At 33.8% G+C, this 72089-nt stretch overlaps 5 protein-coding genes across 8 annotated transcripts; 2 read left to right on the forward strand and 3 right to left on the reverse strand.

Moving 5' to 3' along the window:
• Window positions 1-11192: 11192 nt before the first annotated feature.
• On the forward strand, window positions 11193-13174 carry LOC117918276 (galactinol synthase 1). Its single transcript, XM_034834793.1, has 4 exons — window positions 11193-11672; window positions 11817-12137; window positions 12478-12612; window positions 12725-13174. The coding sequence occupies exons 1-4, from the start codon at window positions 11337-11339 to the stop codon at window positions 12941-12943; spliced, it is 1011 nt and encodes a 336-aa protein (XP_034690684.1). The 5' UTR covers window positions 11193-11336; the 3' UTR covers window positions 12944-13174.
• On the reverse strand, window positions 13047-30318 carry LOC117918250 (type 2 DNA topoisomerase 6 subunit B-like). 4 transcript variants are annotated; one of them, XM_034834766.1, is made up of 13 exons: window positions 30145-30318; window positions 29887-30017; window positions 29649-29757; window positions 29202-29285; window positions 28105-28131; window positions 27609-27717; window positions 27455-27530; window positions 21807-21827; window positions 20517-20713; window positions 19458-19521; window positions 16643-16836; window positions 16326-16455; window positions 13047-15015 (listed from the first exon to the last, which is right to left on the reverse strand). In XM_034834766.1, the coding sequence occupies exons 2-13, from the start codon at window positions 29923-29925 to the stop codon at window positions 14713-14715; spliced, it is 1353 nt and encodes a 450-aa protein (XP_034690657.1). In that variant the 5' UTR covers window positions 29926-30017; window positions 30145-30318; the 3' UTR covers window positions 13047-14712. The 4 variants fall into 4 exon arrangements, with proteins under 4 accessions (XP_034690657.1, XP_034690650.1, XP_034690672.1 ...); XM_034834759.1 differs by having other exon boundaries at window positions 19377-19521; XM_034834781.1 differs by lacking the exons at window positions 29649-29757; window positions 30145-30318 and having other exon boundaries at window positions 19377-19521; window positions 29887-30004.
• Window positions 30319-33487: 3169 nt separating this feature from the next.
• LOC117914260 (pantothenate kinase 1) lies at window positions 33488-44323 on the forward strand. The gene is made up of 10 exons (XM_034829515.1): window positions 33488-33973; window positions 34567-34782; window positions 35893-35939; window positions 36442-36558; window positions 38279-38398; window positions 38489-38583; window positions 38675-38768; window positions 41224-41355; window positions 43170-43282; window positions 43840-44323. The coding sequence occupies exons 1-10, from the start codon at window positions 33874-33876 to the stop codon at window positions 44063-44065; spliced, it is 1260 nt and encodes a 419-aa protein (XP_034685406.1). The 5' UTR covers window positions 33488-33873; the 3' UTR covers window positions 44066-44323.
• Window positions 44324-44510: 187 nt separating this feature from the next.
• Window positions 44511-49206, reverse strand: LOC117914269. Its single transcript, XM_034829526.1, has 6 exons — window positions 48999-49206; window positions 47062-47193; window positions 46817-46972; window positions 46193-46315; window positions 45749-45892; window positions 44511-45120 (listed from the first exon to the last, which is right to left on the reverse strand). Exons 2-6 carry the CDS (start codon window positions 47170-47172, stop codon window positions 44686-44688), a joined length of 969 nt encoding a protein of 322 aa, XP_034685417.1. The 5' UTR covers window positions 47173-47193; window positions 48999-49206; the 3' UTR covers window positions 44511-44685.
• A 17219-nt stretch (window positions 49207-66425) lies between these two features.
• Window positions 66426-69295, reverse strand: LOC117916797 (probable nucleoredoxin 1). The gene is made up of 4 exons (XM_034832974.1): window positions 68839-69295; window positions 68105-68584; window positions 67504-67983; window positions 66426-67344 (listed from the first exon to the last, which is right to left on the reverse strand). The coding sequence occupies exons 1-4, from the start codon at window positions 68932-68934 to the stop codon at window positions 66688-66690; spliced, it is 1713 nt and encodes a 570-aa protein (XP_034688865.1). The 5' UTR covers window positions 68935-69295; the 3' UTR covers window positions 66426-66687.
• Between the last annotated feature and the right edge of the window lie 2794 nt (window positions 69296-72089).

Raw genomic sequence — 72089 nt, forward strand, 5'->3', positions numbered from 1 at the left:
GGACGCGCTTACGTTCCCACCACCTCCTGTGTGATGGGACCTGGAGAGCGAGACCTAGCAATGCCAATCGTATTTGGTCCACTTGAAGATAAGAGTTGGGGATATACCAAAATATCCGCACAGTACCGACAAAGGTATCTTTATCTCTCTCTTTTTATTGTTATCATAGTTATTATTATTATGATCATTATCATTATTATTATTATTACTGTTATATATATATATATATATATATATATATATATCTTTTGTAATTCATGGTTGACTTTGTATGTGGTAATTCTACAAATTCCACAGGGTTTGGAATATACTGAGATGTTTGGAAGAATTTGTTTTACATGGGCTTTTGTATGTGTATCGAGTGTCGATGTTTCCTATCCTCGTCCACACCCTCATCCTATGTATTCATGCAGTTAAAGCCTTTTCCACCTCTGCACTACCGGCTTTGGCTGCTTTCCTTAATGTGTTGCCAGTTGCCATCACCCTACAGGGACCACTACCACTTGTCATACTGCCAGCCTACCTCTTGTTCTGCCATAGATCAAGATGGCAAGTCAAAATTATCTAGAGCAAATACAGATTCCCTTGATGAGGGACTTACCACCTGTCTTTCTATAAGCCTCATCTCATCTCATGAGCTGGAGAATTTTTTCATGGCCAACTTACTCCTTCTACTTTTTATTTGTTTGGAAGGTTGTTGATCCTTTGAGAGTTGATCCTTTGTGGGGTGGTATCACAAAATATTGATAATGGAAATAAGGATATAACACTGATTTGGTATCTTCATTGGTGAGAGAGGAAGGTGCGCTAATAACATTGTATGTGACATCTCACATTTGATAGGGGGGAAAGTTTTTGACGTTATATAAGTATGAACTCCTCTTAATCAAGTAAATGCATTTTAAAGCCGTGAGGACCCCTTTAGGTCCAAAGCGGACAATATCAATATGGTTGGGTGTGGACCATTACAAATGGTATCAGAGCCGATTTTCGACCTTAGTGGGGATTTGTTTGGTCTCGTAGGAGTGTTTGTTTGGCCCCACAATAAGGACGTTGTGTCTACATCACATGTTTGTAGAAACGTTTTAAAGTTGTGAGGACTCCTTTGGGTCCAAAGCGGACAATATCTACATAGTTGAGTGTGGGTCGTTACATTGTAAGACTTACAAATGAGGTATAATTTTGATTATTTTTAAGTTTGATTCCTAGGCATTTTAGTTGTTATGAACTTTTTTTTGTATACTCTCATATTTTACATTTGAGGTCTTCTTTTGGGATGTTTTTAAGGGTAAAAACAAGTTGAACTTCTCAAGGTTAAGCGGCTAAGGTTGACCTGAAATCAATCTTGAAGACAAATTACATTCCGGGTTATTAGGAAAGAAAATGGACCCAAAGAGGAAAGTGTAGCATGAGAATAATACGCACTACAATAATTTCAAGAAGAATGCATCAAAGAGGACAAACAATTAATCAAAAGTAGTAGTAGTAGTAGTTGTTGTTGTTGTTCGTTTCTCTCCTGACTTGTACATGTGCCAAAGTTGAATAGCGACATATTTTGATACCTTTCATCGGGAGAGGTGGAATTGATGAGGAAATGAACAACGAATGAAAATCAAGCACGAGCGCAAGAGGCCAAACTTCCAAGTGGGAAATATGTGGTCTTGGGACTGGCTCTTTGCATCCTCACAATTATTAATCCTCCCTCTACCCTCCTCACCAGTGATTTCCTTACATATAGGATTAAGGCGTTTAAACTATATATATATACATATATATATATATTTTTTTTTGCAATTTATATTTGATCTTTAAATACGTTTTTAATTAAGTTCCACACAAGCGAGTGTTTCCTTCACCATGTCGTGTGTGGGAGTATGTAAGGAGGGATAGAAGGGGTAGAAGGGTAACTGAAGAGGCAATGACAAGTGTTATAGAGCGCTTACACGTGACGGCAGAGGAGCCTTTGAATCCGACTCCACTCAATACTGCCAAATGCATTTTTTGGGGCTTAGGAACTCCCAAGATGGAGGTCACCCTCTTGCCTCGATTTCATTTCTTGGCAGTTTGCATACACTCTGCAATAGAAAAATATTAGCCTTTTCAACATGATGAAAATATCTCTACTTTCTATGATTTCACAGAGTAAAAATAATTTTCTTTTTTCTGGTAAGATATGACAAACAACAAAGGTGTCCAGCCTAGCTTCTGGAATACTCTTATTATTTGCTACAACCATATGTTATGGACGCATATCACGCACCCTTGTTTTGCTCTGTTTAGATCCGTAATATTATATTCTGCAATCTGATATAAATATACACCATTATGGGCTTATGAATTGAATAGTTTTTCAATCCATTTTTTGTGATCTCCAGAACTTTCATGGTATCAGAGTACTAGGATTTTCTGGAGTATTTTCTCTGCAAGATGACTTCTCATTCCTCTTCATCCCCTGCATTTGAAGTATCATCAACTGTAGCTGCTTCAATATGACTCAGACACCTATTCATAGTCCTTTCAGCCTTCCCAAGAACCGAATCATGCTTTGTTTATAAGATTAAACAAGACAAATTATAATCTTTGAAATTCACAAATGGAAAATGTGATTCATGGCAATGGCTTTGAAGAATTTGTTGAAGGGGTAGAAGCCATGCCCTTCTAAAATAGATGAATTCGATGAGCATAATCCATAATTCATAATCTGGAGGAGATTTGATCATATGATTCTTAGTTGACCTATTCACCACTCACCCTTGGGATTACCATGCAGATTGTGCGAGACACAATCTCTCACTCTACTAGGAGTGCATTGAAGAAAATTTTTTCTACCTCCTTAAGAGCTTGTATTATGCAACTATGGTTGCAATTTCAAACATTGAAAAAAGCATCCTTTGTTTCTGATGGAGTACACTTTCAAAATGAAGAGTATTGCTAATAGTCTTGCAGCTATTTTCGAACTTGAGTACATGACCATGTGTTGTAGCTGCTTAGAGGATTAGGTCTTTAATATAATTCTTCTGTGGCTTTCATCACTATCTTAGATAATGAAGGTTGTCTTGATTCTTTTCATGAGATGCTTTTAGCACATGAACAATGTCTAGAGTAACAAAATTCAATAGAAGAAAATGTTGCTATCTCAGCCAGTGTTGTAGCTACTTAAGGTAAAAACTTAAACTAGAAGAGATGATGTATCTTTAATAATCCTTGAGGTCCAGGTCACATCTAGAATTCGAATTTTCTAGTGGAATTCATCATGATAGAACTAATTTCAATACTAGTCGCAGTTAAGGAGAATGAGGCAACAAGTTTAGCATGCCACAGTGCTAATTCTATGGTAAGTTTGATCACATTCGATATTTGTTACCATCATTTTGGTATTAATCACTAAGGGCAAAACACTAATCCAATGCCAATAATGGTACTATTAAAAATGAAAAATCTAAGGTATCGTTTGTTGACTCTGGAACAACACATCACAAGTCTTAGAATATTGGGAACCTCTGTAATGTATTCCTTCTATGGATCTAATAAAGTGTCTATGGGTAGTGGTTAGAAAATTTTTTATTACTAATCTATTGCTTATGTTGGAACTGAATTCTTTAATTCTCCCTCGCATTTTTTTTTTACAATTAAACATGTGTTTCATGTGCCAAATCTCTCACTCCCAATCTCATTAGTATAGCCAAATTCTATACTAATAATCATGCTTTTATTAAGTTCTATTCTAAGACTTTTGTTGTCAAGGATCAAATTTCAAGGCAAGCTTGAAAATGTTTTGTGCAAGATTCAAGTCTTTGAATCTACCAAATTTAGTTTAGCTTGTCATTCTAATAAGCCTTTTAATCATTTTGTTGTAATCGTTAATAATGCTATTATTTGTTTGATTTCTACCTCTAAGACTTTTGATATTTGACATTCCCATTTAGACCACCCTTTTGTTGAAATTGTAAAGAAGGTGACCACACTCTATAATAGTCATGTTTGTTCTAATAATAGCATTGTTTGTTTTTCTTGCCAATATGCATAAAATCATAAGTTACCATTTCCTCTTTCTCAATCCTGTGCTCTTACCCCTTTGGCTTTGATTCACACTTTATTGAGGAGTTGCACTTGTTGCCACTATTGGTGCATTATACTTCATTTTAATTGTGGGTGATTTTTCTCAATTTTCTTGGTTGTATCCTCTACATACAAAGGATCAATCTTTGTTTGTTTCCTCATCCTTAGCCAATCATGCATTAAACATTGATTGTCATACCCTAAAACTCCACAACAAAATGGTGTGGTAGAATATAAGAATCGTCATGTTGTAGAAGCCAAGTTAGCCTTGTTAGCTCAAGCATCTATATATTTCAAGTATTGGTTATATGCATTTCTTGCTATTATTTTTCTCAAAAACAAAATGTCTTCTTCTATGTTGAACTTTGAATCTTCTTATTAGGTTCTTTTTGGATCAATATCTGATTATTCTTCCTTTAAATCCTTTGGTTGTCTTTGTTATCCCCTTATTCGTCCTTTTAATAAACACAAACCGTAATATCACTCTACCCAATATCTTTTTTATCTGTTATAAAACTTTTCACAAAAGATATCTTTGCCTTGATTGGTCCTCTAGTAGAGTTTACATAATTCATCATTTTGTCATTGATGAATCTTGTTTCCTATGGCTATAGGTAGTCTTACTAATGTTTCTCTTGACTCGTCTCTTTTCCTTTTTCTACTTGTTTTTCTTCCTATGCCATTGCATTCTCCTTCTCATGCTCTCTCTAATCCTTTAAATCTACTCCTCATTCTTCTTGAATTTTACCTACTCCAACATATAGTTTTAGACTCTAGGATATATGCATTCTTTACCTCCAGTAGTTAATACTCAACTTATGATAACTCGTGGCAAAGTTGGTATTTTTAAATGCAAGACTTATTTAACTAATGCTTCCATTGAGCCCTCTACTTTTTAGCAGGTTATCAAAGATCTTAATTGGTAAAAAGTTATAGAAAATGAATATACAATGCCCTGATGAAGAATTACTTAAATACTTGTTCTTCTACCTTTAAGAATCAATATCATTGGTCAAGTGGGTTTATAAGCTCAAGTATAATCTTGATGGCAATATTGAATGTTATAAACCACACCTAGTTGTAGAAGTGTTTCATCTGACTCATGGAATTGACTACTTTGAAACATTTAGTCCTATTGTTAGGGCAACTACTATTTGAATTGTTCTCATGGTTGCTCTGTCATTTGGATGGACAATTCACCAATGTGATGCACATAATGCCTTCCTAAATGGTTATTTAGATAAGCAAGTGTTTAAATCCCAACCATAAGGGTTTGATAATCCCCAATATTCTAATTATGTTTGCAAGCTTGACAAAGCTCTTTGTGGTCTTAAGTTGCTTAGGGCTGGTTTACCAAATTAAACTTAGCCTTATGTAGCTAGGGTTTTAAATACTTAAGGGATAATAATTTAATGTTTATTTATTGTTTCACCACAAAACACATCATCATTTTGGTCCATGTTGATGATCTTAATAACTGGTAGTAGCACTAATCAAGCCTTTCAATTGATGGCTTCCCTTAAATGTTTCCTTTACTATGCATGATCTTGGTGTTATCAATTATTTCACAGGTGTTGATGTCACTCATACATATGGGGCTTTTCATCTTATTTAGCACAAATATATTACTTACTTAAATAGAGATTCTCACTATCAAACTAGTTGTTTCTCCCGTCTTAGTCCAACTTTATCTCAATTTGATGGGGAATCATTTCCTAATGTTTATTTATATCATGCTATTGTTGGTGTTTTGTAGTTTGTCATCCTTACTTTGTTAAACCTATCATTTTTTGTTAATAAAGTAAATTAGTTCATGTATTAGCCTACTATTTCCTATTGCTTAGTTGTGAAACATATTTTATGCTATTTGAGAGGATCTATGCATCATGGTCTTCTTTGCAAGTTTTTGATTCTCTTCATCTTCAAACTTGTTTAGATGCAGGTTAGGCCTCATGTCCTGATGATAGAAAAAGCACAAGTTGTTATTTTGTCTTTCTTGGTTTGAATTTAGTTTCTTAATCCTCTATGAAGCATTAAATTGTTTCATATTGTCGTGTTGAATCAAACTATTGTGGTTCGACTACTCTTGTTATTCAAATCACTTGGATCTAATCTATGCTCCAAGAAATACGTATATGTAACACCCCAAGCCCCTAAGGCTAGAGGCAACCTTGTCAATTTTGTATCTAATAGAAAAGTAAAATATGCAAAAAAACAAAGGCGACATTTTTTAAATATTCAAAGCTTTTTCCCAATTAATGGTAAGAGCCCAAGTGATGAAACTTCCAACTCATGTCATCAAATTTTAAATGATTGGATCAATTAAATATTGCAATCAAAGAGTGGGATCAAGCAAGAAAAGAGCGGATTAAGCAAGGAGGATTGCAATGAAGTTTGCTAATATCATGAATGAATTTAATTTTGAATTTTTAAGATTGTAAATAAACTATGACCATATGGTCAAATTAAACAAAGGTAAGTGATATTCCTTTTACAATGAATTCATAAAGCTAATTGCCATGGGCTTGATTAATATATATTCTTTAAAAAAATCTAAAGAAACAAGAAAGAAGAAATTTTGTAGGTTCATTTCTTTTTTCTTTTTTAAATAACATATCATTATCCATTATTATTATTGTTATTTTGAAACAAAGCTAATTAATTAATAAAAAAACATCTAAGATTAATGAGGGTGAATTGGATGGTTAAAAACTTTTCAAAAATAAAATATTAAAACAATAAAACAAGCAATCAATAGAGCAAATAATTAAAAAGTAGATAAAAGAGAAATGCAAACATTTTTATAGTGGTTCAACAATCCTACCTATGTTCACTCTCCTCAATCTCCTTTTCGAGTGAGGGTTTCATTAAGTAAGGCTTCAACCTAATCATTCAATATTTTATAATGGATTCATAACTCCAATAGACACTACACTCCTTTCAGGTTCTTAACCAACTTGAAGTCTCAAAACACTCAACTAACAATATAAGGATCTTATGCTCTCAATCCTAGTATAATTATGATTCAACACAAAGAATACCTAGAATGATTTCAAATGGTGAATTAGATGATTTGCAAGTGAAGGATTCAATGCATTTAAATGAAGAGCTTTGAATGAGAAAATGTAGTTGAAAAAAATTCAATGCAAGTGTTCTCTTGTCAATTACTATAAGGGAGTTCTTTAATTAATTTATAGAAAAACAACTTGAGCACCCAAAATAACACAAAAGGCCTTGACTAATCAAGCTCCAGTTTTACCGGTTGGATAGTCATTGGTGCAATTAATACTCAATCAAACTTCGATTGACTAGATACCAACTATTGGAATAGAGAGAAAATTTTGTGCAAGATTGGCACATCCTCAACCGGCAAAGCCTAACTAGTTCAACATACCCTTGACTAGTTGCACAAAAACCAGTTTTACAAGCTTTCATTTTAAGTTTTATTCTTTCATTAACTTGAGCATTTTATTTAAAAACCTTTATAAGGTATTTTTCAAAGAATTAAGCCCAAGGTTTGAAGTAAAATGCATATTCATTCATTTTAAGAACAAGAGGTCAATTTTCAACTTAGGTAAGGGTGAATGAAAAGCATTGAAAGTGCACAAAAGCTACTTCATCCTAGGTGCACCCATAAGATTTATCTTACATAGGTTCCTAGACATATTGAGTCTTCAAGTGATTTATTTCTTCATGATATTTGAATTTCTTATAAACATATTTGAGCTTTATTTTGAATTTAATGATAAAACCTAAAAAATTCACTTGATTGAAATACATTAGTATACTTAATCTTATTTTGTTATCATTAAAATATAATTAAGAGAACCCTCGGTCTAATGGTTATTGTTATTTTTATTATTAATTATTATGAACACTAATACCCTTAGCTCATGTTGGGACCATTACAATATACCAAAAATCACTCCTCTTTTCTTCTTCTTTTTTCGTGTGATAATCACAGTGTAGCTTATATTGTTGCAAACCCAATTTATCATGTATGCTCAAATGCTAAGGGTATTACAACCATATGTCACTCCTCTTATGTGGTGTGATAATCAGAATGCTAAGTTTCTTTAACTAACATGTCGTTGAAAGTATAATATTAACAAAAGTGACAATTTACAATAATAATTGATGCTAGTCTACTTAAAAAAATAAAAAATAAAGCTTCTTTTTCTTACTCTTTTATTTAAAATTATAATTCTCTTTTTCTCGAACCCTTAATTCTCTCATATTGTCACTCTCAATTTCTTAAAACCTTATTTTCATAGTTACATGAACAGAGTAAGAAATGAAGAGGAATAATAACCATGGTTGTGTGATTAACCATAACTACTTCCACAAATATGGTTTTGTTCAAGAAATGATTACAAAAGAATAAAATAATAAATAAAGACAAGTAACCTATGTTGTAGTCTAAGATCTAAAATGTAAATCTAACTAATAAATTAGAGATGTGACAATTTGGGCGTTTAGGGTTCTTGGTGGATGGTTTGATAAAAAAAATAAATAATAAAAAAAAAGTAACCTATGTTGTAGTCTAAGATCTAAAATGTAAATCTAACTAATAAATTAGATATGTGACAATTTGGGAGTTAAGGGTTCTTGGTGGATGGTTTGATAAAAAATAAAAAAAAATAAAAAAAAGATGATGATTTTGAAGAAAATGATTTGCATAATCTAATTTAATTTATGGCATCACAAACTTTATTTGAGGTGGAATTTAGGCTTAATTTGAGTGATTTTTATTTTAAGGGTTTGAGTTTTGATTACATAAAAGTTCACCATTTTCACAAAATTATGAGTAATACATGTCGTATATGTTGAACTACCACATGCATATCATCATGCTCCTTAACACCCTTCCTCCTCCTTAAAGTGTGTCTCATGCTCACTTTTGGAAAGACAAATAGAATTTGGATTTATATCCAACGCGGAAAGGTGGCTCGAATATAAAACCTCCTCCTAAACTAAGTTTTGATACCATGTTAAACTATCAATTTTCTTAAAAAAATCTTAACCTTGAAGGATTTGGACTCAATATAAATATCATGTTCCTTATAAATAACATCTTGATACCATTTATTATTTAAAGATTACCACAAACTTGGTGGTAGGTGTGATCTGATAGTGAGAAAGTTGTTTTCACCGGATACGTATTGGATAAACTTATTAATTAGTACTAATTAATTAATATATCTAACATGCAAAAGAATGATTTTTTAATTATTTTGAGTGATAAGAGTAGAACCCCGTCTTTCTTTTTGTTTTTAATCTGAAATGTTATAGTGGGAATTGGCCCACATAGACATTATCTTACAATAATTTAGATTGTGATGTGAACATGTGATACACTTGTTACTTTTTCTTGGCACCTATTCATTATATATTGGAAGATTTGCAGTGCCAATAATCCCAACATATCTTCCCACTTCTTTACATAATCTCAGTTCCCACTTATTTTATACATTTGATCGTACAAACAAAGAGACATACAGATAGTACTGTTACCTCCCTAAAATAATAGTAAGTGAAATACTTTTGATTTTTATTTTCGTTAAATAATTAAGTTTATTACTAAAGCTACCATCAATCAAAGTATGTTGTTGCTTTTGAACCATAAACTGTGATTGTAAAATGAAACTGTTTTGAAGATGGAACCGAGAAAGGAGTGCCGTGGAGTCCGGGGAGGAAAAAAAAAAGTGAGAAAAGAGAAGGTGGTAACTGATAAAGCAAGAATAGGAAAAGAAAGGAGGTGAAGGTGATAAAGATGAGAAAACAGTATCGGTAGCCCAGGGAGATGGAGAAGCTTGTTTCTTTTCAATTATTTATACTTTTATGGTTCAGATTGTGGGTGTGGTTGCTTCTTTGTCCTACTATTTTCCACTTTGCTGTGTACTTGAGTGAGAAGATATCTCCAAGCTCCGACCAAAAAAGGGATGTTAGATAATTAATGTCCCTATAACAACATGTTGGTGCAGTAGTGACAGCATCAACACACAGGAAAGATCTGATGGGGGAGGGGTAGATTTTTAGAATATTGTAATGATCACGGCTCAAGGGTTATGCAAGTTGTGAAGGAGTCATCGTCCGTCACTTCACCTAGCGATGCATGTGTTTTTGTTTTTATGGTTTTTGTCTTTTTTTTTTGTGCCTTCTCTTTTCCACATATTTGCCCTCCTTTTGTTATGGGTGGCGAAGGATGATGCCTTGGTCCGTATCAACTGTCACGTATTAATTTCTGATTCAACATTTGACAACAGAAGCAGAAGCGTGACATGCATACATTATTTAATTAATTCAATGACATTAATCATATCTCTCATGCACTGTTATAGTCTTATCGATTGAAATCGCTGGTCCCCATATTGGAATTCTAAGCAAATTTATATGGGAAGGGAGAAGAGTGATCGGATTATCCACAGATATGAATTTCAGATAGGTATATGATTTCATCATGAGGAGAATCAGTGCGGGGACTCATAATCTTTTTGAGAGAAACTATCGAAGAGCTCATACGAATGTAGCCTTGGATTTGAGAAATTTTGATTAAGAACTGAAATGGTGTACAATCCTTTCGTTACATTCCTCACGTGTAATCATGCATTAAGGGTAATGATCAGCTATTTTTAGCCTTTTGATTTGGTGGTGATTTGGATGTGATTTTTTTAGATTTCAAAGAAGAAAAAGATGAATGGTTAAGATTTTGTGTATGGGAAGTCCAAATTTGGTGGAACCCACCTCAATAGTTGGCAGATGATTCCGGTAATTTGATTTCAAAATGCTCACGTCAAAAAATGGTACCTTCCTTGCTTATATTTTCCTTAAAGAAAATGACTCTCAACTTGTTGTCTTCCATTTTTAATTTAAAAAAGAAATAAAAAAAGATTCAGTCCCACCCTCAACCCTCCATTTTGATGATAAGGCGCTACATGTGTGGTAACTTTGGACTAGAGGGGATCTTCATTCTTTCCATCCACTTACAATGCAAAAATAAATAAATGGTTAAACAAATAAAAAAAAGACCTAGAAAATGACAATCACTTGTTTGCACGTTTGGGTTTCATTTGGAGTTCATCTAGCTTGCATGTAAGTTTCATTTGAGGTCTATTTAAGGAGGCTTAAGGCTGGTGTTTCTAACTCAGGAACAAAGGCAAAGTAGGGTGGCATCCACAGTGTTGCTGGTTTACTTTCCCAACCCTCCTCACCACCAACTCTCTCCTTAACATTTTTCTTGCACCAACTTGAAATCTCACCCCAAATAAACCACAACAATGGCCCCAGGAGTGCCCGCAGATGTGTTTACAGCCGGCGGAAAGGTTTCCACCCTCAACGCAGGCTACTCAAAGGGGGCCTACGTCACATTTTTAGCTGGAAACGGGGACTATGTGAAAGGTGTTGTTGGGTTGGCTAAGGGTTTGCGCAAGGTGAAGAGCGCGTACCCTCTTGTGGTTGCAATGTTGCCGGATGTGCCTGAGGAGCACCGTGAGATCTTAAAGTCTCAGGGCTGCATAATTCGTGAGATTGAGCCCATCTACCCTCCTGAGAACCAAATCCAGTTTGCAATGGCATACTACGTCATCAACTATTCCAAACTCCGTATTTGGAATGTAAGTAAAGTCATACTTTAATTTTATGTTGCATACTTATTATATGCTTTCCTATAATTAAATCAGATGTATTAGTACGTACTACTTGTTTGACAAAGTTTGTTGTACTAAACATATATGCTGTAAATTAAACAATGCATGCAGTTCGAGGAATACAGCAAGATGGTGTATTTGGATGCTGATATCCAAGTTTACGACAACATAGACCACCTTATGGACGCCCCGGACGGCTACTTTTACGCGGTAATGGACTGCTTCTGTGAGAAGACATGGAGTCACACTCCCCAGTACTCCGTCGGCTACTGCCAGCAGTGCCCGGACAAGGTGACTTGGCCCGCTGAGATGGGTTCACCTCCACCTTTGTACTTCAACGCTGGGATGTTCGTCTTTGAGCCTAGCCGTTTGACTTATGAAAGCCTTCTCCATACTCTACGGATCACTCCTCCGACCGCCTTTGCCGAGCAAGTGAGTCTCATAATTTTTACTTAACCATAATTTTCATGATTAAAGCAAACATACATGCAAATATAGCGATCTATATGTATATATATGCCACCATCACCAGGGATAATTTTAATAAGCTGATGATGATGATGATGATGATGATGAGCAGTTAAGTGGTTTTGATTAAATTTAGAATTTAATAGGGATTACTGTAAAATCATTAGCATGAGCATCATTCTACAAGGAGAAGAATAAAGAGAAAAAGTGGAAAGCAAACATAGTAAACTGCTTTTATATGAAGTAAGCCACAAATCTTATGTGCTTCTGACATTCAAAGTACTTGCGTATTCGTGGAATATAGGATTTCTTGAACATGTTCTTCCAACACATGTACAAGCCCATCCCTCTCGTATACAACTTGGTTCTAGCAATGCTGTGGCGCCACCCGGAGAACGTTGAGCTCGACCAGGTCAAGGTGGTGCACTACTGTGCTGCTGTAAGTCTACTCCTCATCCATTTAAGCTAAATTAAATTAAAACATGGGGTTATCTTTTCAATTTCTTAGTTCTCTAAATTATAATCTTCTATTTTCTTTGCATAAAAAATAGGGATCAAAGCCATGGAGATACACTGGGAAAGAAGCAAACATGGAGAGAGAGGACATCAAGATGTTGGTAGCCAAATGGTGGGACATTTACAATGATAAGTCTCTGGATTTCAAGGCTGAGGACAGTGTTCCAGAGGGAGAAGGATTCTCTAGGCCATCGATCATGGCTTCCATGCCTGAGCCTGCAATCTCCTATATTCCCGCACCCTCTGCTGCTTGAAGATCACAAATCTTTAGGAGAGAGTGTATTGAAGCTCAGGGTGTGATCTATCTCTTTTTCTATTTAATACCTTTTCCAAAGGCTACTTGGTCTTTTTTTTTTCTTTTTTTCTTTTTTTCTTTTTTCTCGGACTTAACAAATATACTGAGAAACTATATATATATATGTATCTGAAGTCATGCTTATGCTTATGCCAAAGCAAAAGAACGTACAACCTTTGTCTTGGAAGTATATATAGCTAATAGTTTGTGACTTGGCCTATGGCTTTGTTTCTCCCCTTCAAATTCCATGGCACCTCTGTCTTACAATATCTCCAAAAATAAAAATTACAAAATAAAAAAACTCAGTCCATGGAATACTTTCAAGTGAAAAGATATTTGTAAACATCCAATAATAGAATTATAAGAATATTTTTGTACTAATCAAATTGAATGGTCAAGACTACTCTTGAAATTAATTGGCAATTTCCATTTCATGTGCTTTAATGTCTTCGCTTTCTTTCCAGACTATTAAACAAGGCAAATAAAAAATATAATTAAAATGTACTAGATGGTAGGAGTCCAATTACGCACCATCCACATTGCCAGGGGCATGGATCCAAAGATCATTGTGAAATTGGGGAGGTGGAAGAGGCCTCCATCAAGATGTGTGGTGTGGATGCGACAATCGTCATACCATACACCTGGCAACCTTCTGATAGGTCAGGATTACTCTGCCATAGCCATCAAAATAAAATAGATAATCCACCACCTCTATTGGATCCTTGCTGATGAGTGATAAGATTCCCGGATGAATAGTGAACGGTGGGAACGAGAGGAAAGCTATCGCTAACCACCCCCTACTGTGTGGATGGTGGTGGAAACATCTATGACTATATTTACAATTCCACACAATTCCGCAACAAAGGGAGAAAAAGCAGGTAAAGTAGTTGGAAATTTTACCTCCATTTATCTCCACAGCCAAACATAGCAACAGTGAATGTATTCTGCTGCAATCTTCCAACAATTCATTGAATAAAAAAATAAAGAGTAGTCTTTATGATGTAAGCCAAATAGAAAAGGCAGTGGATGTTGAAAATGGTGGATGACCAACACCACTTAAATTTCGCATCCAACTGGTAAAATCAAACCTAAATATATGCATGGAAAATTGGGCCACATCAATTTATTTTTGGCCTTTTGAATTTGATAGCAGAAGGCAAGATGGGAAGTCACATTACACACCCTCCATTCAAGTGCACAGATAAAGGGAACCACACCTGTAAACCTGTAATACCCCCGGATTATGCCAATTGAAAGGTACCAAGGAAGATACCAGGAATCGTAGTCTACAATGGAAATCTATTGTTTGTTGGGGTTTGGGCCCTTTTCATTATATTCTTTCCTTTGATTTTCTTAATGTGCCTTACTGCATGTCATAAAGTTTATGACATTCACAGTTGATTTACAATCAAGTCCTCCTTCATTACCAATTCTGTAATTCAAACAGTCCTAAACCGCAAAATCATATAATTAAGGCCCAGTTGACATAATTCAGGAAAATGATGTAACAGAGAGGAGCTTTGAGAGGCTCAAATCCATCTTCTGTCACGAGCTCTAGTTTGCAAGCCCAGCAGTAAGAAACCGTGCTGGGGCAAACTAGAGACCAGGGTTATATGTAAGAACAATTTTCCATGCAGATAACAGAGGCATATTCAATTTATCATGAGGTAGAATTCATCAAAATATTCATGGGAGCTGACAGAATGCAAGACTAAGAGATTCCTTTGCTCATGGATAGAACAAATTAAAGGCTTCCTCACCTTCGTATTCTTTGGCTTGGAGGTCTTGTTCCTGGATGCAGTCATTTTCAAAAAGAAAAGATGGAGCTTCTCTGCTCCTTTGTGGCTTTCTATCATTAATCTCTACAACTGAAATAATCTTTTCCTTAATGCGATCTTCAACAATTTCTCCTTCAACTTCTTGAGACTGCAATCCAAGAAGAGAAAGGCATTCTTTCTGGAAGTCTGAGTCACTTGAAGACAAGATCAGGCCCGAGATTGATCTTGCAAGATCAGGGGCATAACTGCAAATCTGAGGATAAAGACAGTGATAAAAAGTCAGCTACCAATATTGAGAACTAAAATTGATAGATCAAAATCCTTGTGAACCAAGTAGCAAATAGGAAGCATCAAGCACCACATTTTGTGTTTCTTGCAACAAATAAAAAAAATTGATGCAGGAAGCAGGATTCACAATTCATTTTTAAGTTGTCTCCTAATCTTGTTCATTGATTTATTGAGCCTATGGATGCATCACTAGAGAGATTTTCATAGCTTTTGAATTGAGTCATGGCATAGCGCCATCTATCATCTAAATGTAAAATGTACTTTCCATGTGGAATCTGACAAGGGTAAGAACAACCAGTTGCACAAATGTGAGATATACTAACATAATTTAAAATAATACTATTATGAACTAAAGAGAAAATAGTTTGACTAGATAATAGCTCTGATACAACTTGCTCACACCATGGAAACAAAAAACAGAAAATGTTAAATCTCTCAGGAAGGAATAAACATATAGAAAAATTTAATATGTTTTGCCAAGGATACATCCATGATCAAAGCCAAGCAAAAACCTCCATTATTGATAATGATTATTGATAATGGAGATGATAGGAATATGAATTTTTGCCCAAAGTTTCTCAATAGAGCATCCCTCAAAGATAAAGCCAAAAAAGAAGGCCCTGTTTGGAAATTATTCTTGAAAACAGTTTTTTGTTCTTTAGAACAAAAAAGAGTTTTCCAATTTAGAAAACACATTTGACAAACTTTTGATAACAAAAAAAAAAACAATTTTTAAGAATTTGTTATGAAAATATGGTGTTTTTTAGAACAAATTTGAAATGTTTTCAATTTTTTTTATAAAGTGCTATGAGTGACAACTGATAATATGAAGAATATTTTTGAGGACTTCTGCATAAATGTGTACTACCTTCACAAAGAATAAACAGAGAAAAATATTTTTTGAGAACAATTCTTAAAAACAGACCCGAAATATTTTGATTAGTTCGAAAATAAGGATCTATACTAACACCCAGAAAAATAAACACAAACTATACACACAAGAGATCCTCCAAAAATTATACAAATACCAAATTAATTCCAAGGTTACTAAAAGTAAATAAATAATAATGTCCCACCTGATAATTTTTTTTCAAAAATTGTATTAAGAAATTTAAAATACATGTTAGATGAACAAATTTGTTTTATTAATTTCGTATTGAAGGACCCACTATTATAATCTATGATAGCCATTACCTAAAAGACTTTTTTCTGAGGAATTGGTGCACCTAAAAATTAAAATGTGTGTGTGTATGTGTGTGTGAGAGAGAGAGTCACCTTAAGTGCATGTGCACTGAGAAGAAGTCCAGTATATTTTGCCTTCAAATCATCCAATGCAAGCTTTACAGCCTTTTTTATAAGATTCCGGTCAAGTTCAGTCTTTCGCTTTGCTGGTGGTATCATGATCTTAGCAACAAGTCAAGGACTAGATACATAAAAGCATATAACATATACACTAAAGCATAGGAGCTATAACAAAAAGGCATGTTTTATTTTGTTAAACATGTTAAGGTCATTTTTTTGATAGGAAACATGTTAAGGTCATTTCTTGGGCAATATCAATAAGAAGATGCATAAAATACAATAATGGATATTGTTTATGGTAACAATGGAGGACAATATCGATATGGGCATAAGTTGGCAAATCCTCCCATTCTAGTAATGCAGAGCCATTTTGATCCACAAAGCTTCTCAAAGTCAAACCATAATTTTTCCAGTCAATGCTGATAAGTGCATTCATAGATGACTGGGAGATTGCACAAGGTGAGAAGTCATAGAAACACAAAACCTGGAAATAAATTTCATCAGTTCATCCCAGTGAAACTATAAACAAGCATGGGCTATGATTGAATACAATAAATGAGTACATTCACTGAAGTCAGCAAACACCAAATTTTCTATAGTTTAGCAAGACAGGCTCAAGCAAGAATGAGGAAAAAGAAAATGATCATCATTTTCTCGGACTGAACTTATAGATGAGGATTTCTAGAAACCACACTGCTCATGAATGACAGTATTAGTCCTTTCTAAGGTTCTTAATTTCTTTGTTCTCAATGTCAATTACAATGCCCGTCACACTAACCAGGTTCCTCTATGCCAGAAGCCAGCTGCATGTGTTGGAAAATGGTGACCAATCACCGTAATGATGTGGCTATCCATGAAATAAGCATTTTTAGTGGCATATATTATGACCTGCTATGGTTACCATACACAGTCCAACTAAATTTCCAACCGCAGATCGACTATATGCTAATTTTAGCACTCTGCCTCTATTAAGGAGCTGAAACTGACATCATTGGATTGAGGATGAAGATCAATCCACAAATTGGCCACCTAGGTTGCTGCAAAGTGAATAGAGAATGAAAATAATTAAATGAGTCATGGATTTTATCACTTAGCAGCCAAGTCCAACTGCAATAAGTTGCTGTTGTTCTCAATGCCTGAATTCGAAGATTAGGAGTTCTTTGATTCTTGTTATGTAATGTATGGAGGCCTAGAAGGACCTATGACCACACTCCCACCATTTAGTTTAAAACATTTTTCCTCAAAATATTTTGAGCCATCAGTACTGGGAGCTGAACTTAGGAATAACAAGATAATATAGGATTCTCAACTTAAATGGATAAAATATATTTAAATATGACCAAACAGTACAAGTAAAAGGCAAGTTTGGTAACAGAAGATATATTGAAATGGAAATTGACATGCTAACTATTCCAACCCCCATGAATGGGTGATTTAGAACTGTTAGCGATAGTATCAAAGGGTGGAAATGGAGAAAGATTAGAAAGAAGTAAGAAATTACCTATCATATGATGAGATGTTCCAAGACCAAAAATCCAAGAGCGATGGTTGAGGAACAAAGATGAGTACTACTTGAATTACCCAAAGTGGCAGTGGAAGTAGATGGAAGAATAGAATTTTTGACAAGAAAATCATATTCTGATTTGAGAAGTGTAACTTGCTCCTAAACAATAGTAGCAAGCATCTCCCCATAATAATAGCCTAATTAGCTAGGGTGCAAGTACCAAGAAGCTCCAAATAGAAATCAACAGTATGATTACTTCAACCAAAATGAGTACATTGCTTGATGCCACTACCTCCTCAACCAACTGTGGGTGTTACAGTCTCCACATTCACCATAAGCTCCAAGTGGAGAAGTTGAGCAACCAATAGGAGCAGCAAAGGTTAATGTATCAAATTTGTTAAGTTTAGAGGGGTTTAAGATGGCATGCTAGCATGGACAAATGCTTATCCAACAGTGGGTTCTTTTTCACTTGAAAGTATCTGTGAGTTCAAGCTCTGGCCAAATACCAGAGATGAATTTGGCCAAGCAAAATTCTTCTTAGTGGTGCTTCTGAATCTCTAGATCTAAAGTCAAAGGCTGATAGACTTTCAACTCTTCCTACATGTCCTTGAATTCCAAGTAATAATGTAATATTGTTAGACTGATGCCTTTTTGGATAAGCAAGATATTTGTGGAAAAATAACACATCTCAGCCAATTCCAAACATACTTACTAAAAATGAGATAGGAGACACAATACCTCTAGTTCTATGTTGTTCCAAAGACAAATCATGACTAGTGCATCCCCTACTTCCCAAATTTCAATTAACTTTGCATATGTAGATTTAGGTTACCAGATACGAGAAATCCTACCCCATGCCTTCAAGAAAACCATGGAAGATAATTAGATCCATTTGATTTGAATTAGTCATAAAGCCATAGAAGAGTATGTCTTTAGTTGGAACATTGTCACACATGATGTCTCAGAAAAAAATAAGTTTCAAGATCCAAGCAAGAGATCAAGAAGAGGGGTAGACATTCAAGAGATGAAAAAAAAAAAAAGTCGTAAAAAATAGCAGCAGCATAAGGAGACTTTGAGATGATAGTGAATAGCAAGGTATCAAGGAGGACTGATGGCTTAAATGTGAAGGTTGAGGGTTAAGGACTGACAGGGGGGAAAAAGATGCTGGCATAATTAGGATGGAGGGATGGCAGCTCTAGGGCAATCATACTTTGATACCATGTTGAAGGCAAGAGAATTAATCTCATGTTCATGACCTTCCGAATGAGGTTACAAGGATATTTATAAGCCTATAACAATATGAAGAAAAAAAGAAAATAAATCAAAATATTCCTATAATCTCTTTTATAAATTTTCCTACAATCTCAATTGCATCCTACATGATCCACTCAAGTTGAAGCCCTAATAATAGGTAATTCAAGTCCTATTCAAAAATTACAACTCAGAGCTCTTCCCTTAAAGAAGTCTATAACTTAAAAATGAAAAATGAAAGCTAAAGATAGGAATAGCATGATACTAGCCTCTGTTTTTGGACCAGATGCACTGAAGCAAGGACTGGGTGGTTCTGATGATTCACTTATTATAATCACAGCTTCCATTACCTGCCCAGTGCTTCTTTGGCTTTCTGCACGGCATGCTAATCCACTTCCAACCTTTAGATGCTCCCTAAGAAGTGAAGAAGAAAATAGTTTAAGGTTGAATCATCAAGAAAAAGTTTAAGGTCTCATCTGACATGATTTACAACCTTTAGAAATCAGCAACTGTATAGTTGAGCACACTATAATGGAACAAACTGCTGTCTCATAAATAATTTCAGTACGAATAGAAAGGAAGCATGAAAGCTGAGCAGGTGGAAATTTAAAAATGCAAAGCAACATTACAGGTAGGAAAAATAATGCAGTAAAACACTAAACACCAATCACTCAAAAAGTCTCCTCAATATTTGCTGGTGATAATGCTGAAAAATATTACTTACTATATTTGACAAAATTTCATAGAAGGGAGAATCAGAAGCTCCACCATAATAGTGTAAGAAGAATGGTTTCAGAGATTAAGTGGCAATCCATCTTGAAGAATTAAATCATTTGATACTAGGAGGGGTAAGGAAGCATAAATGCTAAAAGATAATGGTAAAATGACAACTGATAACATATAAAAATATTCACATGACTATTCCTTATAATCTACTCTTGATCATTGTGAATGAAGTTGACCAAATTCCTAGTGGTCATGAATTGCTCGATATAGGGAAGCATGCCTCAAATTTCTTGGTCAATGAGATGGTTATTTGATAACGATACTTACAAAAACAATACAAGTGCACACATGGCCCAAAAATGAGAAGGTGAAGAAACACCAAACAATGCCTGCTTATAACAAGGAAGCGTTCAAGTTAAAATGATCATAAAGACTACCTGAACTATAGATTTCCACTTTGCAATAGGAATTAAAAATGATCATTGAAACAGCAAGGTAGTGAAAAGGAAATTGTCTAGCTGACCCAAATCTATTGAAATGCAACAAAACTACCATAAACTCTTGCTGAAAATTTTCAGCCAGTGGTGCAGAGCATCCTGGACAATCCTAACAACTCAAAAATAAGTGCAAATTCAGTCCGAGAAATAAACTTGAAGCTGGGTGAGAATTCATGATAAATTTACCTGTTAGGGAAGCAAGAAAAACACTTCTCATTTAGACTGTTTCCATGCTTACAAACAAAATCTTCAAGGCCTGATTTCAGACATTCTATATTTGACATAGGAGAAGGTAAATGGTTGCACTCATTTGCTTGAATAAAATTTCCATATCGTGATCCAAGAATATCACCATGTTCAATCACCAGTTCAATTGCAATATTCTGAACAAGAATCAAAACTGATCAGTTAGTCAATGCTAGTTTCCAACTAAACAAAATACCAAAGAGATACAGAGTAGGTAGAAGATAACTCATCCAGGCTGTAAATAATATTCTGATCAGTGAAGGAAAAACATAGCTAATGCAAGGATCAAAAATCATCAAGAAAGGCTTACTACTTCAAATCAAATACAAATGAAAGCTTGCCAGCTATAAAGTCAATGTTTTCCATTTTCTTGCCTTCAACAGGAATGGCAGCCAGAAATGAGGTGGTGCTCTATACTGCAGGCTTGCTGTTTTATGCAAGATTCATTACCATTGCTTATTTTATATTCAAATTTCACTCACTAATCGAGAATGAAAGTTTGCATGCTATGTAGCATCATATCTGATTCTCTATTTCTATCAAAATGATGTTTAAGAGTTTTCTAGAAAGGCAGTATCTAGCTGCTTAAATACATAAAAAGGGAGTTCTTCAGCCAAAAACCAAGCGATTAGTTTGAACCTCTTATATATATTTTCCAACACTTCTACTGCAAAGGCTTCCACATTATGAAGAAAAAAAAAGAGTAACATAGACAGTCAATACATAGCTTGCCATCCAACCCATCTAGCATAGTTTTCTTCATGAAGGTTTATCACAATGGAAAATTAGTGCCCACAAGCAAAGTGATAACGCACGCAGAGCTTTCAGTTTTTTAGGTAATAACATCCTTTGATGCACCTCCAAACAAATGACAGCTTAAGAAGGAAATGCCACCCATTTAATTTGATGGAACTCCACCAGTTCGGTGTTGGGAGTCTAGTGCTGACTCCCTTTGATGAGCGCAATAGGTGAGCCAAAAAGAATTGAGTCCACCACAAGGTGTCAGTGTGAATGGTTAATATTCCCTTGTGGCTAATCTTTATTAAAGGTCACCACTATTTCAAAATGCAAGAGGTCTGTGCTATAACCAAAACCTAAAAGATTCTGTATCTGTCCAAGGAAATAAAAAATCAACTTCTTTTCAGCTTCTTTAGCAAAGTTTCCTCAAAACACTAGATATTTATTTAAACCTTAAATATATGGAGAATCAAAGTAGTAAGTTGAACTTACAGGAATCTTTAAAACGAGCATCTGCAAAAACAATGGAGAAACAGAAAATGTAGTGAATAAAAAGAAATATAAGAGAAAAAAGTTTCAAGAACCATTGACTTTGGAGAGAAATATGGAAAGCAGGATTAGTTTTAACCATTAATTAACATGGACATATCACTTATCAACATTATACAAGTAATTGAAATCTTTAAGGACCAATAAAATCTCCTCTGTAGTGCAAGATACTAACAGTTTTCCTGTGTAAAGTCCAGCAACTCATATTAGCAATTAAACTTGGTCCACGGATAATATGTACATTTGCTATGTGAAAGTCATTCCACCCTAGATTCTTTGAACACATGACAGGATGAAAGAGATAAGAATTAAAAGGTTGTTAATATATCTACTCTTGGGGACAACAATTAAATAAATAAATAAATCACTATGTTTCTGCTAGATAAAATTCATTAATTCAACATCCTGGTATATGATCATAGACAAGCAACAATAACCCTTGCTTCCTCCTTTTGTTTAATGTGAGATCCTACAACCCCTGTCAAAATGATTTCTCATAAATGTCTGATCTAGGGGCTCAGCAGAACAGTTCACCCAGAGGCTTGACAATCTCCCCCTTTGTTAGTCTATTCGAGGAGCTTCCTGTCTTTCTTCCCATGGTCCCTACCTTGATTACCTCTGAGCTCTAGGAGATTCCTGTGAGTTTGTTCAAAGCCCCACGTGATCAGCTCGTATGTATCTCCCTTGCTACCTTTACTAAGTCAGCTTGGCTTCTTGCCATATTTGCAGCTACACTTTCTACCTATCTCCCATTGGACCCAGATCCGGAGAGTGACTGTGTGTATTACTCATTATATACTGACTGGACATCTGATTGATCTCACCTAGTTCATTATAGACATCATGAGTGTCAAAATATTATGTGAATGGCCGAATACCTTAGCCTTGAGTTTTGTATATTATATATAGACTTTACAAAGATGCTATACATGGAAAGCAAATAAAAGTAAATAAATCCCCGCATGATTCTAGTCCTATACATGTAAACTATAATCTGTCAAATAATATATGCTAACTGTACAGAATAATAAATGGAGAAATAAGGAAAGAATTGTGGGCTAAAATGAGGAAAGAATTGTGGGCTAAAATAAGGAAAGAAGTGTGGACAGCAAAGCTGTCCTTTGACAGCCCCCCTCAAATTGATGCAGGTTGATCAACAAGCATCAATTTGCTACTTAGCAAGCAATATCGATGATGAGGTAGAGCCTTGGTGAAGATATCAGCAATTTGTAAGTCAGTGGAAATATGTGGAAGAGTGATAACACGAGCTTCAAAGGCTGCACGGATAGAGTGACAGTCCACTTCAATATGCTTTGTGCGCTCATGATAGATAGGATTGGCCGTGATCTGAATAACACTTGTATTATTGGCATGTAGAGGTGTAGGATCGGTCTCAGAAAAATCTAACTCCGCAAGCAAAGCTCGAAACCAAATGATTTTAGAATAAGCAAGAGACATCGCCCGGTACTTAGATTCCATAGATGACTTAGAGATTCTGTCTTGCTTCTTACTTTTCACAAACATCTTAAACTAAAACTCCCAACGAAGATAGTTTTTTTTTGCCATTGAAACGAACAATAGAATATTCTCCAGACATTACGAAGACATAAATAGCCTAGGAACCAAAAAAAAAACATCGTCAAAGAGCCTAAATCTGATAACAAACCTCCAAATAATCGAAGATCTCCAAGAGCCTAGAAGCGAAGAAACCCAAAGAAAACTCCAAGATCACACTACAGATGTGTTGTCACAACCACAAAAAAAAAAAAAAAATAGAACCCAAAAGCTAGGCTAGAGTCCGAGAGCCGCTAAGGCTAAATCCGAGAGCCACTAAGGCTAAATCCGAGAGCCGCTAGGGCTAAATCCGAGAGCCGCTAGGGCTAGATCCGAGAGCCGCTAGGGCTAGATCCGAGAGCCCCTAGGGCTAGATCCGAGAGCCGCTAGGGCTAGATCCGAGAGCCCCTAGGGCTAAATCCGAGAAAACCCAAAGAAAAACTAGAAAGCGTTTAAACTCTAGGTTCAAAACACAAGCTCTGATACCATGTCAAAATATTATGTGAATGGCCGAATACCTTAGCCTTGAGTTTTGTATATTATATATAGACTTTACAAAGATGCTATACATGGAAAGCAAATAAAAGTAAATAAATCCCCGCATGATTCTAGTCCTATACATGTAAACTATAATCTGTCAAATAATATATGCTAACTGTACAGAATAATAAATGGAGAAATAAGGAAAGAATTGTGGGCTAAAATGAGGAAAGAATTGTGGGCTAAAATAAGGAAAGAAGTGTGGACAGCAAAGCTGTCCTTTGACAATGAGCTCCTATGGAGACTCTTCAGGCCAAGGGAGTGTTTCATTCGCCATTCTGTTCTCCAGCTTGACTTAACTGTGTTTTATCAAACAACTCCCATTGATGAGAGCTCTTGGTCTAAGCATGTGAGCCACACTTGCAGACAACTAGCTACTCATGATGTTGCTGATGAGGAGGTCTAGATGTTGAGGATGGACCAGGGAAGGAGACAGCATTGAAGTCCACAATCCAGAGCTCACAGTAGCCATGAACAAGTTGGCAATTCCCAATCAGCTGCTACTGCATTTGCCAAGACTATTGGAGGATGCTCAATTCAGCCATTGGAGAGGTTTGTGGCCTTGATCGACCAACTACAAGTTCATGTGGATACCAGTGTAGACGATCTTCGAGCACACATTGACACTTGTGTCAATGAGTTTTATGATCGATGTCAGCACATGGACGAATGCCTAACTGTTGTTGAGTCCTGGGTATCTACCCAATGCAGTCCAAGCTCCAAGCCTTTTCCCCAAGTAGACAAATCAAGCAAGATTTGTTATGGCTTGTCTGTATATTGACATTATATATTTTGGATGTCGTTGTATGTTTTGGATGTCGTTTTCAGTACCTTTATGATATTACATTTTCAGCATATCTTGGCTTCCATTACCGTATATGGTGCTCTCTGTCATTTTTGTGACAAAAAGGTAAGATGATCATTTTTGTTTTGAGTGGAGGTGATGTTTGGAGAGTTTTGATGATTGGTTACTAAATTGACTATTTATAACAAGATAGTGGGCTTGTGACATTCATTATTTATTGTATGATTATTCTTTTTACTACACACTGCTTTTCATGGGTAGTATTGTTTGAGTGCAGGTCAAGGATTTCAAAGATCTTTCAGGATTTGTAGCTTGTTAATTAAAGATCATAGAGTTAGGATATTTGGTTTAGACACAAGAGATTATGTAATATGTAAACTCCTGTTGAGAGTAATAGAAGGTTTATGTAATCATTATTTTGTCACAAAATTACCAAAAGGAGAGATTGTTAGCTAGTTAGATTAGTTAGTTTACGTTCTAAATATTACTAGATCCAACTCTATGTATTTCCTAGGATTTACAATGGACTTGAAGACTCGAGATTATCACTAATTCATTCAAAGGGTCATTCAGGTAAATAAGATTAAGTTTGTTTCTGTGAGTATGTGAATGAAATTGTGGTTACTGGAGATGATTTAGTTGAGATTCGAAAACTCAAAGTCTTATTTGGCAGCTGAAATTGAAATTAAAGATCTAGGAAGTCTTAAACACTACCTAGGAATTGAGGTGGCAAAATCGAAACAGGGCATTTTATATCCTAACAAAAATATATGTTGGATTTACTCAAGGAAACATGATTATTAAGGTGCAAGCCAGTAGAAACGCTAATTGAGGCCAACCATAAGCTTGGGGACATAAAGGAGGAGGCTCTTGTTGACCGAGGAAGCTATCAAAAGATAGTAGGAAGCTCATTTATTTCTCACAAACCAAACCTCATATTGCTTTTATTGTGAGTATTGTAAGTCAATTCATGCATTCTTCACTAAAATCTCACTTGGAAGCTATGTACAGAATTCTCAAGTTTCTCAACTCTTCTCCGAGCAAGGGAATTTTATACCAACATGATGGTAATATCCTATTAGAGGCTTACATCAATGCAGACTGACCAGGATCACTAACTAATAGGAGGCTTACATCGATGCAAACTAGCCAAGATCACTAACTAATAGGAGATCTACTATAGGGTATTGCACTCTACTTAGAGGTAATCTTGTTACTTGGAGGAGTCAGAAGCAGTCAATGGTGGCTATGCAGAGGCTGAATTTAGGGCAATGGTCCAAGGAATTTGTGAGCTACTTTGGATTGAAATAATGCTTGTAAATGTCAAAGTCAAGACTCAAGTGCCTATGATGGTATGTTGTGATAACAAAACTACCACAAACATAGCACATAATTCAATCCATCATGATAGAACAAAACACGTAGAAATTGAAGAATACTTCATCAAAGAAAGTGAGCAAATCTATACTCCTTATGTTGCTTCAACTAAGTGATTAGCCGACTTTCTCACTAAAGGTCAATCAAGCTCAATATTTCATCAATTCTTAGACAAGCTTGACATGAAAAATATTTTTTGCATCCTCTTGAGGAGAAGTGTTGAGATACACAAGAGAATCAAGGATTTGTTTGTTTCCTCTTATGTTTTGTATAGCTACAACAATTCTATCCCTAGGAATCCGAATATGAATTAGAATAGATTAATTGTATATCCTAATTTAACTTTGTATTATTAAAAGTTCCATATCAATGAACAACAAACTAAGTCATTCTACCAATTTTGTCTTTGTTTATATCTTGTTTAATTTTTTTTTTTAAATTATAATAGACAAAATTGAAAGATAAATATAATACTTAATACCATATAAAATATAAAGATAGATATAATAATTAATATATAAAATTCAAAATTTTCAAATGATAAGAGTTTAAACGTGAATTATATTTTATCAACACCTATTGTGTTAGAAGAGTTCTATTACAAAATCAATACAAATTTTTAAGTTTCAAACTAAATAAAGTTTACTAACAATGTGGTACAATATTTTCTTAAATATTTTGCTCAACATCCTATTCAAATAAAAAACCTATAATATATAGGTTCTTCATATACAATTAGCAGTAAAATCAAAGTAAAATAACATTTAGCATCTTAATAAAATAGAAAATATATAATAATATATTTTCTAACTACAATTAACCATGTAGCATTATAAATAATTTATCTTACCATGCTTATGTTTGGTGTCAATTTATTTTTCCCATAGTTGAAATTCTTTTCATTCAAAACCCCATGTCCTAAGATTTTGGAATGCAAAGGATTTGATACCTAGACACGCACTCACATCTAGCGCATACCTAAACCCATGTAACATAGAGTGCCACACTTTTATAGCAAGATCATTTTTTTTTCTTGAGAAGAATGAAAGCACCAACAATTCAACGACTTGTAATAATTTTCATCTGCATTATATGCCACTTAAGGGTGTGTCCCCAATGAACTAAATTATAACTATTTTACTTCTTTTCATTCTAGTATTTGCAACACTATATTTAAATCAAATTGTTGTGTGTTCATGACAAGGGTGCATTTTTAAGCTCACAAGCAAGCTGATACAGTCCTCAAAATCTACCCTGCTTTAGATAATTCACCTGCATTATTTGACAATAAAGTGAGAATAATAGAGCAACCAACCTTTCGAAAGAAGTGAGTGATCTCTGCCAGTAAGTCATCCATGCGTTCCAAAGTGGACAGAGATATTTCAGTCCCACTGCAGAACGAACCAACAAGCAGTTGGAGATGAAATCATATGAGCGAACAACACAATAGTTATGCCAAACTGCATTACCTGAATTTTGCCCCATTCTTTGGTTTTGAAGGTAGCTCTGTTAGCATATTGGTGGGAACACTTTCTTTTAAATTTAAATGATAATGATGAATCTCTCTGTCACAAATGCCTGCAATTTCCAAAATAAATAGCAACACTGGTGGTAACTGCCACAACTGTGAATTGAACTATTTATCATGGTTCTGAATTGATATTTTGTAAAATTATTCGAACAACATTCAATAACTTCCAGGAACTAAGGAAATCTTGTTTTACTTGTTGACAGCTCTAATGTGCTTAAATCCAAGCATTATAAGAATTTTAACCTTGCAGTTGATGATAATTGATAGATCACCAACTACATACTAAAATAGCAAGACCACTAATCTTGCATGGTTGCCTACTTCTGCATTATATTCAGCACAATGAAAGATGTTATTGTCTGTGGTTTTTCATGAAGGTAAATGCCAAAATATTCTATTAAATCAAAGGAAATTTAACTTCGAATAAGACTTACTTGTAGTTGTGACAGAAAGCTCTCCATCTGCACCACAATAATATAAATAAGAATCCACAGAATAATAGCACAAAATGCTTTACTATAACTTAAATAACTAGGCGTCCAGTGCACATATGCTACCAGTCCAACATGAGAATGAAAAAATAATCCAAAACTTTTTTATCTTCTATCCAAACACATCATTTAGCCTCTTGACTTTGATGAGAAAGTTTCAATAGGAAAAAGTAAAAGAGAAAAAAAAAAAGAAAAGAAAAGAAAAAAAGGATAAAACCAAGCACCCTATCAATTACCTACCTATTGTTGAATGGTTAAGAAAAACACACTCAAACTTTCAAATATGTGGTGTATAAGTTACACCAATGGAATAATTTGGATAGAAATATTTGTCAAGTTAGTGTCAATAAATGTTCAACACAACAGAAAATTGCCACCTGATAACCAGCTTAATATACATGATCTGCCCCTTCCCTTATGGTTAAAATTATTGGAGCGATTTGTGGTTTAACATGTTACCAGAGTATTGGTCCCTTGAGATCGGGCTTTAGAACATATGTGTATTTACTACTTGATGAATCCATTTGTGAGAGGAGGTTGCATGTGAGGCCAGGTGCAAATGCTCCCCTGTTTGATATATTCCTTTTCTTAATAGCTTAAAGACATGAAACCAGCCCTATTTAGGATCAAGAAAGACAAACATCAAATGGGCAGAAGTAAAATTAAAACTAGAACCATTTATAAAAATCCTGATAGTCTTTACTACATTTCATGTGGTTCCAAGCACCAGCTAAGCATTCCATTACCATAAATAGTCCCATATGCGTTAGAAGAACAGAACTGAATGCTTAAACCAGATGGGTTATAATAATTTTGAGTTCCCACCAACATCACAACAAGAAGTTCATAACTTAATTATTTTAGTCATTTCAAAACTCAATTAGAGGCATAAGCTCTCTCCTAATAAGTAATAACCATCAATTTGACTTTGAGATCATGAAACAGCACACCTCTTGAAGCTGAAAAACTCCAGCTAAACTAATGAATAATTAGTATAACCCCAATGTGATTGAATGCAAGGAATTGTTAGTCTACTTTACCCCATTTTTCAAATGAAGCCCAATCCCTGGAGTACCTCAGGTCCTTAAACTCTTCCAAGCAGCTTCCAACACCTGTATCTGAAACTGTTCATTGAGAACAAAAAACAATAGAACTCATCATTTCCACAAAATTTACATTTTCTTATGGGCATAGAACTTTCTTGTTTAAAAATTTAAAAAATCATTCTGATTTGTAAAAACTAATCTTAGAACTAAATATTTCCAAGACTGTCTTCATTGAATACAAGGCAACAACAAATTGAAAAAAACACTCAAAACCCATGTTTTGCCTACTACATGTCTAATTTTGGGATCCGTGAGCGGGAACGTGTGTATATCGATCGGCACAAGTTACAGGAATATGATCGAATCACATTAGTTTTAAAAATACGTAAATAAACAAATAAACAGTCAAATGGATAGTTGGGAAGAGAGCGAGGATGTTACTAGAAATTCCAAGGATGGGAGGATCTGAAACTGGAGAGCGTTTGAGAACAACAGATAATCTGCAAAGATCTTCGGACATTCGACATCTTTGAATTGCAGAAGAAATTAACTGTAGACTCAAATTTGAAATTTTAGGGGGAAAAAAAAAGGCAAACGAGATTGAAAAGACGCTGAAGCAAGAAATGATTTGTTATCAGAAAGAAATTTGGACGAGTTCCGAATATTTCAAATGACTCACATGGAGACAGAGCTTTGGAACCGAGGCAACACCATCCATTTGATTTGGTACGAGTTGGGAGATAGACAGAGAATTCCCGCGCTCTCACAATGACTGGACTGAAGTTGCTGATTGCGTTTCACCGTTTCCGTCTGTTAGGAGTCCACAAAAGTGTTCAGAAAGCTACAAAACGACGACGTGTACAGTAGAATCTCCCTTTATATAAATATTACTATTATTTAAAAAAACAAAAAGTAAAAAGTGTACGGTATATCAAACCAGAATCAGTGAATAGGTAGGATGGCTTTGCAGCAATAGGTAGAAGAATTTGGTTTTGTAAAGTGAAATCAGAGGCAATGGGTTTGATCGTCAGGGCTCCCCCAGTGCTCTTTCACTGTGGAAAACCAGAATCGACTTATGTAACAAGCCGATTATAAATCAATAGATTAAACCAAACATCTGAATCACCAACTTAAGAATAAAAAAAATCTTGATTTAATTGATGAATGAAATGAAATCGCGAAAAAATTTGTAGACGAATTTAAATATCAGTTCACTGTCACCATGATGTGTTCACGCTGAGGATTGGCTGGGATTTTTCACGATTGTACGGTATATCAAAAAAATATTTTAAAAATACAATTAGTAAAAAAAAAAAGGTATGCAAAAATAAAATGGGTTTGATTCCATCTGAAGTTTCATTTTCTAAATACAAGATTTTGGTCTGTTTGGATCTATTTTTTACAATAATTTTTTTTTTGTTCTTCAAAATAAAAAATATGGATAAACACATTTATTAACTAAAAATTATTTTTTGTTTTTTATTTTTATATGGTGTTTTTTAAAAATATTTGTAATTATTTTATGTTATTTTCACTTATTTTTTTATATTTATTTTAAAAAATAATTATACAAATATGTAATATAATTAAAAATAAAATACTAAATATAAAAATTAATTTTAAAACATATTTAAAAAAAGTAAAAAAAATAATTTAGGTTTCCAAATAGACTTTTATTCTATAAAATTCTAATAGTTTTCAAAAATTATTCTCAAAATCTATTTTTCAAAATTGTTTTCGAAAATAATTATCAAACAAATACTTTTTTTCTTTTTAAACGTCTTTCCTTCAAAATTTTGTTAACTAAAAGTCTCTTGAAGAGACATTTTGTGTTTAACAAATTTCTCACAATTATTCATATGCTTATAACTAAAATGATTAGTATAATTTTATCAAATAAATATGAAAAATAAGTATTTGTTAGGATGATGTATTAATGAATGTAAGGTAATTATCCAAAGGGGAGTGAATTGATTCAATGTCACTTTTTACACATTTAAATAATTTTAACTTAGATGAATGTAAGTGACAAATTATGTGAGAATAAATGGATAAGTAGATAATAAATGGAGAGAAAAAGAAGATGAGTTGTAAACTCCAATTTATAGTATAATCCAATCTTGACCTCTACTACTTTTATTTAGGTTCAATCTTGAGATTGAGGTTGCACTTATACAAAGGCTTTTAAACAAAACCTTCAAACTTTATATTTAGATTAATCATTTTTAATGGACACTTATAATTTTCTTCAATAAATGTTTTACTCTTGAATTCATGAAGGTGGTGTTTATTTTTTTGGTTTTTTGTTGAAAGCAATTTATTTTCAAAATTTAGGTAATTTGTTTTTCTATTTTTTCATTATTTATTATAAACTTTTTACTAATTAGAAAAAGTCAAAATATGTAAATTTTTCTAAATAAAAAAAATAACATATTGGTTTTTTTACTTTTTAATACTTAATATAAATAAAATACTACAAAAACAAATAATCTATTGTAAAACAAGGACAAATATAATGCAAATCAAAGTAGTAAAAATAAAATATATCTTACTTTAATATATAATATGGAAGAAGGAATCAAAGAAGAGAATTGGGAAAGTGAAAGAAAGAGAAAGAGAGAGAGAATAAGAGGAATAACTTTTCTTTCTTTTTCTCGGGATGCTCTTACATGGGGTGTAAGAAGCCTTTTATAGGCTTCATAATATGAACTCCTATTACTCATCTTAAAGATGAGTAAATGGAGTTCATAATGACCATCACTACTCTTCATTTACAACATAACTTAATATTTAATACTATTAAATATTAAAGTTCTATTTGGAATTAAGTAAAAAAACAAAACCACCTAAGTGAAACACTATACTTGTTGAACATTAAGGGGTATACTATACTTGACAAACTCTAAGTGACACCTTACATTTATATTTTTTCCTAGTAAATATTTCATTAATAGATTTAAAATTCGTAATTGAAAACAATTTATAATTATGCACAAGAATGTTTATTTTTTATTATTTTACTTCATTGGTGCCTTTATGAGTAATTTTTAAGAGTTTTCATATATTTTTTACTGATTCACATTGAAAATAGCAAATAGTTTTAGCATTTAGCATTTCTTTTCTCTAGTTCATTGCACAGGTGACTTTAATTTGAAATAGACACTTCGTTTTCAATTTTGGTCGGAATATTAGAACCATTTTCAAAGTCTGTATCATGATCAATAGATTTTAGAACCGAGTCATTTTTGCTTTTCAACATGCATAATCATTTTTGGGTTAAAGTGGCTAAACCTTATTTTAAGGTCAAACTCTAACATCGATTGTTATATTATGAGCTAATCAATTTAAGGTAATCGTCAAAAGGAGGAGAATAGGGCGAATGTCACTTTTTGTAAATTTAAACAATTTAATTTACATAAATGCAAGTGAAAATTTAAGCAAAAATAAATTTTTATATTGATAATAATAGAGAAAAAAGCACAAAAGAGAAAAAAATAATTTAAGCACCATAATAACATGTTATTTTTAACACATTTTAGTATTATCTTTTTCTGGTACGGTGATTATGTTTATCAATACCTAATTTCAGCATACAAAAATTTTAATTTTTAATAAAATAAAATAAAAATTAACATATTTTTCCTGTTCATGGGACCCAGTCCACTCGACATAGTTTTGATTGCGCCAGTGGAGGGAGGAGGATGCTATTTTAGTATTTTCTCACGGAGAAACAAAATGAAATATGCCAGCCAAATTGAGCGTGCCATCATTTTGTCAAAGAGTCAACGAAATCTTCAAGGTTGGTGAGCCATAAAAAATGCTTCCCTCGCAAAGTAATTAAGATGAAGCTGACGTGTTATTATCATAGTATTTAATCTATTTTCGTTATTTTTCAATTAAATTTTAAGAATGTTTCTCCGGTTTGTTGTATCACGTGGGAAGTGACGATGCAGCCCTCGTGATCTTCATTCGAATAAGTGATTTTTCTTTTCCCTTTTAACGAGGAATAGTTTGATCTTGTGGCAAAAATATGTCCCTTTTTTACTATGAAGTACCTAATTGCGCGAATGAGTTTGATCATTATCCTTCTTCTGAATCTGAAAGAAGTCAAATAAGAGAACCTGGGAAGGGTGGCGGCCATTTAATAATAATTGAGGGTTTTATCAATTTAATGCGTTACGTCATTTGGCTCGTTCAAACCGGGGGAAAGCGATGGATTTGTCTCCCACCTCATCTCTGGACACATCAATCCCTCCCTCCTGAAGTGGGTGGGTGAGAAGAGAGAAAGGCGGGTGCATATGGTAGTATACAATTTTGCTGTTTGCCAAACGACCCTTTAGAGCCACGCGCTTTAACTCCGCTCAAGACAACGAACCGCTACGATCCATTTTCACAGATCAGTAACCGAGAGTGGTTGTCGAGCGCGTAAGATTCGCGTACGTATGTTTTTGCTACTAGCAATTCTGAGAAGCCTCCATTTCCAAGTTGGTCCATATGGATTCGTGTGCAGGAGTGGTGGGGTTAGGTGAAGAGGGAGAGTGGCGCTAAGCTTCGGAGTCAGCGCAGCAGTTGTTGAGGACAAGAACCGGTTTTATCCAATAGCAAGCAGTGAGGGGATGCAGGGAGTGCGCAGAAACCATTGAAGAGGCAGTTGGGTGAGACGGAAATGGAAGCGCGGTGTTCTGGAATTGAAAGGAATTCGGAGGACGGAGGTTCCAAAGCTCTCGCTCCTGATGAAATTTCGCATTTGGCTCTGGACATTGGAGGTGAATCCCGGATTCTTTTAAGCATTTACGTCTATGCGACGGCTTTGGATTGTTCTGATTTATTTGATTTTAGTTTTGAACTCTTTCTCTAGGATTCAATTTCGCTGCGAGGTTGAGTCTGGCGGTTTCTAACCATGTGGTCTTGGCTACAATTTTCTAATTTTCTATTTTTTTTTTAAATTTAAAACTATTTTGTCGATTCCTTTTTGGGCCTTTGATTACTTCCCTTATTTCTTCTCCAATTGTTTGGCTCATTTTTGTACTTTGATGATGTGTGGAGTAGAAATTTACTTGGAGGGATCTTTTGTTTATGGCATGATGATTCTACTCCTTCGCTTCTTGAAGTACATGCAGTGGAATAATCTGTAGTTTTAAATGAAAAGGAATACCCTGAAGGAGCATAATTCCACTCCTTTTGCTCTAAATTCTCACTGCTACCATTCCACGATCAGTTTGAAAGCCAAACGGCCTCTTTTTGAAGCCAATTTTAGGTGCTTGGGGTTTGCTCACAAAGTTTGAACATAACTAGATTGGAAGATTTCAATGTGATTTATATTGAAACATGCAATAAACATATGTTTGTTGGTATGCAGGCACTCTGATTAAGTTGGTGTATTTCTCAAGGAATGATAGCTGGTCGGTTGATGATAAAGGGGCAAAGTCTCCAAAGGGGGATTCTCCTTTGCGAGTTTCTTGTAGTAATCTAGACTATCCTATTCTTTACGGAAGGATCCATTTTGCAAAGTTTGAGACAATCAAAGTCAATGAATGCCTAGATTTTATTCGTTCGAAGAAGCTTCTCCATGGTGGTATGTATTTAAATTTGCAGCTTCCAGTAATTTTTCCATAAAACTCTCAACCGACTCATAGTCCTTTTAGAACAAGAATAAATATATACAACGAGTGGTTTCTAATGGGTTCCATTGTTGTATACAGTTTTGTTTATTGGGTGTAAACTATTCCTGAATTGGATTTTAGGCTATTCAACGTCAGCTAGGTCAAATTTGGACTGAGCTTGAATGATCTTGGCCCTGCCTCAACAGGCCTGTTCAAGCCAGGCTACTATATGCTTGATTGAGTGCAAGTTTCTTAATGTTTTTGATGGAGCTGCTTAATTAGCCTAACCAGGTTCAATTTTGTGTCCAAGTATGATACTCTTGAATTTACTAATACAAATTAGTAATTATAATATACTCAATTTTCACCTTTGATCACTGATTTTATGTTATTTGTAAATTTCTAAGAAGTTTTTTATTTGAGCCAGTTTCTTAGGTGCTAAATGACAATTGCATGACTCCAAACTGTTCAGGAGCCTACTGGAATTGAGTTTTATGATGCTCAATCTTGACTTGTAAGGCAATAAATTTTGGAACTTAAGTTTACCTTGTTCACTTTGTTAATCACCCCGGATGGGCTCCTTAACAAGAAAAAGAGCTGTTCATAATTAGTTTAGTTTGTTTAACAGCTCCAGACTGTGTCACTGTTGAAGCCTTTCATAGAGGACACAATATCACCTGTTTCATGGGAGAAGTTTGAAAGGTCTATCTCTGACATTGCTAGAGAAATGTTTCTGAAAAAATTACTAATTCATAAATTACATTTCCCCCCCACATATAATGATGTTGTTAAAGAGAAATAATGGAACACAAAGCACTAATGCATGCAAATATCTTTTTCCCAGTTTTTGTGTATGTGAATAGGAACTTAAACCGGACAAATTATTTTCCATTGGAAAAACTAAGTTGTCTGTGCCTTCTTTGATTAGTAGTTGCGACCAAAAAGACGAGAGATAATGACATGTCTCTTAAATTAAGCTATCAGGGATTATTATAGAGATCATTGATATTCTTCCTTCAAGTTGTTTCAGAGTGCAGTTTAGTTCTCATAAATTTTCTGCTACTTCTATTATTGATATTCAGGTTGTTGGCATCATGAAGCTCCTGTCTCTGACAAAAATGTTATTAAGGTAAACACTATTGTTGAGCATTGCTAGATTATGATTTCTTGGAGGTTGGGCTGCTGATTACCTTGTTTTATTATCTAGGTCTGGGATTCTGGGCTTGGTCTTCTTGATGTCATATGTAATTAAATTAACTAATGAGGGAATGTCTGACAGAAGGCAGTTAATTGAAGTATGCTATCTATTTTAACATTGGGATATGGGTTTTCCTCTAGATATATCCAACTTGTACCGTAGATAACTTCAGTGGGTGTGCAGACAGATATATCCTGGGAATGCTCTTCACTTTTAATGATAGAAGTGTTAGGTTCTGGTATGAACTGATTGTCAATTCAACACTCTCATTATTTCAAACCAAAATCCCTTTTCTCTGCTCATGATGAGGCCTTCAACCTCTTTGTTTCAATACATAAAAATGATTAATTTTCTGCCATAAGCACTTGAGTTTTACAATATACACTTCAAAATTTTGCAAATTTATCATTAACTTGTTACCATCTGTGAGAAGGCCACAGGCGGTGGGGCATATAAGTTTGCTGATCTCTTCAAAGAGAATCTTGGGCTCAATCTTGACAAGGAAGATGAAATGGATTGTCTTGTTAGTGGAGCAAATTTTCTGCTTAAGGTGAGATCCTAATACCACATACGATTGTTTGTATGTACATATTTTGCAATTTTTATTTTTAATGTATTAGAATAAGTCCTGTCTTAAAGTACATAGAATTTTGAATGCTTGATCTATTGCCCTCCATCTGTATTGAACTCCATAATTCTGATTATAGTCCTGGACACTGCAGTCCTCTCTCATTTACTTTGCTTTGACTTGTTCTTTGATGCTGCTATAAAACACAATCATTTTGTTGTTTTGAACTTCTGTTCTTTATACAAGATTGGCTGGCGTCTATTTTATTTTTTCATGCATCGTTCATTCTTCTTTCTTTCTATATTTGTGTTATATATATTCCTCAAATCTGGTTACATCATTTTCCTTTAAATCCTGTTAACTTTGTTGATGCTGCTGTTTGCTATATTGTGCAATTGTTAAGGCCTGACTTCAAGATTCAACATATAAGAATATTAATAGGAGTCCTGAACCTAGTATGCAGCATGGAAATTTTGAAGAGGTATTCATGGAAAGAATCATGGATCACTGGCACATAAAAAAAAAAAAGAAAAATCCTGATTGGGGATATCAATTATAAAAACAACGAACTTATTTTGAAGGACCAAAAATGCTAAAGAATCATTGTAGGAATGAACTTACTTTTGCTTCAGTTATTTCATAACTGTTCGGGATGCAGTTGCCTTGTGGCAATCATAGTCGTATCAAGCCTTGGACCAATTACATAATGGCAATGTGTACAAGCCTATTAAATTCAGAACCCATAATCAAAGATTAAAATCTTTCTTTAAAATGCCCCTAAGGACAGAGAAAGGCATGTCAATGTCTTTAACCGGACAGACATTTATACATGCGGCTGTCAGTGAGTCATGTTGGGTCAGCATTTTAAGTAAGCTCTGTATGCTAGAAGATTCACTTGATTTTTTGCCCGCCTCTCCATTTCAGCATATTTTAAGCTTTTCTAAGAGAAAAGGAGACACAAGGAATACCAAACAATGAGATGTACTGATGGGTTTCAATAGGAAATTAAATAATTATGCTGAAACAGTTGCACAGTTGATTTTCATTATGTTTGGATGGATATTTTAGAGAAACATTTAAATCATGTAAGTTTGGAATATGAGATTTCTCTCAATAATTAGATATGCAATCTTGTTAGTTGAAGAAGTGCAGTCTGTTAATCTTGTGCAGTATATTGTTTGGCTTCTGATCATTAAAGAATTTTTTTTTTTTTTTTTAACCAAAAAAATCTCCTTGTTATGAGTCCAAAATGCATGATAGAAACTCATTGCTTTGATTTGTGTGAATGTATTTTGAACTTAACAACATTATGATCTCAGGCAATCTCATCATTGAGTTATTATTTGACATTCTTTTTTAATAAGTGAATATATAGGGGTTACTTATCAAAAAAAAAAAAAAGGTGAATATATATAGGAATCATTTGTTTGCGAAGACTGCTATCCCAAGACACCCTAAAAATGAAATGGGGCTCAGGCCTGATGGGCAGCCCTTGTCAAACGTGCTTTCAGAAATTTTGCGCTATCCCCTGCTGGAGAAATTCCTGTGTTAGGGTTCTTTTCCACTCTTATTTAGGGTGCTTGAAACTAAAGCATCTACATAGTTGCTGTCAAAATTTATTTGTTATTGTTTTATTCTTGTTTATTGTATGGCTTTTATTTGTTCTGGACAGCAGGCTCACCCTATAAATGTTCTTAAGTAGGCAGTTCACCATGAAGCCTTTACATATGTGGATGGCCAGAAGGAATTTGTGCAGATTGATCATAACGATTTGTATCCCTACCTGCTTGTTAATATTGGGTCTGGTGTTAGCATGCTCAAGGTAATTCTCCTCATATTTGACTTAGAATTACTGTTTCATCTAGTGTCACTTTTCAAATTTGAATTGATTCTTAGTCTTGTGCTTAAATAGGTGGATGGAGATGGCAAGTTTGAACGAGTTAGTGGAACAAATGTAGGTGGTGGCACTTTTTGGGGTTTGGGAAGGCTTCTAACAAAGTGCAAGAGGTTATTCTCATCATTTTGCTTATTTTAGTAAAAACATCTATCATCCCATTTAAAATGTCTTTCATCTATGGACTTGTATTTTCATTCTCAGTTTTGATGAGTTGCTTGAGTTGAGCCATCAGGGAAATAATAGAGTGATAGACATGCTTGTTGGAGATATCTACGGTGGAATGGACTATTCGAAGGTATATATTTTTGATATATTTTATCATATCTTGCTTGATGTGTAGCTAATTAAGGTAAAACGTGGGATTATGATTTATATTAGATAAAGATGCTGTATAAGGTCCTTGATGATCAGTGGATTTTTTCTGAATTTATAGTTTGTGATAACTTCTAAAATTTCATGGACTTTATAGGGAAAAAAAAAATTACTTAACAAAACACCTGTTTGACTCCTTCCAAGTTAATCCTCTAGGTTAGTAATTCTTGTGTTGATTGACAAAGTTGATTGTTTAAGAGTTTGTTCTCTTTTTCTTTCTTTCTAGAGATGCAATTATTGCTATTCATTTCAGTAGGGCTTCCTGTTTGCTGTTTAACAACAATTCATTTCCGTATTATCACTTGTAGATGTGACATGTGAGCTTGAAGATTTTTTAGCTTCTCTTAAAAGATCTTAGCTGTATTAAATTCAGAAGCGCAACATTTTTTTATGGTCATCAAGATCTATTCTTTGGATAAAAAGATGAGCACTTGTTTATTTCCAGACACTTTAGTGAGTAGGACCTGAAAACCAGTTCATTTGATGGCTCCTATGAGTGACAGCTTGTGAGAAGAGCAAAAGCTATTGATGTGGTTAATGCACAAAAGACAGAGGTGTAGTTCCATGAAGTGTCCCAAAATGTGAAATTTCCCTAATCTCCTTTGATGTACAGTGTGGGACCTTTTATATCCAGACAAGCTCACTGCTTGTGTTTCCTTCAAGGAATCGTAATCCTAATGGATATGACAATGAAAAACTACTACTGTATATTACACTCTCCTCTTTAGGGTGGTTCTAGGGCTATGATTGGCTTGAGACTGAATGAGTTGTATCCTATGAGAAAAGTGGTTCTCAATATTTTGGAATTATCTAGGTGGGGGTGAATTGGTAACATCTATTAAAAATTAGACTTATTGACTTGTTTAATAATTAATCAAATTAATTCAAAGTGATCCCAAAATACAGAACATGAATATTGGAACACCTTATTTATATGGAAATCCTCAGAGGGCAGAAAACCACAAACTTCTTGCCAAGTAGTTTTGCCAAGTAGCCCTCCTTTCAATCTGTAGTTTAGTGAGCACACCTTGAACTTCTTCAAGGCACACTCTTTAAACCACCTTGAGCTCTTTTAAGGGACACAACATTCCTCCAAAGATTGCAAATGCTAATATTGATTGATTGTTGAAGCTCAAGAGAATTGGGGTCTTCAGTTTTTAGGACATAAATAATGTGAATGTGATGTTAGCTTTGAAGACAATAAAAAAGGAGCAAAAATAATATCAATAATTCCAAAAGCTCTCTAAAGAAAAAATTTTAAGATATATATTTTTGAAAAACAGATCCTAACACTTCAACTTCGCCAAATATTTTTTCTACTTTAAATGAAGTTTCCCAAAATCATAAAATTGCTTCATGGAAATTTTTTTAAAAATAATTTATTTAAAAACTTTCCTATTCCAAAAAGGCTTTTAAAAAAATAGGGAACTTGGCAAGTAAGAATTTTTAAATATATTAAAAAAAATTTGTACCTTCTTAAACAACAATTAGAAAATACAGGTAGAGGCTCTATGCCTTTCGTTAAAAAAAAAAACAATTAGAAAATATTATTTTCTTTTCAAAAACAAAAGAGACTTTTCCAAAAAAAAGGGAAAAAAAGATCTAATATTCAAACTATTATTTTTTAAGAACTTTAAATGCAAAAAAACCAATTTTTATTCAATTTTAAATACTATAGAAAACTGCCCAATCTCAGCCCTACATATATTATGTTCATATGCAGACAACTTGAAGGAACATGTAAGACATGGAGCACAATCCTCCACAGAAATAAGATTGAGGATTGGATATTTGGTACCTAAGAATTTACTTATTCAATTCGTGGAGTGGAATTTTTGACTCAAATTTTGTAACACATATGAAACATCCTATCTGTTGAAATTTCCAAATCCTGAGGAGTATTTCAAGATTTCTTTTACCCAAATTGCTGTGCTTTCAGAGTTCCTTGTCTGTAGTAGCCTGAGGAGATAGTTGCTTTTTATTTTTGCAGGCGTTTGTATTGTAATAACCCGAGATATAAAAGAAAGTCTTAAATACATTCTCTATAAAATGTGCTCTATATTTCCATATTCATTTACGTATAGATCAACTGCATTGTCAGTTGTTGGTCTACAAAGGACCTATCACCTTCCTCACTATTTTTAATTGCTTCCCTGTTTGTGGGTGAGCTATATATTGTATACTGCAAAGCTGAAGAAGTTATTTCAAAATGTCTTTCAAGAACCAGTAAGTATTGGAGTCTGACACATGTATATTATTTTTGTTCAAATGTCAATATGTATCATAGTGTTGATACTGGATGGTGAGACATACCATTTTGTATTTACAATTTTTCCATCCCTTAATGGCTTAGCACACTCTTTTTTAAATGATAACAGTTTGGTCTTGCATCAACAACCATCGCTTCTAGCTTTGGCAAGGCAATTTCTGAAAATAAAGAGCTTGAGGATTACAGACCTGAAGATGTCGCTCGCTCTCTCTTGCGAATGATTTCTAACAATATTGGGCAGGTCAGTTGTAGTAGAATGGTTTCTTGCATGCAATAGATTTAACTTAGAAATGAGACATCTGTTATTATGGTATAATGACATTTTATAGCATATATGCATACAGCAGTAGCTTTGAGAAATATGGACTCCACAAAAACATATTGAATCTGTTTGAGTATATATCCTTTTCAAGCCACCGTGCATGAAAGACAACCCAATTATTTAATGAAGTATACAGAATATATCCTCTGGCACATGAAGGAGCACAGTTGTGAGTTCTGAACTCCTTTTCCAGACTGCACATTTATTTCATGTGTGCATGGATCACACTGTACTTCATGGGATTCATTCCTTTCTTCTCTCTCTTTCCCTCTCTCTACATATATTTGTGTGTGTGTTTCTTTATGTATGCATATCTAGATATTTTTGTATTATTGTTACTATTTTACTTTGAATCTCTTTCTAAACTTAATTATGAATTGTAAATTATAGTTTTTAAGCCTGAAAACCAAATGAATAAATTTATCATTATCACTATCAAGTGCACCAGTATTGTCATCTAAAAAACTTATCCCAATCTTGGGGGTTGGCTGCCTGGTATTTTAGGCCAAGTTTTTTGTTTTCTTTTTAACGAACACTTTCTGTTTCAACTTGAGCTTATTGTTCTGCCATTGGCAAGGTTCAAAATTATGAGGTATCTTCATAATACTACATTAAAACCTATGATACCCAGGCCCTTCATTTTCACCTAGTGTACCCATGTCAACATCATGACATGACATGGGTGTAGGTATAGGATCCTTGTTGGACACTCCTATTTCACTTTGGGTGTGGCTGATTGATTTTTCCATTAATATCATTTTATTTTTTCAACTTTCTCAGTAATTTCTATTAGAGAAAAAGAAGAGTTAGTTAAAAAGTGAATTTTTGTAAGAATATTCAGGGATATGAGGAAAAAAAGGGATTAAAGGGAAAAGACGAGAGCTTTTAAAAAGGTTATCTTTGATTTCAATTTATTTTTAATTGATTTTTCTTTTATTATGCTGTATCCCAATACCTGTGCCTGTATTTTGCTTCCTTTTTTATCCGAGTCCTCGTATCCTAAAAGTTGATTTTTGAAGGATCAGATACTGGCATCCAACACGCATAACCGAAGTGAACTTAGGAATTCTGAAAAAACCAAAATCTGAATTATTGCTTGTTATTTGGGCTTTTACACGTCTATGGGTCATGCTTCTTGGGTGAATGCTACTTTTGACCAACATCCTTGGTGGATGTGACTAGATCAGTGTAGGTTCTCCTATTTTTTTCACATGATTATTTAGGTTGTACTGCAATTTTTTTAGGTCTCCACATTTCCAAAACTGTGCCCAGAATACAACTGGTGCCCAAGGTTTCAAAGATATGACTTTGTGCCTTGCACTATCTTTAAAGCAACCTTTTATTGGAAGGTTGGATAGAGTTTGGCTATAGGAAGCAACCCCAAAAATGTCAATCCACATTTGCTTCACTTATTCCTGAAATGCTGCGTAATATAATAGAGGTCTTTTTTCCATTCTTTGCTATTTGTTTAGTTCTGAAGGTTCTCACTGGGTGCTTTCTAGAAATTTTGTTTGGCCTAAGTTGATTTATATAGCTTAAAATATCGATACACTCACAACTTTAAGAATGAGCTCATTTTCTTGGCTTCCTTTTAAACATGACCCGCAATCCATGATTTTTGTAATATTTATGTATTTATATCTCAGACATAGCAGGCAAAATCAATAAATTGTCCTTCCTTTTCTTGTTCATGTCCTAGTGTTCTTAATATTATTTTATTCTTATCTCCCCAGATATCTTATTTGAATGCACTTCGATTTGGGCTCAAGAGGATATTTTTTGGAGGATTTTTCATCCGGGGTCATGCTTATACAATGGATACAATTTCTGTTGCAGTTAATTTTTGGTAATCATGAAGAATTTCGAGTACTAAATTATTTCCCTTGTTTTCAGTTTTAAGTGCATTATGAAACTAAAGTGAAATCTAAAGGCTGCCTTCAACACTGGGAGCAAAAAAAAATTATTTTATTTTATTTTTTATTATTTTTGTTATTCTTCAGATAACATGTTGGGGATGAATTTATGTTGAGTGGAATGCTACCAAACAGAAAACAGGGGAATGCAAGTCATTGAAAAGAAAAGAGAAAAAAAAGGCATCACCAAGCAATGATAAAAAAATCATTTGAAGTTAAAATATTTCTCAAAATCCTAAACTTGACCTGATATGTGCAACAAAATGAACTCATTCCAATTGTGATGTCAATAAAATGGAGTGCATTCGATTTCCATATGGTGTCTAAGGTCTTTGTTTTCTCCCACTTTTCACTGTTTTTTCTCCTTCGGGTCGTGAACCTTTGTTTCACAATTGTTTGGGTATTCTTGTTCTGTTTTGTTACTTATATATTGCCTGTTGTTCATGCATATCATGGATATCAGTTAAAGTATGTCATACTTTCTTTTCAGGTCGAAAGGTGAAGCAAAAGCAATGTTTTTGCGGCATGAAGGATTTCTGGGGGCATTGGGTGCATTCATGAGCTATGAAAAGAATAATTATGATGGCTTGATGGTTCATCAGTTAGTGGAACAGGTCTCAACCAGTGCATCTTACTCTGGGGATAAGATTCACAGCTCACTAGCTGGGGATTTGAATGACAGTGAAAGTATAGGTTGCAGTGTCTATACAACTTAGCAGTTGAATTGTTTTCTCCTCAAATGTTCTAAACAAGGCAATTCTTCATGGGTGGCCTGCACCTAATGTGGTTATAAAGAGTTGAAACTTGATTAACTTGCATAATATTCATTACAATGTTGTAATACCAACGCGTTTAACCACAGAGAATTAATAAACAAGAGTGCAATGGGGGAGGGGTTGTGTCCCTCCCCCCACAATTATTTAAAGATCTATACGGATATTGTCCAGAGCATATGAAGCAGCACAGTTGTGACATCTTAAAAAGCCTTTTTCTTTTTCCTTCTGTGCAAGGAATTTGAGCTTGAAAAATTCTCGCTTTAAGAAATTGATTTTTGGATAGCATCAGGTGGGAAAAAATTGAGGATGATAGGAAAACCGAACCTACAGATGCAAACCTAGCACCCAATTTTTTGTCCGTGTTCTGCTGTTGATGAACCGGTGCTATGGAAATAATATAATCTATTACATTCTTTTAACAGAAGCCTCATAGCAAACAAACTGGAGAACAGTTTAAAATTTAAAAGATTACATTGAATACAGACACAAGTTTCAAGAGAGTACAAACTAAAAACTCAAGTTTCAAGAGAATACAAACTAAAAACTCAATGATTTCAGTCTTAAGGGAACTTTTTATGATATTGCTTCCCATTTCTCCTTCGCAGGGCCCATCTTTCTTTAATGTCACATACTTCATCCACTTGGTGTTCATATGTTTGTTCAGATGGTTCTCCAACGGATTTTTTAGGCTCAGAGATTCCTCTAATTCTGGCCGCTTCAGCAAGCAGATCGTTTATCAGCATTTCAGTGGTCCTTGAGGTGATTCCCCTTAGATACCAGGAAATGGGTGGGGGTGGAACAATAGCTGGCTGGATCAGTTGCTCCAAGCTGACTTTTGACCCAATCCTACCTTTGCCTCCAGTACATGAATAATATTCATCCCATGTCTTGGGTTTGAAGGGAAAGCAGGATTTTTCATCAACAAACACAGGTTTCACCCTCCAGCAACCTTCAAATCTTTTCATGAATCCTGTTTTCACTTGCTTGAATTTCATCTGAGAAAACATGGGAAGAGAGAGTAAAGAAAATGTTCATGACTCATCCACAAGTGCGTGATATAATTCAGGTCATATACAAGGCTTTTTTTCCTAATGCTTTCATGTGATAGCTTTGTATCATTGGAAGAAAATATCTGGTGGGGCGTATTAAGCATTAAATCGATATTGTTGGATCATGATGGGATGGATCAGGTCTAAGGTGAGTTACTCAAAAAAAGGGTAAATGTAGCCAAACACTTTCTTTCATTTTGGTAGAATTGTTGAATTTGTTTTAATTGAAACATTGATTTGCTTGTCCAACGAAAATGAGTTCTACCACCAACTTTGAAGTGTTTCAATATTACACAACTAACTCCCACTCATGCACACTCAAATTCTTACTTGTACACCAAAAAGAGTTTTAGTACCAACTTTGATGCGTTTCAACATCATGCAACTAACTTCTACTTCATGCACACCAAAAATCTTATCCTCTCTTCCTCTCTCCATGTTTATTTTCTTAAAACTAGGGCAGAAATAAACAAAGCGATGCAGACCTCCAGGTGATAGTTAATGATGAAAAAGGTTAACTGAAAACATGATTCAGTTGAGAATTGACGGTTGTCAAAAGAAAAGGTGCTCTTACCGAGTGATCTTCTCTGTTTTGATCTACTATAACATGAACTGAAATGGTCCCTGACCACCAAAGAAACCTCCATAAGGCTGCCTGTTCCACTTCAACTACTTGCCTTAATCCTTCATCGAGCAAGACTCTTCTTGAGGTTACTTCCTAAAAAGGAATCAATCTTCTCAAATCAGAACTCAGGAAACTTTTCAGAGATTTAGTAGATTAAATACTATAGATGATGGTTGCAACAGAAGTGAGGGCTGTAGGATAAAACATGAACATACACGTAATAAAGGAAAACAGATTTGCATGGGAAATTTGTTAGCAGAGAAAAGGAAACATACTCCATAGGCATATTACCATGTCTGAAACACAAAAACCCTGTTGGTTTTTCAAGAAATGGGTTGATCCTGTTATGGGTTGAATAAAACAAGAAAGAGTGGATGAAAAGATGCTGCTCACCTTAATATTCTTGAAGACCCTCTTATTGTCAGGGTCTATGACAATATTGTAAACTGCATCTGGGGGCAATCCAACATCAACTTCCACACTAAGGTTGCAAAGAGAACCTTTTGGTACACTGACCTGGAAGAATTACATCAGATATTAATAGCCCTAGCAATTGTAAACTCAATAAGATGATGTTAGCAATAGATTGGACTTTTACAATCATAAAAGTACTAAATCTTTCGCTGAGAATTTAATTTTGGTCTGCCACAACAACTGTTTTATGGTTCCACGAACCACAGGTTGGTGGGTTATTGTCTTACTGATACAAATATAATCTAAACAACATGTACCTCAGATTCCACCCCGCATAAAGATCCTTCATGTGTTAAAAATAAAATGGTGCAAGGTTTATCTCTCAGTGGATGAAATTGGGAAAAGACTGAACAAGCTTGAGACACATCAGAATTGATTGATTTTAAATCATAACAAGCCAAAGCAGTATCTCTTTCTTTTAACTTCTACATTTAATCAATTCACCTTTGAACATTGCAAATACAGCAGCCTTTAACCAGCCTTATGGTTATACTTATAAAGTTTGTACAGGAAAGCAAGTTTCCTGGATTAGCTCTTCCTTACCTTTATTTCTGGGGGTTGCTCAGTCCAAACAGGATTTTCTTTCCAATGTTGCAATTGCTTCTCTAGATTGAGCCCCAATGCAGTACTTGATCCTTTCTCCACTGAGGCTTTCAAGTTTGTTCCTTCATTGCCATTTTTAGATCTCTTGAGATGTGACTGCAGCAAACATGAAAAAGAAAATTTTATGCTCAAAACTAAAATAAACATCCATTAATTGATTGTAGGGTACAGGAGAAACAACTGACCTTTAAACAAGTTTGAATTTTTTGAGGAAGCTGTACAAAAAATGATGCATCGATCAATTTTGGCCATTCACTTCTCTTTCTCTTCTGGATGTCTATGCTTGTTTTGCTCATTTTTATTTCACTCCTCAAAACCTGGATTTGGTTTTGAATGTTAGGTTAAACATTGTTTAAAAAGACTTTTGTAACAACAACCAAATTCCCAACAGAACTTTCCATTTCTTTGGAGCAAGTATATTGTCGAGATTAGAGAAAGATGTCTCAAATGTTACAAGGAAGTTAAGATTTTATTTCAGAGAACCTCATGTTGGCCTTTTTTGTTTTTTTTGTTTTTAAGTGAAAACAATATTCACATGGAGTTGAACCCTGAACATCCCCATCCCAACCCTTAGGACTCTGTATTAGTATTGTTGCAAATAAATTTCATGTCTCATTTTAAGGTTAATCAAAACATTGTAAATACATGACAATGATAAATTCATAATTAGCCACCCAATTCTCCATTGACTGAATGAACTACCACAAGTCATACAAGCCATTAATGCTCTGATGCTATTAGCTCTATAAGGAAACTGTCCCTTGCAGACACCGGTAATGGCATTTGGAGGGAATCAAATGCTAATCCTCCCCCCATTCTGAATTACTGTTTCCGTATGTGAAGATATCAAGAAAAACTCCTTGGCAGCACAGAAGTGAAGTATAATGATTCCAACAGGAGAATTTCCTAAGGATCCACTTGGATCTTGTAAAGAATGAGGGAAAAGAAAGAAAAATGCAGAATGGATTTATTTCTCAAACTCTTTTCATCATTATCATTTCTTACCTTTGTTTCCATTCAATATCCAAATGAAGTCTAAATAAATGAATAATTGAGGTGGGATTTGAAGAGAAAAATAGAATTCAAAAGCAAATCGATATACTGCTTTGAGGTGTCTGGATGGTAAATAGCGATGGATGTATCCAAATGAAGTCTAAATAAATGAATAATTGAGGTGGGATTCGAAGAGGAAAATAGAATTCAAAAGCAAATTGATATACTGCTTTGAGGTGTCTGGATGGTAAATAGCGATGGATCCTACCCAAAGGAAAGGGGAGGTGTAAGTGTTCTCATTGTAGATCAGCAGTTTATTATGAACTCATCTCCCATTTCAGTGTTGCATCATATCTGAAAGCAACTGGTATTGGACAAAGATTTCCAGAGACTTGGAGCCACAAGAAGTAATCATAGCTTCAGACTCTTTTAATGCTAAAGCCTCTTTCTTGTTTTTCCTATGCCATTAGGAAATCATAAATCTTGTGCCGTCCATTAGGGATAGCATTGGGACTTCTCAATATTGCAATCCCATGCACACATATGCCGAAACTAACATAGCAGTAATTTTTATAAATTTTTTTATTTTTAAATACTAAAAGTTAGGCTGTATCACCCCTATAATTTCCTTGAGCAAACCTCTAGGTTAGTGTTCAAAGCTAAATTATATACTTCAGATTTTATTCTCTCTGGGTCATTTACAAATCTTCACTAAAAAGGCGAACCTCAATAATCAGTTATCCCTACCTTAAAATACCAAATGCCACCAAAAGCCCATCAAAATAACAAGATCAAGACAAACCCATCGGCAATTAACACCAAATTTAAACCAAATCACTTGGAAAAAGCATGACCCACAAATCCAAAATGCAAAACTACCCACTTTGAAAACGCATTAATTTGAACACAATTCACCATCAAAGCATTCCTTGCAAACAAAGACCATTAAATTTTTTCCAAAAAAGGAAAAAAAAAACTTGCACACGGAAGGATACCTTTCAAATACAAATTTACATACGAAAACAACGAAATAGAAGGGAACAATCAAAGAAAGATAGATCTGCAAACTAACATGCCTATAAATTCGGTAATCTAAATACCACAATGAATGAGAATTGGATTCACTTACAGAATAATCATTACACTGCAGAATCTAATGAATCTCGGAGCAACACTTGATAAAAGAAGGCAAAATTTTGGCTTCTATCTCCTGATTTATCTAAGCTCCTCCGTCTTAAGAGTTTCTGAGGGTTTAATTCACCGTCTTAAGAGTTTCTGAGGGTTTAATTCTAGCACGCAATCCATCATGTGATCCACGTGCCAGGAGTTTTTTTTTTCTCTCTATATTTTAATTGAACGACTACCAAGGCAAGCTCATTTTCCTTGCAAGGACTACCGCGCTTTATATATATATATATATATATATATATAGTAGGCTTGGTCCGTGCAACGCACGTGAAGACTAGCAAATAGTGTATTTTCTTTTATATTTATATTGATTTTAATTATTTGATAAAAATTATAGGAAGATATTTTTTTTTTATATATTTTATGGTTGAGTTTGAATATATTTTATTTCATAAAAATTATATTTACCCATTTTCACATTACAGTTATAGTTCAAATTAAAATTAGGGTAAAATATTTTTTAAGTTTTGAATGATTTTTTTTAAAGGTTCAATTTTGTTTTGATTTCCAAAAATATTTTTCTATCCTCAAAAAAATGAAAATAATAAAAGAAAAAGAAAATATTTTTTAAAATAATTTGTTTGTTTTCAATTTACAAAAAATCAAGTCAAATAATAGATTTTTTTAAAATAAAAAATTAATTCTTTTATTATTTTTGAAACTTATTGTGTAAATTATCTAAAAATAGTAAATAAACCACTTTTCAACCGCAACTTCTAATATTTATCTTCTTACCTTTCATTTGTATTTTTTTTCATTTTATTTTTTCTTTGTTTGAACTTTTTTTTTCTTTTTCAGGATAATTCCATGACATGAAATATAGACTGAAAAAAGAAATTCAAAGTATTGGTAGTTCTTCCAATTGTTTTATTTTTTTTAAAGGTGAGCCAAAAATATTTGCCCTTGATATGATAGTATTTTGTATACTAAGGAATCTATGAGAGAAGGTTTTATTTTGTCTATTGCAAATATTAATATTTACTAAATATATAGAATTTAAATATAAACTTTTTTATACTCTAAACTTTATTTTTATTTAAAAAGAAAAATTACATGTGATATAATAAAATTTATATGCACAAATTTTGATTTATGAAATTAAAGAATAACACTGAAGGTGTTGTTTGCTTACTCGATCGGAGATCTAGTGCCTATTTATCAAATGAAAAATATTTTTAACACTTGAATATTTTCATCATTCAAGTGTTATAAATATTATAATTTTTTTTTAGAATTATTACTAAACGCACTCTTAGAGTGCATTTGAGAATTATTCTAAAAAGTGTTTTTAACATTTTTAACACTTGAATGATAAAAATTTTCAAATATTAGAAATATTAAAAATACTTTTTACAATCATTATTAAACGGGCTCTTAAAGTTTATTTGGTAGTGATATTAAGAAATATTTCTAAAATTTTTTAATACTTGAAATTTTTTATCATTCAAATATTAAAAAAACTAAAAATGTTTCCTAAAATCATTATCAAACACACTCTTAATCTATTTAAAAATGATTTTAAAAAACACTTTTAGTCTTAAAATGTTTTTGAAGAAAAATGGGGCGTTTGACAAAATTTAAGAAGTACTTTTAAAATTTTGAAAAATAATTTATTATGTTAAAAATCATTTATAATATTTTTTGAAAAAACACTTTACATAAGTGATTATTGTAAAAACACTTCATCTCTAAATACTTCATGTAGAAACACTACCAAATGCAACAAACATCTTTAAAAATTATATTCAATATATTTAAAAAAATTATCCAAATATTTGAAAGTTGTTGAACAATTCAAACACCATTTTTATATAAGGTTGAACTTTTCTCAATAGTACGGTAATTTAAAAAAGTTATTCTTAAATTATTGTAGTAGAAAAAGTTATTACAAATATATGGTAGTTTTTGTCACCTAGGAGAGAGGGTGAACGGATAGATTTTTTTAATCAAAATTGTCTTTTCAAAAGATGATTTTATTTCCATTTAAAAAAAAAAAAATTCAAAAGGGAAATCGTCTCTTCAAGAGACGATTTCCCATTAAAAAAAAATTTAATATATATATTTTTTAAAAATCTCAAATTAAAAAAAAAAACCTTCAAGAGACGAGTTCCCATAAAAAAAAAAAATAATTTTTTATAAAAATAATAATAATAATTTTTAAAAAAAAAATAAAAAAAAATGCTAAAGGGAAATCTATATATATAAAAAAGAAAAAATTAATATTTTTTTCATGGGAACTCGCCTCTTTAAGAGACGAGTTCCCTTGATGATTTATTTTATTTTATTTTATTTATAATTTGGGATTTAAAAAAAAAATATTAATATTTTTTCATGTTTCCTTGAGACTGTTTTTTTTTTTTTTTCTTGAAGAGATGATTTCCCATTAAAATATATATATATATAAAATCCCAAATTATAAAAAAAAAAATCCTTAAGGGAACTCGTCTCTTTCCCATGAAAAAAATTAATATATTTTTTTAAAAAATCCCAAATTAAAAAAAAAAAAAATCCTCAAGAAGAGACAAGTTCTCATGAAAAAAAATTAATATTTTTTTTAAAAAAATTATTATTATTTTTTTAAAAATCCCAAATATATATAAAAAAAATATTAATTTTTTCTTTTTTATATATATAGATTTCCCTTGAGGTTTTTTTTTTTTTTTTTTTTTTTATATATTTGAGATTCTTTTTTAAAAAAAATAAAGAGACGAGTTCCCTTGAAGATTTTTCTTTTTAAATTTGGGATTTTTTAAAAAAAATATTAATTTTTTTTTTATGGGAACTCATCTTTTTTTTTTTTTTAATTTTGAATTTTTTTTAAATGGAAATAAAATAGTCTTTTGAAAAGATGATTTTGATTAAAAAAAAAATCGTTCACCCTCTCTTCTAGGTGGTAAAAACTATCATATATTTGTAATAACTTCTTCTACTATAATAATTTAAGAATAATTTTTTTAAATTATTGTAATATTGAGAAAAGTCGGATTCGTTTGAGAAAAATAATACACTTTATAAAAGGATAAAAATAATTTTAACTGGTCTAGAGTTCACTAAAGTTATAGTAGGTTGAAAGTAACGAAGCAAAAGAAAAAGAGAAGTACAATGAAATCGTGGAAGATGAGCTTTCTTGATGTAATCATGACATGTGTTATAATGACAACAATCCACCTTGTTGCCTTGCTAAATCTGTCAACCGTTCAACCGTTCAATGAAATTCGTGGAAGATGGAGCTTTCTTGATGTAATCATGACATGTGACATAATGACAACAATCCACCTTGTTGCCTTGCTAAATCTTTCAACCGTTCATTTTATTGATATTACCTTTGCCCCATTCTCTGAAAGAAAAGTAATGAAACTTTCCTAAATATTTAAAAATTGAGACATAGTATAATAAAGTTAGACTTAACCTTTTACTTGCTATCCACTTTTGCATTGATATTGATTTAAACATTTTAAACTCATATCACTTGTATCATATATATAACTCCAATGCATTAAAAGTTGCATAGATGATATAAGTCATGAGTTCTTTACAAGATGATAAGTTATTAATGTTAGAGTATCGAGTTTTATTTATATGTTGACAATTTTGTTTATTTTAAAGTTTGACCATAGAAGTTTTTTTCGATAGTGATTTACTTTTCATTGAAGATCAAGAGTTGTTATTTGTTCAACCAAAAAGTTACAAATATGTTAAAAAAAGTTTGACTTATGACAATTTAGGTTCCATTGAGATATAAAAAGGATTGGTAATTGTTTTGAACTTAAAATCAATTTTTAGAAAGTTTTTGAAAAATAAAGGACGCTCAAGTCGGGGGAGCAATGCTCAAGTGCCCCACATTGCTTGAGTGCCCAAAGCATTCAAGCCACCAAAGTGGGTTCAAGCAGTCATGAATTTCCAATTGAGATTCTTTCATGTAAGTATGAATTGGAAGTCTTTTAAATCTCTTTGAGATTTACTCTTATAAATACCTCATTATAACCCTTTGAGGGCAAGAGATTGGAGAAAGATCAAAGATTGAGAAGAGATCTCATATTATGAAAATATGATTGCAATTAAAATTAGAAACCAAAATTTTAAAATACGATTTCAAAATATATACTAAAATTGCATGCAGTTTCAAGTTGCAGTTTCTAAACTTATATTAAAGTCTTAATTTCATAACATGTGGGCCAAAAAGTCAAGATGAAGCAAAACTCCTTTTCAGATGTTTGAGAAAAATCTTGGAAGATGCCTATGAAAGGTGGCATGAGCTTATTTAATTGCTCTCATTGGATGGGAATGAAAAGATTGCTAATATTTTATAGGTCTTTTACTAGGATAATTTAGCTTAAATTGGGCATAATTCTACGTACCTTGGTAGCATAAATTTTAATTTTTTAATAATTAAATAAAGATATTTTCTGCTTGAAAAAACTTGAGCTTGATCTATACAAGCTGGAATACAAACATTTAGAGATTTGACATGTTAGAATAAAAAAGGTTATCAGTATTGCATTTTGATGTAGGAGAAAAGACGGACAAATTGTTTAAAACTTTGATACAAAATACGTACAAAGTTCTACAAAGTTTGTTAGATTTAAAGATGATGTTATATTTTTACTTGATGGTAGAATGAGAAAGTTTGTAATACCTTTAATAATTATGTCTCATTCATAGAAGTTCTTATATATACTTATGTTCAACACCACCTTAGTAGTGTTAAACTTATGAATTGGAACCATGGTGCCTCAGTCTACTTCCTAATAGATGTCATTCCATACATAGCAACGCCTATTATTTTAGGTAGGCACCAATAATGACCCAAATTTAATTGAGGGTTAATTTTGTCAAAATATTGTGTGAATGGCCGAATACCTTGGCCTTGAGTTTTGTATATTATATATAGACTTTATAAGAATGCTATACATGGAAAGCAAATAAAAGCAAATAAATTCCCGCAAGATTCGAGCCCTATACATGTAAACTATAATATGTCAAATAATGTATGCTAACTGTACAGAATAATAAATGGAGAAATAAGGAAACAATTGTGGGCTAAAATAAGGAAAGAAGTGTGGACAGCAAAGCTGTCTTTTGATAGCCCCCCTCAAATTGATGTAGGTTGATCAACAAGCATCAATTTGCTACTTAGCAAGCAATGTCGATGACGAGGGAGAGCCTTGGTGAAGATATCAACAATTTGTAAGTCAGTGGAAATATGTGGAAGAGTGATAACACGAGCTTCAAAGGCTTCACGGATAGAGTGACAGTTCACTTCAATATGTTTTGTGAGCTCATGATAGACAAGATTGGCCGTGATTTGAATAGCACTTATATTATCGGCATGTATAGGTGTAGGATTGGTCTCAGAAAAATCTAACTTCGCAAGCAAACCTCGAAGCCAAATGATTTCAGAACAAACAAGAGACATCGCCCGGTACTCAAATTCCGTAGATGACTTAGAGACTCTGTCTTGCTTCTTACTTTTCCAAAAGATCAATGCATCACCTAAGAACACACACCAACCAGTAATGGAGCGACGGGTATCCGCACAACCAGCCCAATCAACATCACTATAAGCAGCAAGGCGAGTAGAATTGCTTGTATGGAAGAATAAGCCACGAGTAGAAGTGCCTTGAACATAGCATATGATCCTACGGACAATAGCCAAATGAAGATGACGAGGAGCTTGAAGGAACTGGCTGACTTGCTGTACAACAAAAGAAATTTCCAGTTTAGTAATGGTGAGATAAACAAGGCTACCCACCAACTTCTGTATAAACTGGGATCAACAAGTAAGTCGTCTTCCTCTTTGTGAAGCTTGAAATTTAATTCCATGGGAGTATCAACAGAAGTAGCCCCTTGTAGACCAGCTGTAGCCACCAAGTCACTCACATACTTATGTTGATTGAGGGAAATACCAGAGGGACTATGATACACCTCAAGACCAAGAAAATATGTGAGAGACCCAAGATCTTTCATATGAAAGGACTCGGAGAGATGAGTTTTGAGCTGACCAAGTAAAGCAGAATTGGAACCTTGATTTTCAATTCTGTTGATTTTTAGGAAATGTACAGTTTCGCATCATCATATAGTAGAAGAGGATACAAGAAAGAAATGTTGATTTTCAAAGAAAATAACATTCCTAGAAATACGTGTACAATGTAATGTAGGATCATAGCAAACAAATCCCTTTTTGACACATATTATATCCTAAGAAAGCACATCAAACAGATTGAACAGATAATTTATGTCGCTTATGAGGAGGTAAATGAACAAAGCATACACAACAAAAAATACGAAGGTGATCATAACTAGGTTGCTTAGCAAATATGCGGAAATAGGGAGACTCCATATGTAGGACTTGAGAAGGTAAACGATTAATCAAGTGAGTAGCAGTTTTTAGAGCCTCTACCCAAAACATGGATGAAACAGAAGATTTTAACAAGAGAGTACGTACCACATCTAGGAGATGATGATTTTTGCGTTCGACAACTACATTTTGTTGAGGAGTAGAGGGACATGAACGTTGATGAATAATACCCTTAGAGGCCAAGAATGTTTGAAACTCAATAAACAAATACTCACCACCGGAATCTATACGTAATGTCTTAATAGAAGTAGAAAATTGATTGTCAACATACACTAAAAACTCAGTGAAAATACAAGAGACCTCAGATTTAGAGCGAAGAAAGTAGACCCAAGTAAATCTGCTATGATCATCAATCAAAGTCACATAATATTTAAATTTCTCATGTGAACTAACCGGGGAAGGTCCCCAAACATCACTATGGATAAGATCAAAGCAGTGAGATGATCCACTTGCAGGCAAAGAGAATGGAAGAGTTTTACTTTTACCAAGTTTGCAAGAATCACACTCAAGAGATAAAGAAGAACGATCCTTATTACTAGGTAAATAAGAGTTCAATACATGAGATAAGATTTGAGTATTGGGATGGCCTAAACGACGATGCCACACCATACTAAGATCTGAAACATTATTACAAGCAAAAGACTTAACAGAAGAAAGTGAAGAAAAATATGGAACATGTAAAAATAGTGGAAACAAGCGCCCCACTTTAGGTCCCTTCACGATCGGCTACCCCGTTACCTGGTCTTGCACAACACAACCATTACCAGAAAAATTAACAGCACAATTGTTATCAACTAATTGGCCAACAGAAATAAGATTCGTGGAAAGCTAAAGAGCAAGAAACACATCAGTGAACTTAGAAGAGGCATCGCCGATAGTAGCTATGGGCAAAGAGTTGCCATTGGCAGTCTGAATGGAAGATTGACCAGCGTAGGACCGAACATGACACAAAGTGGTGGGATTATTAGTCATGTGATTAGAGGCCCCCGAGTCCACGTACTAGAGTTTAGTAGAATTGTTACTTTGGAACCCCATTGCTGATAATGCTGAAATTAACATCCGTTGCACCATTTCTAGGGTGCAGTAATCTGGTGTAGGAGGTGCAGGAACAGAGTAGGCAACTGAAGGAGATTCGTGTGCTGTAGAAGTTGCTACAGGAGAGACAATAACCGAAGTCTGAAATGCTTGAGTCTGACGATTTTGGGGGTGAATACGACATTCTTTGATAATGTGACCCTTCTTCTTGCAATAAGAACAAAACTTCTTAGGACAAGTGACAACAATATGCCCATATTCCTTGCAGTAGAAACACTGCAAGTTTTTAGAATGCATAGGTGGTTCGCGTCTTTGGGCAGCATAAGCTACAGTTGCCGTCCCGGAACTACCATGAGATTACTCCAGAATAGCTTGAGTACTAAGGCATTGCTCTTCGCGAAGTAACTCACCAAAAAAATATCAAGAGAGGGAAAAAGAGATCTGTTCAGTAAAGAGGAGTGGACAGATTCATATTTCAGACGTAGTTTCATAAGAAACTAATCATGTCGGGTAGTCGCGTGAATAGTCTGAATAGTTGAGAGAGCGACAATAGGAACATCCGATGTAACCAAATCAGCATATTCATGCCAAAGAGTCAGAAATGCCGAGTAGTAGTCCTAGATGGAAAGACTACCATGTTGAAACATGACAATTGCATGTTCTAACTGAAAGTGACGAGCATCGTTATCCTGATGATAAAATTTCTTCAAGTAAGCCTATATAGATTGAGCGGAGCGATGAGGCCGCAAGTGGGTGACAATATGAGGCTTCATTGAACCAAGAAGCCAAGACATGATGCGTGCATCAAGCACAACCCATGAAGGAGAAGACCCAACATCATGAGATTTGTCAAAAGTGGATGGTTTTTCAACATCCGTGCCATCAATATGACCCTAAAGGTCTTTTCCCTTGAGAAAAAGTTCAAACTAAAATGCCCAAGTAGAATAATTTGTGCATGTAAACTTAACACACACAGGTGTGGAATCCATAGAAAATAAATGGAACCCGAGACAAAAGGATGGACCAAAAAAAATCCTAGAAGAAAACTGACCCACGATAACCATAGAAATACCGAGAAAAATAGTTGTGGTTGGGTGCAACACGGATCAACACAGACTTGACTGAAAGACACGAGAGACACCTTGAAACCAAAAAGACAGAAAAGAATTTGAGGAAAGAAAAATTAGCAACCTTGTTCTGATACCATGTCAAAATATTGTGTGAATGGCCGAATACCTTGGCCTTGAGTTTTGTATATTATATATAGACTTTACAAGGATGCTATACATGGAAAGCAAATAAAAGCAAATAAATTCCCGCATGATTTTAGCCCTATACATGTAAACTATTATCTGTCAAATAATGTATGTTAACTGATTCATGCCTAATTGGTGTCTCAGCTGGTTCATGTCCAGCTGGTGCTCCTTGATGGCGAGAGTAATCAACAATATTTATAACCTATAACACCATGAACTAGGGTAGCAAATACAAAGCTACTATAGCATAGTGGCTCTAGGATCGTTCCATTGGGAAGGATACTCAAGTTGAAAATGATACCAATTCAAAGTGAATTGGTGTTGTTTCATTTCAAGATTAGCTTAAGAAATAAAACACAAACTTTAGTTGAAAAAGGTTTGGACTTAGATTAACAACACAACAAGTGATGAAAATAACTTAAGAAGAAAAACATTCCTTGGAGATTCAGGTATACAGGGGAGGTTCCTCATGCAAAAGCATAGCTTAGGTCACTTGGTTCAATTCCTCACATTAGAGAATTAACGTAAAGTCAATTCTCTAACAGGTGCTGCATAAATGCATCCCTCAATTGGATTTCAGCTCTAATTCTCTCACTGATGCAACTTGCAATGGTTTGAGCCTCTCACTAGCCTTTACCATTCAAGGTGATCTTTAACCTTGGATTACCCGTCAAAAGCTCGCAAGAGGTAACTAATGGATGTCTCCTAGGAGTCCAAAAGCTTACCAAGTGTTGGCTATTCTAGAAAATCCTACCTTCAAGTCACCTACCAAAGGCTCGCAAGGGGTAAACTAGTGCATCTCCATGGTTAGAGATCACTTGCCTTACCAAGTGTTGGCCCAGGTGACTCCAAGGTGTTTTAAGTTAACTAAAAACATTAGAAACCATTCACGGGACACACTTACTCTTCATTCATAGCTGAAACCACAAAGCTTCTGATTGATGCACTTGGAACCTTTCCCGGCAACCTTAACTCTAAGGAACTAAAAAGCTTAGCTACTCATTCTCTGGGGAAAGCTCCTCAGAGAGTGCATAACTTGGTAAAAATATTAAAATACGAAGTGAGAAGGTAAGGTAGTGAAGAGCTAAAGCTCTTTGTATTTCTTTCTTTTGAACTTACAACAGGTTCAACAATAGAACACACCCCAGAACAGGCTCCTCGGGCTCTCTTTTAAACCAAAAAATACAATTACAGCTATTCCATGATATTTTGTTAAATTCCTAACTTAAAAGCTAAGGAAATCTATCATTAGTGACCTACAAGGAGAATTTAGGCATTTAGGCAACAAAAATCTAATAAAAAATATCTCCAAGTGTCGGTTACAAATATCGGGAAGCACTCAGGACCACTTCGCAGGTGAAAGGTGAGGTCTGCGAAATTTCGCAGGTGCATAAGAAGAGCTGCGAAATTTCTTCATAGCAACCAGCTGCTTCAACACCTTTGCAAAATTGACTTCCACCTTGTGGAGTTTGGCTTCCATTGCAGCGTGAAGCTTCAGGGGGAGCCCATAGCACTGTGCAAAAAGGCTGCGAAATCACTTCGCAACAAAAATGGTGATTTCGCAGCACTTTTCTGAAGCCTTCCTTCCTTCAGATTGGAGCAGTTATCTTCCAAAGGCTGTAACTTCCTCATTTCAGCTCCAAATTGCACACGGTTTGAAGCATTGGATTGTTGACTTCCTAAGATTTCAAATGACATATTGTATGCAAAATTTGGACTCCAGGAAGTGCTCCAAAAGTGGCTGCAGTGACTGTCATCAAGAGTGCTCCATGGCTGATTTCTCTTTGCTTCCCCTTTTCATTTCACTTTGCTTATGGTAAAAGAGCTTCAAGGCTTTGATTCTTCATGCCTCTGAGCTTCCCATATCTTTCCAAGGATTCCAAATAACTCTCCTCAATCTCATAATGCTTTGGTGATCAAAATACTAACAAAAACACCAAAACTTACACAATTTGATTAGAATTGATTGAAAGGGGCCTTAACATGCTAATTGGGTTAAAAGGCACTAACTACTACTCAAAAGTGTTTAAAAGGATTAATTATAAGCTATCAAATAGCACTTTTTGAGTAGTAATCATTAACTGTACAGAATAATAAATGGAGAAATAAGGAAACAATTGTGGGCTAAAATAAGGAAAGAAATGTGGACAACAAAGATGTCATTTGACAAATTTAAGTTTTCTTAATCATTTAATGAGGATTAATGTTTATTAGCAAATTGATTGGTGAATAAATTAAAGGAATTGGTTAGTTTGTTAATAAATTTGTTAAGCTAATTGAAAGATGATTAACAATAAGTGGTGGTTCTCTAAATTTTTTCCTAGAAGTAGTAAACTGACAACTTAGTCAATTGTTTGTTTGAATGGATAATTGAAAATTATTGACTAGTAAGTGACTAATTGCTTGACTGACATAGAGTCATTTGCCACCTTAAAATTCAGTTAAAAAGGGGTTGAAATAGATAGGAGAAATCAGTTAATTGTAGTACACAAGGTTGTTTTAAAATTTCATATCCAATAGTAGCTTCTTGAAGATAATTGACTACTAGCTTTAATCTCTCCATTTTTGAGATGAATTAGAATGTATATAACAAAACGTTCTTTGAGAAACTAGAAACTCAATTGAAATCAAAGAAAAATCTGAAAACTAAATTTAATCAAGTTAATGTAATAGGTAAGAAAATTTTTTGAAACCTTTTTTTTTTTTTTTAACTATTTATGAAAAACTTGGATGAAATTTTTTGTTAAATCTAGTTTGAATGCGATTTAATGGGTAGTATGGTATGTGTACATGTAAAATTTTTGAATGTGCATTATATTTGAATACAAGAGTTATTGTACCAATTTGTTACTCATGTTTAAAATATACTTTGTTTTGTTGAGATATGTTTTGTTCTTATTAAAACTAACTTGTTGATACAATTGAGCAATATAGAAAGATACTAAAAGCACTAGTACAATTTGTAAAAAAGACACTATGATGGGTGGCTTGAATGAAAGGTAAAAAGTAAAAAGAAAATAGTCCTTGGGTGAGAGTCTTTAAATGAAGGTAAAACATCTTGGGGTGAAAAACTCAAAACATCCCTAGGAAAGTCCATGCGTAGATTAATGTGGGCAATGGACATAAGTTCCTAGGTGAGAGCCTCAGAACACTTTTCAGTCAATATATAACCGTTAAGAAGTTGTGGAAAGAGCTTGTTTAAAAACGGCTTATGGAGTAATATCTATTGCTAGATATGATATAACTGTATATGTGAAGTGAAAATATGTGATTTATATGAATTGTTGTTCTAAGTTGTGCAAATATTTTATAAAAGTGTTTTATAAATTCTTTTTGTGATAACTAAACCCTTCCTTACTAAGTTGTGGCTCATCACTTTTATAAAAATGGTTTTCTACAAATCAAGTTGGAAAAGAGCACATTGAGGTTGTGCTCTAGTTTAGGATAAAAAAGACTGTATATTTTATATATAGAAGTTTGATGATGGAAGAGTTTTGTAATATGTAAATATGTATATAAGAACTTGAATGGATGTATAGTGTTTAATGGAATGAATAAAAATGTAAGTTTTAGTATTTTTGGTTTGGAAATGTTTTGATTATTTTTAGGCATGTTCATTAGTCAAATAAATAGATTTAATTTACTTATAGTAGTACAAAAATCATTTAATGGTGTTAAGGGTTTTTTAATGGAGGAAAAACTAAGTTTTAGATAATTGAAAAGCACTAAGTTAAAAACAGGGGAGAAAATAGTGCAAGTAAGCTTGGGTATGAGTGTATTAATTGAAGGTGCACAAAGTTATTTTATTTTTGAGGTTAAAAAAGGTGCGCTGTTTAAGTTGGAGTGCTAGAGAGATGCACAATATTACTTGGAGGTGTGTTGTGATTAAAGTACACAATTTGTGGTTTATTTAAAAGTGCACTATTGAGTTTAAGTGTAGAGGAGAGGTAGACAATTTGATTTTGAGGTGTGCTATTTTGAAAAGTGTGTTATTTGAGTTTAGTTGAAGATGCCCTGTTTAAGTTACAAGTGTGTATAATAGGTACACTATTTTAATTTGGGAAGGTGCATTAATGTAATTTGAGTGTGCTATTGGAGATTGACACACAATTTAGAGTCTCAATGCACCATTGGTGATTCGGGTGTGCAGGTTGGTTAAATGTGCTATGTCATGCACTGTGTTGGAGGCGTGTTAAGTGCACTGTGTGTGATCTATGTGCAAAAGTTGGTTAAATGCGTTGTGTGGTGTGCTATGTGGTGTACTCTGATGGAGGTGCATTAAGTGCACTATTTGGGGTGTGTTGTGTGGTGTTTATTTACTTTGTCTTTTGCTTATTTACATTTACATTGTAAATATTTAAATGATTGTTCATTTACTTTAAATTTATAATATAAATAACAAAATACCCATCATTTGAATCATGTAAAGATACTTTCAAAATCTAATTCTAAGTAAATTAAAATTTGATTTTCCTCTTTTAGTTATAAATTGACAAACTTTATTGAATTTCTTTGAAAAAAAAGTTTGCTTAGGTAAATTAATAAAAGTAAAAACTTAGAAAAAAATTATTTTGAGTATCACCAACATGAAAACAACAAATTATATCACTTTTTATCTTAATTGTTGAAACTTTTAAAAATGACTTATTTTTCATACTTGGTGAAAGTTTTGCACAACTATGATAACATACAAGACATATTTGAAAGCTCTCTACTAGACCATGTTATCTAAACTTTAAAAGCAAAATTTTAAATATAGAAATTGCAAAATAAAGTATTCTTTTACTGTTATCATTTAGACATATATATTTAACTAGTTGTTATTTGTACATTAGAATTAAAATTTTTGAATATGAAAATAAATTATTAATCCACCATATTAGACATATTATATTATGATCCTTTAATTCACATTTCAAATTTTAGAGTTATGGGTTAACCCCGTTGTATTATAATTAAACTATTGTTTTAGAAATTGAGGTGTAACAACACAATAGGTATAAAGTTGACAGAACTTATAACCAAATGTTTCATATAAATTATAGAAACCTTGATTGAGAGGGCTTCCTTGAAAGATGGTAAATTCACTTCTCATCTTGATTGAAGGTGAAATTGCTATCTTAAATAGATGAAATATGAAGCAACTAAAATAATGATAAGTAGACAAAGGAAGTTGATTTAAAACATATTCAGACTAAAATAAAAATTATTAGAAGTACTAGGTATTATGACTTTATTATAATCTAAAATGTATTGAAAGCTCTCAAAAGAATTACACATCCAAATACATATATGAAAGAAAGTTGCTCTCTGAGATGCCTTATGGCTTGCTCTCTATTGCCAAATCTACCTCAAGAGTTGGGTATTCGGACGTCTTACCTCAAAAAACACAAAATTCAATGAGTAGTTATGATGCCAAAGTCTAAGGATAATATCTTTATAGTAAAAATAATTTTAAATAAAATTTAATAATAAACTTGACTTGAGAAAACCTTATATAAACCATGATAACATACTTGAAATATTTTAATGGAAACATGGCATTAACAGTTATATATATGTTTGCACTCATATGAATTATGGAAATGTATTATCCATCATGCTCCTCAATTTGATCATATCACAACTAGTTAATTTGAAATAATCAACTGCTATGACACACATCCATTTCAACATGATTATTAGATAAATAGAAATAATTACTAAAATTTCTCTCTATCTCACAACCTGAAGATCTACGGAGGAAAAAAAAAAAAGGCAAGATAACATTTCATGTAAATTTGTTTACATTTCATAATAACTATAATATATAATCATGGTAAAATAATTTCCTCAAAATAGACTGTTGTACAATATAGTTTAATCCCATTATATAAAGAACTTTCCATTGGTTGTATAGATAGTGCTTATTAGTATTTAAATAGCAAATACTAAGGGCTTGTCTAATTAGCGTTTTAAAAACTGTTTTGGAAAACAGTTTTTAAGAATGATTTTTAAAAATAGTTTTTTGTGTTTTTAGAAACAAAATTATGTTTAGCAACTAAATTCTGAAAAATTTAAAAAAAAAATGTTTGATTGAGTTAATAAAAAGAGTTTTTCGAAATAAGTAAAACAAAAAAGAAGTTGTATTTTTTTTTAATTGAGTTTTTTTTTTCAATAAACTTAACATTGTAAATATATAAATATTTTGTTCTCTTACTTTTTTTCTCATCTTTCGAGTATTCCTTGGATATCTCTCCCGTCATATCACTTTTCTTAGTCTGAAAAATAGAGCCACTTCTCCATATGCTTTTCATAATCCCTCAAAATAATCTAAGTTTTTCTCTGTAAATATCAAGAACAGGTCATCATCGTCATCGTCAATTGCGACAAGCAAGTTTGCAATGATGTTGCGTCAAAACAAATATAAGATCATGCGTATTCTCATCTATGATGTTCTTGAATGGATTTTGATCATTCTTCTAATTTCTTCTCAACTCTCTTTCCCCTCTTATTTAATCGTGAAATTTGTAGACTACTTCTTCCTCAAGAGACCCTACCTCTAGTGTTCTAGGCTTGATCACATTTTTCGAGCTTGAGAAAGGCAAGACTTCTTACAGGGGTCTTCTATGTGAAGCCCACACTACAGAGATTTTGAAACTAGGGTACTGTTGGAATCATAAAAAATTGGTTGAATTGCAAGATATGTGTGAGGATTGCTCGTCCTCATCATGACTTGAATATTGTGAATTATCAAAGAAGATCACTTTCATTTCATGGGTGAAGCAAATTGGTATGATTCAGGGTGATGATGTGCAGATTGTGGAAAATGGGGAGGTAAATTATACTCTCCTTATTTTTTGATTAAATCTTCTTAGAGGGTTTTGGATTGTACCCAGTAAGTAAATTTGATAATTAGAAACTGGGATTGATGAAGTTGATAATTCCGATAGAAGTAGATCAGATTTTATGGCTAATCAATACGAGGAAGATGAGGGGACTAATGGAAACAAGGAAATCGGATACTTTCTGATATTGATGCAAGTTCTGGAACAAGAGAAGATGAGGCAAACGAAGATTGTTTCATAGGTAACAGGAGGGAAAATGAGAACATATTATAGACACAGAATAAGTATTCTCTTTTTGTTCTCTAAACAGTGAAAAAATAAGGAAAACAAAGATTTTTTTTTTTTTTTTTTGTTTTCTAAAAAAAGACATTTTGGAAACATGGAGAATAATAAGAACAAGGGGATATGCCACTTTTCAAAAAAGTTTTTTGTCCTCAAGAACAAAAAATAGTTCTAAAAAACAACCAAATCGGGGTTAAGTCTCCCACTTGAAATGGGTAAAAATCATACTTTTTTGTTAAAATCTTTAGAGAGAAATGTTTGATAAAATTCCATTCTTTGTTAAGGCTGAAGCCTCTTTTCATCAAGTGTTTTCAATATGGAAAATTTAAAAGTTGAAGATGTGTATTCTTTTGGTTATCAAGCCTTAGCGGGTGGTGATTCTAAGTGAAAGAATATGATGTTTAAGGGAAAGCATAGTTTCCACATTGCACACAAAGGAGTATAAAGTAGCTTGGGAGGGTATGTATTTGGTTAAGGTGTTGTAGAACATTTTCGGTTATTAGTAATGATATTATAATGAGGGACACCTTATTAATATATGATATTAATTAGAATGAAGTTGACAATTATTTCATTATCCACTTCCTTGAGCTGCAAAGCTTTTGCCTATTTAGAAGTGTAATCTATAACCACTAATAATATGTGAAATTATGAAATTCAAATTTCATTTTTAAATATATAGAAGATATAACTTTTACCATTTTATTTGATTGTTGACTTGGAAATAGCTCTAAAACGCGATGTTCTTTTGTTTTTTGGTGCTATTTTAAAGCTTTAATTCCATTGTATTCATTATAGCCAATTAATTAATTAAGTAAATGAACGTTATAAATTTGTATATTGATATATTTGAAAAGGTTATAAAATTCTAGTTAAATGGATGTTATTAATAGATTTTTATTTATTAGTATAAATTTATTTACAAAATGTTTAGGGAATTGATGGATCTTAATAGTATATAATGCTTATTAACTTGATAAAGTTGAAAACATATTTACTAATTTAAACCTTACCCTAGTTTAGAAGAATGAGCTTAAATGGGTTTGGATTGACCAACTTAGGTTGAACATCAAGTTGGGTTGTACTTCGAGTTTGGGCTTTAATCATCAACCCAATCCGATAGCCCAAATTGTATCTTTAGATAATAAAAAATTCATGATGTTTGTTATTTTTTATAATGTATAAGTACATGCAATGTAGTATCTCAAATAAGTTAAATTTTCAAAATTTTCTTTAATTTTTATTTTCATCCCGAAACATTTCGAATATATATATATATATATATATATATATATATATATATATATATATATATATATATATATATATATTTTTTTTTTATTGTGAAATGTGCTTGCAAATAAAATTATAGGAAAACGTATTACGTGTGCATTGCATATATTATATGTAGTGTTGTTATTATTATCTATCCAAAAAAAAAATTACAATTTATTTTTAATTAAATCAGGGCGAACGATAATCTTGAATGTTTTAAGTTGCGCGAACCGACTACTAAGGCTACATTTCGGTCAGCAATATAAACAAGAGTTTTGCCCAGCGCTGTGAATGGTGCAACACGTCTATGTAAAAGGCTAGTTATGAGACAGATCGCAATGTATGACATATCTATTCCGCTGTGCTCCACCTCATTACAATGGCAGCACTCATCACAGATGAATAATTATCATCAAAGACTGGGGACCTAGACTAACATAGTCTTATACGCCTACCAAACGAAAACTTCAGGCTTTATTAATGGAGTCCTCCCAAGCTTATAGTGCTGTTAAGCGAACACATGACTAGAAACCATACTCGTCCAAACAAGCATTTCAAATCAATTAGAGCTTTTATTAAAGACACACCTAACTTAACTCAAGCTCTGGAACACACTACCCCATCACATTTCCATCCTTCTCCAGGCCTTGCTTTCTCCTCATCTTCTTTGCTTCCTTTGTCTTCTTCCAGTGCGCACTTGGGGTGGAGATTGAAATCACATTCTTCACAATAGAATGGCCACCAGTGTCCCTGCTTCTCACACCCATTACATCTATAAATGCCACGATTAGTGAGCACAAGCTCATGCTCTTCATGAAGGGCATGTTTCATCTTCTCAGGCCACCCCTTTGCCATCTCATACTGCGCCTCGATCTCCTTTATATGTTCTTCAGTGAAAGGATAAGCATCAGCCCCATGAATCATAACAAGATTTCTGGCTTCTGTTGTCACTGTCCGGCCAGTTGGTTCAACGGCTATGAGCTTGGGGATGCTCCTGACCTTGAAGGTGCGACCCAAGGAAGCTTTCCTTTTGTCCCCAAAGGGAAGTGCTAGCCATGGCATACCTGAAAAGAATTCATCAAAGGAGGCCTGATCCCTGTCACTAGAGATGAAAATCACTTCGAATGCTTCATCCTTTGCCTTAATATTCTGGTATGCTTCTATAAGTTTTGGTAGGAAAGCGCGGCATGGGGGGCACCAATGTGCTGAGAAATATAGGAGGATGTTCTTCCCCACTAGATCAGACACGGGAATCTGAAACAAGAGCAATTTGTCACTGATAACAAGCATAATGAGGGAGAGTATTGCAAACTGAAAAAAGGGACACAGGGCACCATGTTGCATCGAACAACATCACCTTTTAACCAAGATCCAAAAACAGATGTTCACGCATCTACTGAAAGAAGATCTTACCTTGACTCTATCTTTCCCGATCACAAAGTCTCTGTTCCCTGAAACCAAAATTGACTCCAGTGTCTGTGCTTCCCGTTTTGCCTTCTCAATCTCCTCAAGCTCTGCAAACTTCTCTGGGGTAAAAGGGTATGCCTGAATCCCATGTTCTTCGATTGCCTCGGCAACATTGGAGTGAAGAGTCTTTCCATCTGGCCCAATAACAACCAAAGTGGGCAGGGCTGAGAGCTCAAAGTAGCGAGCTAGTTTCGTACAGCTCCTGTCCTTGAAGGGCAATGCAAGCCAAGGCATGCTACCAAAATTTGTTTTGAATGATTCCATCTCATCATCAAGCGATATCATGACAATTTCAAAGCTCTCCCCCTTCGCCCTTAATTTCTTATAAACATCCACTAGCGTTCGAGTAAATTGAAGGCGTGGCTTGGAGGAAGACAATGAGAAATACAGTCCAACGAACTTCCCTTCTAGTTCAAACACAGGCACCTTGTATTGAAATAGTTTAAGAAGAAATTCAGACCAGGAAGAAACAATATGAATCATGTTCAAATTCATAGATGCGAGAAAAACTATTTCTTGAACAAAAAGCACTGTCAATGAAATTCACCCTCTTTCCATCAGTTGAAATTACATAGTCGCGGGATTGTGAGACTAAGATGGATCTCAAGGATTGTTCCTTCTTGGCCGTTTCTTCCTTTTCCTTCAGTTCTTTGATCTTTTCAGCTGTGAAAGGATACCCTTCCACTCCATAATCTTTTATGATCTCAACTCCCTCACTGCTCAAAACCTTGCCAGATTCATCAAGCATCGCAAGGCTTGGAATCCCCCTCACCTTGAACAATTTCTTCAAGTGATCACGCGTGTCCGAATCAGAAAATGGGATTGCAAGCCAGGGCATCTTGGAGAAATATTCATTGAACAACTGATCGCCTTTGTCACGTGAAACAAAAATGATTTCAAAGTCGCCTTTGGAGGAGAATTCATCGTACACCTCTACTAATTCAGGGGTGAATTGCCGACATGGCCCACACCATGATGCTGAAAAATATAGCCAAATTTTCTTCCCCTTCAAACTCTCAACTTTAACCTGCAAAACACATAATTTAGCCGATGAATTCCCTTCTGGATCACTCAAAAGCAATTAATACTATTAGGCCAATTGAACTTTTTGCTGCTTAAGACTGTGTTAACAATAGTCACAACTCTTCCGTGATTTAAGCGTTGGTGGGTGTTGGGCTCTTGGTTAATTGGGGGCGTCCAGCTCCTTTTTTCATTCGAAACTCTTAGTACCACTCAAGCTTCTTTTTATGGTAGAATAAAAGCAGAGAAGATGGAAAATACCTGGTGGCCATTGCAGCGGACAAGAAAGTCCCGATCCTCTCTCGTGAGAAGCGGAACCAAATCGTGAGCAACGCCATCAACGTTTTCGCTAGCCATGTCTTCTGATTTTGATCACAATTTTTTTAGCCTGTGCCTTTGCACTTTGGTGCCCAGCTTTTATAGCATCTAAGTCGGTTAGACTTAAGCCATCCAGAAGCCATAGGGGTGAAGAAAACCAAAGTCAACGTATGTGGTGTACGTTGGATGCCCAACGTCAGCGCGGGCCGCGGTTCCCCCTAGGGAAAAAGACCCACATCCTCTCTTTTCACCTCATTAGACGCCATTAAAAACATAACTTATTGGTATCATCTGGAGCTTCGGAGCATTGTTCAAAGTAGCTCCATTTCCTTCTCCCCCTCTTTAAATGAGTTTGAAACAGTAATTTCAATTAAAATTAGAAACCATAATTTTAGAATACGACTAGAACTGCAGTTTTAAGGCGCAAAACTTTACAAGTCATAGCTTCTAGATGTAAATATAATATATTGGCCAAAAAGTCCACATGAAGCAAAACTACTTTTCATATATGTTTACATTTTAAATACTTTTAGAATCTAATTCCAAGTAAATTGATAGACTTAAAAATGATATGTTTTTTATATTTAGTGAAATTTTCGCATAGCTAAGATAACATATAGGACATTTGAAAACTCTCAATTAGGCCATGTTATCTAAACCTTTAAAAGAAGTAAAATTTTAAATTCAAAAATTACAAAATAAAGTATTATGCTATTGTTATTATTTGGAAATATATATTTAAATAAAAAAATTTGTCGTTACTTGTACATTAAAATTAAAATTTTTGAATATGAAAATAAATGATTAACGTACCATATTACACATTATATTATTATCCTTTAATTTACATTTCAAATTCTAGATTTATGGGTTAATCCCATTGTATTATAACTAAACCATAGTTCAAGAAATTGGGGTGTGATAGCAACATAGGTACAAAGTTGACAGAGCCTATAACCAAACACTTGATATCTATTATAGTAACCTTGAATAAAAGGACTTGCTAGAAAGATGGTGAGTTGGCTACTCATCTTGATCGAATGTGAAATCGCTATCTCAAATAGGTAAAATATAAAGCCACTAAGACAATGATAGACAAAGGAAGTTGATTTAGAAAAATATAAAGACAAAGATAAAAGTATTGGAAGCACTAGGTGTGGGGACTCCTCTCCACGTGTCACATTTCCTCGGTATTGCCCGGATAACTGCCACAGTGTTCAGAACCTTCCATCCGAACCACACAGACATATGGCAAATGGCACCGGACTCTCTAAGTGGACGACACTTTCCAGCCAGCCTTTAAGTCCCTCTTGCTACATGTAATCATTTCCATCTAACATGGAAGTGGTTGATGGGATCTCCCCCAATCCTCACATCCATGTCAATTAATTATCACCCACTACCCCATACCTCCAGCAAGTTGAAGGGACAGACAAGTGCATGATTTAACATCATGACACAACTTCTAACGACACTTGCAGGCCGCCCAAAATTGTAATGATTGCCCTACTACCTACAGGGCAACCATCATTACAGAGAAGGTCAAAGTGTTTAGTCAACACTACAGTAGCTTTCTCCTAAGCACTATAAAAAGTTCCCTCTGAAGCATAATTTAGGTACGTGCACTAGAACCGACCCACTCATTCTCTCCCTGAAAGAGTCTGACTTGTCTTTGTCTAACTTAAGTTTCGGAGGGGCATGCCCGGACCACCTGTCCGGACATCCTTTATGCAGGGAATAAGCTCTCACCCAGTTTCCCATCATTGGGCAAGAGCTCTGAGGGGCACAACTCAAGGAGGATCTAACCTCAGTTGACCCTGCATCAACACTAGGATTTATGGCTTTATTAAAATTTAAAATGAATCAAAAGCGCTCAAAAGAATTACATTTCTAAAAACATATATAAAAGAAAGTTGCTCAGTTGGATGCCGTATAGCTTGCCCTCTATTATTGAGTCTACCTCAAGAGTTAGACAATCAGACTTCTCACTAAAAAAACATTAGAGAGTTATGATGCGAAAGTTTAAGGATAATATCTTTACAATAAAATATTTTTAAATAAAATTTAACAACAAACTTAACTTGAGAAAGCCTTATATGAACTATGATAACATACTTGAAATATTTTAATAGAAACATACCATCAACATCAATATAAATGTTTGCAATCACATGAATTATGGAAATGTATTATCAATTGTGCTCCTTAATTTGATCATATCACAACTAGTTAAATTGAAATAATTGGTTGCCATGACACCCATCCATTTCAACATGATTATTAGATAAATAGACATAATTACCATACTGACTATCTCATGACATAAAGATCTACGTAGAAAAAATAAAAGGGCAAGATAACATTTCATGTAAATTTGTTCATATTTCATAATAACCATAATTCATAATCATGGTAAAATAATATCTTCAAAATGGACTATTGTACTATTGGGATTGAACCTCTAAAAACAAAACATAATATAATAAAGTTAGACTTCATTATCACTAGGCTATTCATTTTCTTTCATTGACATTGATTTGAGGATTCAACTTATATCTCTTACATTGTATATGACTTGGATGTATTAAAAGTTGTACGGATGATACAAATCATGGGTTCTTTGTTAGTAGATAAGTTGTTCATAGTCAGTTCATGGATTTAGGCAATCTAATAAAGACATAGTGCACTACCTTCTAATTGGAAGGATGACTTGTCTTGACCATCAAGATGTATTTCCTATAGTGAGTGCACTACTGTATGCGATGCACATTGGACAAAACTTATAGTGAATCATGATATAAGGCTATCGATTGTCATGATTCACCAAATTACTATACTACATGGACTCTCAACCTTAAGAGGATATTAAGTCTATGTTAAAGTCAACAAGAGACTTTGGCCTATGGATAAGTGTAGACTCTCTATTTTGTCATCTTAGCAATATTCCTATTGTACACTTATGGAAATTTTCTGAGCTATTTTTTAGTCTTGATTGGTGGTCCAATGTGACTTTTTGGCCACTATCTTTGGAGATATATTGGGGAATTTTTTAGGGATCCTCAATGTGATTGCTTTGTGACCTTTGATGTTTTAGGATTTTGTTTGATTGAGTTTCTTTTAGTATATTAAGATATGACATCTAGTTTTAGGATTAGATGAGTTTGAGTTTTTTTTTTGTTGTGTGAGGGCTATTT

This window comes from Vitis riparia, chromosome 1, assembly GCF_004353265.1.
Source record: "Vitis riparia cultivar Riparia Gloire de Montpellier isolate 1030 chromosome 1, EGFV_Vit.rip_1.0, whole genome shotgun sequence".
Lineage (NCBI taxonomy): Eukaryota > Viridiplantae > Streptophyta > Magnoliopsida > Vitales > Vitaceae > Vitis > Vitis riparia.

Coding starts and splice junctions, on each gene's coding strand:
- LOC117918276 (XM_034834793.1), top strand. CDS start 11,337: ATGGCCCCAGGAGTGCCCGCAGATGTGTTTACAGCCGGCGGAAAGGTT. Junction 11,673..11,816: donor CCAAACTCCGTATTTGGAAT/GTAAGTAAAGTC, acceptor CAATGCATGCAG/TTCGAGGAATACAGCAAGAT. Junction 12,613..12,724: donor TGGTGCACTACTGTGCTGCT/GTAAGTCTACTC, acceptor CATAAAAAATAG/GGATCAAAGCCATGGAGATA.
- LOC117918250 (XM_034834759.1), bottom strand. CDS start 29,925: ATGGATGGTGTTGCCTCGGTTCCAAAGCTCTGTCTCCAT. Junction 27,718..28,104: donor GCTTTCTGTCACAACTACAA/GTAAGTCTTATT, acceptor TGGAAATTGCAG/GCATTTGTGACAGAGAGATT. Junction 16,837..19,376: donor CATCTGGTCCAAAAACAGAG/GCTAGTATCATG, acceptor ATTTATTTCCAG/GTTTTGTGTTTCTATGACTT.
- LOC117914260 (XM_034829515.1), top strand. CDS start 33,874: ATGGAAGCGCGGTGTTCTGGAATTGAAAGGAATTCGGAGGACGGAGGT. Junction 33,974..34,566: donor TTTGGCTCTGGACATTGGAG/GTGAATCCCGGA, acceptor GTTGGTATGCAG/GCACTCTGATTAAGTTGGTG. Junction 43,283..43,839: donor TCTGTTGCAGTTAATTTTTG/GTAATCATGAAG, acceptor CTTTCTTTTCAG/GTCGAAAGGTGAAGCAAAAG.
- LOC117914269 (XM_034829526.1), bottom strand. CDS start 47,172: ATGAGCAAAACAAGCATAGACATCCAGAAGAGAAAGAGAAGTGAATGG. Junction 46,316..46,816: donor AGCAACCCCCAGAAATAAAG/GTAAGGAAGAGC, acceptor TAATTCTTCCAG/GTCAGTGTACCAAAAGGTTC. Junction 45,893..46,192: donor GGGTCTTCAAGAATATTAAG/GTGAGCAGCATC, acceptor ATTCCTTTTTAG/GAAGTAACCTCAAGAAGAGT.
- LOC117916797 (XM_034832974.1), bottom strand. CDS start 68,934: ATGGCTAGCGAAAACGTTGATGGCGTTGCTCACGATTTGGTTCCGCTT. Junction 68,585..68,838: donor TCCGCTGCAATGGCCACCAG/GTATTTTCCATC, acceptor TGTGTTTTGCAG/GTTAAAGTTGAGAGTTTGAA. Junction 67,345..67,503: donor TCGGGAAAGATAGAGTCAAG/GTAAGATCTTCT, acceptor CTCTTGTTTCAG/ATTCCCGTGTCTGATCTAGT.